The sequence below is a fragment of the Brachyhypopomus gauderio genome, unplaced genomic scaffold, assembly GCF_052324685.1.
Source record: "Brachyhypopomus gauderio isolate BG-103 unplaced genomic scaffold, BGAUD_0.2 sc97, whole genome shotgun sequence".
Classification (NCBI taxonomy): Eukaryota; Metazoa; Chordata; class Actinopteri; order Gymnotiformes; family Hypopomidae; genus Brachyhypopomus; species Brachyhypopomus gauderio.
The window spans coordinates 495,052-547,529 of NW_027506918.1; the positions used below are offsets into that span (position 1 = coordinate 495,052).

General features: G+C 43.9%; 3 protein-coding genes, 1 long non-coding RNA gene and 1 pseudogene across 5 annotated transcripts in view; 1 reads left to right on the forward strand and 4 right to left on the reverse strand.

The window, feature by feature from the left end:
- Nucleotides 1-1,820, reverse strand: part of LOC143496620 (E3 ubiquitin-protein ligase TRIM35-like) — a 7,140-nt pseudogene extending 5,320 nt beyond the window's left edge. Inside the window, exons 1-4 of the transcript XR_013125667.1 lie at nucleotides 1,777-1,820; nucleotides 1,156-1,635; nucleotides 714-809; nucleotides 375-603 (exon numbers count right to left, since the gene is read on the reverse strand). The product of XR_013125667.1 is annotated as an E3 ubiquitin-protein ligase TRIM35-like (transcript). The remainder of the gene's footprint in view (nucleotides 1-374; nucleotides 604-713; nucleotides 810-1,155; nucleotides 1,636-1,776) is intronic.
- Nucleotides 1,821-10,667: 8,847 nt separating this feature from the next.
- On the reverse strand, nucleotides 10,668-18,291 carry LOC143496608 (E3 ubiquitin-protein ligase TRIM39-like). The gene is made up of 6 exons (XM_076992787.1): nucleotides 17,807-18,291; nucleotides 17,131-17,226; nucleotides 16,790-17,020; nucleotides 16,435-16,457; nucleotides 15,991-16,109; nucleotides 10,668-11,221 (listed from the first exon to the last, which is right to left on the reverse strand). Exons 1-6 carry the CDS (start codon nucleotides 18,209-18,211, stop codon nucleotides 10,668-10,670), a joined length of 1,428 nt encoding a protein of 475 aa, XP_076848902.1. The 5' UTR covers nucleotides 18,212-18,291.
- Nucleotides 18,292-25,480: 7,189 nt separating this feature from the next.
- On the reverse strand, nucleotides 25,481-37,649 carry LOC143496626 (E3 ubiquitin-protein ligase TRIM35-like). The gene is made up of 6 exons (XM_076992807.1): nucleotides 37,094-37,649; nucleotides 36,630-36,725; nucleotides 36,289-36,519; nucleotides 35,979-36,001; nucleotides 29,344-29,462; nucleotides 25,481-27,254 (listed from the first exon to the last, which is right to left on the reverse strand). The coding sequence occupies exons 1-6, from the start codon at nucleotides 37,496-37,498 to the stop codon at nucleotides 26,716-26,718; spliced, it is 1,413 nt and encodes a 470-aa protein (XP_076848922.1). The 5' UTR covers nucleotides 37,499-37,649; the 3' UTR covers nucleotides 25,481-26,715.
- A 1,275-nt stretch (nucleotides 37,650-38,924) lies between these two features.
- LOC143496627 (uncharacterized) lies at nucleotides 38,925-42,774 on the forward strand. The gene is made up of 4 exons (XR_013125670.1): nucleotides 38,925-39,573; nucleotides 40,629-40,705; nucleotides 40,928-41,174; nucleotides 41,330-42,774. It is a non-coding gene; the product is annotated as an uncharacterized LOC143496627 (long non-coding RNA).
- A 1,060-nt stretch (nucleotides 42,775-43,834) lies between these two features.
- On the reverse strand, nucleotides 43,835-48,612 carry LOC143496597 (E3 ubiquitin-protein ligase TRIM35-like). The gene is made up of 7 exons (XM_076992769.1): nucleotides 48,547-48,612; nucleotides 47,926-48,405; nucleotides 47,486-47,581; nucleotides 47,145-47,375; nucleotides 46,822-46,844; nucleotides 46,378-46,496; nucleotides 43,835-44,653 (listed from the first exon to the last, which is right to left on the reverse strand). The coding sequence occupies exons 2-7, from the start codon at nucleotides 48,328-48,330 to the stop codon at nucleotides 44,115-44,117; spliced, it is 1,413 nt and encodes a 470-aa protein (XP_076848884.1). The 5' UTR covers nucleotides 48,331-48,405; nucleotides 48,547-48,612; the 3' UTR covers nucleotides 43,835-44,114.
- Between the last annotated feature and the right edge of the window lie 3,866 nt (nucleotides 48,613-52,478).

Consider the following 52,478-nt stretch of genomic DNA (forward strand, 5'->3'; position numbering starts at 1 on the left):
AGAAGGAAACAGAGGGACAAACACAGAAAATAAAATTAAATTTTAGTCATTTTGTTTACATGAGGGTCAAACATGCATCTTCCTTATATGATGATAACATCACACACACACGCGCGTACAAAAATAAATGTCAAAACATTTTACTTGTGCATTTGTGTGTGTGTGTGTGTGTGTGTGTGTGTGTGTGTGTGTGTGTGTGTGTGTGTGTGTGTGTGTGTGTGTGTATGTGTGAGGTAGATGGCTAGTGAGTGATTCTTTTTCTTCTACATTGGTGTATTTCACATGTTTTGAGCGTATGTCTAAGTGAGAGAGAGAGAGAGAGAGAGAGAGAGAGAGAGAGAGGGCGAGAGAGATACAGACTGAGTGATTCTTACTAGTAAGAACAGGATGTTCTCAGCTTCCATCTCCTTCTCTGTGTTTCTGATTTGATCTGAGAGATGCTATTTCTCCACTCATCTCCTCAATCTTCCTCCTCATCATGAGACTCTTCTGCTCCTCTTCCTCCTTCAGTGCAGCTATTCCTGCTGCTTCTTCATCTCTTAGAAACTGGTGGATCTTCTCAAACTCCTCCTTTATCTGCCTCTCTGTGTGCTGGGCCTGATACTGGAATGGGAGATGATGAGGAAATATAAACTGTCCAAATGTGTGTGTTTCATTATGGTGTACGTGGACAGTGATCACAGCACCATTCAGAACTCAGAGTGACCTTTCACCTTAATGTGTGCTGCTGTTTTCTCACAGACTTGTTTATGTTCCTCTAAGACCTTCAGATGCTGCTGTAGAGACTCCAGTGAGGTCTTGAGTTTGTTCTGTAAAATACGGGTTTAGTAGAAGACAGTGTGAGTCTTACAGGACTCATCACTGTATCTGTATAGATGTCCTGGAGATTACAGAGATTATAACGACTGAATACAATGGCGTGATTACTATGATTCCTTTTCATCCTTTTACTATCAAATTGAGATGTATGATATATTGTAGCAGATTGTATATCAATAATTTTATTTATATTAAGTTTCACGGTGAATGAAGGTCAGATTTAGCTGTCTGAAATTTCATCATCTGATAAATTTAATCTAGACTCTCCAACATATATTTCAAGATAATTGTAAACTGGAAAACATTACAGTTAAAAAATTAGTATATATTTCATACCTTAAAGTCACACACAGCTTCCTCTACTGGACAACAGTCGTGAGATTTATGTGCCTTTGAAATCTGACACACCACACACACAGGCTGTAGGTCCTCCAGACAGAAGACTTTGAGTTTCTCATTGTGCAGACTGCAGAGCACCTCAGACCCTGCTGAAGATCTCTGACTCCTACTCGCTAGAAAAGCCTCACACAAGTTCTTTAGGACAAGATTACAGGGAGGATCATCTCTTGAAGATCTTCTCCTACAAATTGGACATTCTTGAGATCCCTTGGCTTCCCAGAACTGCTGCAGACAGGTTTTACACACACTGTGGCTACATGACAATAGAACAGGATCCCTGAAGATGTCACAGCACACAGGACATGAAAACTCTTCTTCTGACAGAGGGTTTGTAGCAGCCATTTCCTCTAACAGCTGCTGTGCTGTTTCTCTGTAATGTCTCCTTCTGTACAAACTTCACTTTCACTTTTAGATCTTCTGTAATAAACACAGTAGCACAGGAGAGAATCAGTCACTGTAGTCCTTTATCCAGCTGAGGGAGTTTAGACTCCTTTCAGAAATAAGGCAGAAAGAAGTAAATACCAGAGTTAAGAGGTTCTCATAATATTTATAACTCACCTGAATGCTGAATTAATAAAGACTAGTGTGTCACTCAGGTTTACTTCCTCAAACAGGCAGGTGTGTACATGGAGGAGGAGCTTTTGTAAAGAAATAAAGGAGTTGAAAAAGTGTGATTTCTCCACCAGATGGCGCCAGTTTACTATCAAGTACCTGAATCAGGGAAACATGCACTAATATAAAAACTATTGGTTTTAATATTTATTCATTAAACAGGAGTGCAGCAAAACATTTGAAGTAAATATTTACATAATTATGAGATCATGATTTTTATTTTTTTTGAACACATAAAAAAAATTATAGGTTAAGCAATGATAAGTTCTTTAAAAAAAAAGTAGTTAATTGTCACGGTAGGTCAGCCTGGACACCACCAGAGGGCGCATACACACACTCCCCTCTGTCACACACATGCCCACAACCAGACGGAGCACACCCTCTCAGTCTCGGTCACTCCTACCTTCCCAATCACCGGAGTACTGACACCTGTCACATAATCAGGTGGTGGTGTATTTATTCCCACAGGTCGCGCTGTCCAGTGCTGCGCATTCAGCCTGCTACCTCGCCTCGCACCGTGGGAGAGACCTGCTCTGTGAACAAGCTAGTTAAAAGCTCCGCTATTATTCTCGTTTCATTACTATTTTCTTCGTTTACATTTCTGTTCGTGTCAGTTCTGCCGTGTGGCCTGAGTTTTTCTGTTAAAGCGTTATGGATAATAAAACCAGTCATTTTTACCAGATTTAAATTTTCATTGTACTCATAGATAAAAAAAATTGAGCAGTGATGAGTTCTTTCAAAAAGTAGTTCATTTATTGAAGTTCATGTATTAGTAATTGAGAGGGTATTTATTGATTATATATGTTTATGATACCCTCTTTTTGTTTGATTATATGGACCACTTCTCGTGCATCCTATCTAGGAGAGATGAGAAAAAAACACCCCAGACGAACAAAACGTGGTGTTATGATATAGAGCCTGAGACTTAGTGTCATTTACCAAAGTATATGCAGAGTATATCAACGGTGGAGAACTGTAAGAAGGCTGTGTGAAGGTAATATTGAGTAATTGAGTAATGGAGTAATGTTACGGTGACAGCTCCGGACCCTACCCTGTGGGTGTGCTGCTTGTCTGCGTGTCGTTATGTCCATGTATGTAGTTCCGTGGGTGTGGGTTGTTTGTGAGTGTGTTCGTAGTCTCACCTGTGCCTTGTCTCGAGATCACGAGGGTATGTGTTGACCGTCTATTTAATGTGCGTTCGCGCAGTGTCCTGTGCTCGTCTTTATCTGAGTGTTACCCGTGCGTGTTTATGTTGTATGTGCACTGTGTGCGCTGAAGCCATCACTCAAATAAAGTGACGCTTGAGTGTGCGAGCTGGAGTCTGTGCCTCGTCATTCCGCACGCACCCCCGCGTTACAGAAAGACAAGCCGAAACAGAGATGAAGCCAGGACGTTCGTCCCGTGCCAAGAAGGGGAAGAGGGCGAGCCGACACCACCACCCCTCTTCTCCTGTGCGACGCCATGATGCTCCCGCAACAGAGGAGGAGCTCGAGAGGGACCCGGTATGCGCGTCCCTGCTGCGTTACGCACGGGAGACAAAGGAGGAGTCGAAAGCGGAGCATTACTGCCAGGCTGCCCAGCGAGCTTGGCGGTTGGGATTTGGCTCCCCGACGAGGGACTCCTCTCCCCTGGCGGCTGGCAGACAGGGGTTTCCCAGAACATCGTCGCCACGCCCCCCGGAGGACCCGTTGGTGGTGTATGCGGGGATGGTGGGCGTGACCACTCCCGAGGAAGAGTTCGGGAGTGAGGACTCGGGAGAAGAGACGGACGGTGGAGCCAGCTACTCCCCGTCAGTAACCTCTGCTCCCACGGAGTGTTACGGGGAGGACGTGAGTCCCCCGCCGTCGGTGTACTCCGCCCCCACCGTATACTACGGTGAGGGGGAAGACGACATCAGCCCTCCTGCGTCGGAGTGTTCCATCCCCACCTTATACTACGGTGAAGGGGAGGACAACTTCAGCCCTCCTGCGTCGGAGTGTTCCACCCCCGCTGCTTGCCACAGGGAGGAGGAGGAACATGACGTAAGTCCTCCTCCGTCCGACCACTCAGAGGGCACGTCATACTCGGAGAGAGTAAACCCAACGCTGACAGACTACTCTGGTGAGACCGTGAGGGAGAAGAGGCGTGCTGAAGAAGGCGTGCCTCTTCCCTACCCCGAGGGCAGCCCGATGGACTGCTCCCGGGCCGACACGCCGGAGCGGCCGATGAATTGGAGTTCGGGCGACTCTGAGCGGGAGATGGAGGTGGAGGAACCCACACACGGGACACGGCCGGCGGAGCGTCCGCCCAGAGGAGGTGGGGGTTCCCTAGGGTGAGTTCGAAGGGAGGAGACGGAGAGGTGGCAGGCGTACCCTGTGCCGCGTCCTCCAACAGCTTCCCCGGCGACGGGTCACGCGCGCCCACCGAGAGGGCTGCTGGGGCGTCCGCCGCGTGCGGGGGATCCGCGCCGAGGGCGGAGGGAGTACCGCCCACTGCAGCGCCTGCAGGCCAGGGGGCGTTTTCTCCCTTGGATGCTCTCCTGTCTATGATAAACGTGTCCCCGTGTCTGTCAGTACCTGTGTTTGTGTCTGTCCCAGTGTTTCTCCCGAACCCCCTGTTCCCTCTTGTGCCCTTTATGTTTAACGTTCCCGTGTGTGTGTTTGTTGCTGTGCCATTGTTTAATGTTTTCTCCCCTGTCTTCCCAGGGAGGGTGTACTAGGGCTGTTTGTGGCGGTTCCCACCATCGGGGGAGACAGCGCTCGGAGGCTCGTGGTCCCGGCGGCTCCGGACCTGCCCGTTGGTGTTGGTTCGGGGCTTTCCAGCTGCGCGGGACGCTCCGGGAGTAGTGAGCCCCTGGTGGGGGGTTCTGTTACAGTGACAGCCCCGGACCCTTCCCTGTGGGCGTGCCGCTACGTTGTCTGCGTGTCGTTATGTCCATGTATGTAGTTCCATGGGTGTGGGTTGTCTATGAGTGTGTTCGTAGTCGCACCTGTGCCTTGTCTCGAGATCGCGAGGGTATGTGTTAATCACCTATTTAATGTGCGTTCGCGCAGTGTCCTGTGCTCATCTTTGTTTGAGTGTTGCCCGTGCGTGTTTATGTTGTATGTGCGCTGTGTGCGCTGAAGCCATCACTCAAATAAAGTGACGCTTGAGTGTGCGAGCTGGAGTCTGAGCCTCGTCATTCCGCACGCACCCTCGCGTTACAAGTAATAACAGACTGTTTTACTTGTTTGCAACCAGGGCCGGACTGGGCCCTTTTTCAGCCCGAGAGTTTCATGCCCAAATCCGGCCCAAAATTATTTTTCCCTCCCAATTAGCCCAAATTAGAGATTGACATGTGCCGGCCCATCGGGAATCCTCCCGAATCTCCCGATTAGGCACTCCGGCTCTGAATGGTAAATGTGACTAGCGATTAGCTTGTGTTGCTACATGCAGATAGTAGCTTAATGTTACACGATGGCTAAATGTGTTTGGACTGTGTGCTTTTGAACTCGGCATGAGCTCAGTGTGTGTGTGTGTGTGTGTGTGTGTGTGTGTGTGTGTGTGTGTGTGTGTGTGTGTGTGTGTGTGTGTGTGTGTGTGTGTGAAAGCACCAGAACACGCTTCTTGGACCTGCCCATCAGTGAGCAGCAGCTCAGTGCTGTGATGTGTGGGGAAAAGAAATCCATCCAGAGTCGGATTACTCCCTGATAATCTCACCCAGAGTCCGATTACTCTCTGATAATCTCCTCTCACACCTGGACATGGCCTGAAGACGGACAGTGTGAGCACATAAGAGAGATGCTGTACATGGAGGTGTTTCTCAAGTTAATTTTCTGCCTCATTTGTGCCTGTTGGGAGCTGTTTTGTTTTCTTGCCGTAATGTTTTATGTTTGCAGTAATAGACATTAAACCCTTTGCTGCTCCAGCCTTCTGCTGTTTCCTCACCGTCACACACTAATATACCACACAAACTGGTTTGACTTTGACCTGAAATTAAACAAATTTGTTATAGAGACTAAATTATTTGGGCTGTGACAGAGTCTTGGGTCTGTGAGAAGAACATTTAATATGTTTGATTTTGGTTCTTTCTCTGTGTCTCTTCCTTCAGTTTAGTGTCTAAAGTGACTGTGGTGATCTTGAGAGGACGTGTAAGCAGGAGCATCTGTGAGGAAAACACAGGTGGTTTAACATGTCAGTATTTCACAATCAGACCTAGAAATCCAGTGTACAGTGTGTGAGGAGACCAGTGAGAGGAGACCAGTATCTTGCTCCCTGAGTAAACGTTCCTTCTTCTCCATTACATCTTCTCGACTGGTTTGGAGATACTTTACCCTTCAATAATGGCTAATAACCATGTTTGAACATGTATTTCATTGTTTTTCTACTTCACATTTAAAAAATATACTGCATTGTTTCACATTTTTCAAAATGATGATAAACATGAGTCTAAGCATTTCTTTATAGAATGTCTTTATAAACAACAAAGTAAAGATTGTGTATGTAAAATAATCATGGTGTTTACTGCCATGTTTTTTCAATAACTAATAATTTACATTTATAATATAAAGTGTCTCATTTGTGTACAGATTAAACAAATTATAAATAAAAGCAAATGAAACTGAACAAGCAAAGTCCCACATCACGTCATGATAAAAGATGCTTGTAAAATGAGGCATTTATGGTGTGATGCTGGAAGGAGGAGGCACCACGAGCGTCAAATGGTGCAACATAAAACGTTTAATGTGAACACAAACACGTAAGCTCCGTGCGGAGGGCAAGCACATATAAACAATTCTCAGGCACGAAACTTTAGACTAAGACGAGCACGAGACATTGCGTGAATGCATATTAAATAGGTGATGAACACATACCCTCGTGATCTCAAGACAAGGCACAGGTGCGACTACGAACACACTCACAGGGAAGGGTCCGGAGCTGTGACCGTGGGAGATCCAAAGACATTATACTGATATGAAAACAAGTGCAGATATCCAGAACAGGCAAAACCAGTACAAATGGGATAAGTAAAGAATCAAGAAACCAGTCCAAAGCCTCAATAAACCAGGAGCAGTGGGAACAGAACCAACCAGAGAGGAGCAGAACAGATCAGTAACTGGAAATAATCAATCGACATGATCAGTATGCATGAAGGAGACATGACAGTCATTCATAATGATGACACTTTGTGAACAGGACTGGAGAGTGGATGGTCCCCTGTGGTGCTCCTGTGTTGCTGGTCACTGTATCAGAGGAGCCGTCCCTGATCCTGACGTGTTGTGGTCTCCCCGTAAGGTAGTCAGTAATCCAGGTGACCAGGTGCATGTCCACCTCCATCTCCATCAGCTTGTTCCTCAGCAGTAGGGGCTGGATGGTGTTGAAGGTGCTGGAGAAGTCAAAGAACATAACCCTCACAGCACCACTCCCCTTGTCCAGGTGAGAGTGAGCTCTGTGCAGGAGATGGAGGATGGCGTCCTCCACCCCCACCTTCTCCCGGTAGCCAAACTGCAGTGGGTCCTCATCATGGTGGACCTGAGGTCTGAGGTGACCACAGCAGCAGTCGCTCCATGTTCTTCATCACGTGGGATGTCAGAGCAACTGGCCTGTAGTCATTCAGCTCCTTCGGGTGTGCCTTCTTGGGAACTGGAATGAGGCAAGTTGTCTTCCACGTGTCAGGAACCTTCCCTAGGCGTAGGCTCAGGTTGAAGACATGTTGGAGCAGCAAACCCAGTTGGACAGCACACGCCGTGAGCAGGACAGTCAAACCTGTTGTAGAAGTTGTTAAACTGGTTTTCTCTGTCCACACCTCCATCCACTGAGCTGCTGCTATTGTTCTTGCACGCTGTGATTGTTTTCATCGCACCCCAGACCTCCTTCATGTTGTTGTCCTGCAGCGTTCTCTCCACCTTTATCCTATAGGACTCTTTGGCCTCTTTTAGACGAACCTTGAGTTCCCCCTGTACGCGCTTCAGCTTCACCAAGTTTCCATCTTTGAACATCCTCTTCTTCTGATTGAGGAGGTCCTTGACGTCACTGGTGATACAGGGTTTGTTATTTGGGAAGCAGCGTACAGTCTTTGTGGGAACAGCTACGTCCATACAGAAGTTCAAGTAGTCCGTAACGCAGTGTCACTCCCTTAATGTCCTCACCGTGTGAATGTAGCAGCACGATCCAATCAGTGGTCTGGAAGCAGTCCATGAGGGCTTCTTCTGCTTCAGGAGACCAAACTCTGAATGAGTGAGAGGTAGAGGGCTGCCTCAGTACCAGTGGTTTGTACTGAGGCTGTAGGAAAACCATCAGATTGTGATCTGATTTTCCCAGTGGTGGTAGTGGGGTGGCCCTGTATGCGTCCCTCACATTAGCATACAGCAGGTCAATAGTCCTGTTTTTCCTGGTGGGACAGTCCACAAACTGGAAAAAGGCAGGCAGGGTGTGAGTCCAGTGTGACGTGAATAAAGTCACCAGCAATCAGATAGAAGGCGTCAGGGTGCTGTGTCTGTAGTGCTGTGTCTGTAGTGCTGTGTTTGTAGCGCTGCGACAGTGTAGTGGATGACGTCACACGCTGCCTGCGCGTCCGCCCAGGGTGGAATGTAAACACACACGAAGATGGCATATTCCTCGCTGCACTCCATACTACAATTAAATATATTCTAATATCCTTAGGATATAAATAAGATGCACACTGGGCGTGCGTAAAAGCCTAGAGACAATAAATAAAGTTTAGAGAAACTCGAGAAAAAACACAAAGACGGAGCTAATGGAAAAAGCAAGGAAACATCCGCTTATATGGTATTTATTCATTAAATAGGAGCACAGCGAAACATTTTAAAGTAGATATTTACTTTGCACAAAACTTTAGACAAAGACGAGCACAAGACATTACGCGAACGCACAATAAATAGGTGATTAACACATACCCTCATGATCTCGAGACAAGGCACAGGTGCGACTACAAACACGCTCACAAACAACCCACACCCACGGAACTACAAACATGGACATAACTGCACGCAGACGACATAACGACACGCCCACAGGGAAGGGTTCCGGAGCTGTCACCGTGACAACTGTATTATACAGAATTGTTTTCTTTTGATCCTTACAAAAAAATTAAGTTGTCCTCCAAAGATAGGGAGGTGGAGGTGAGCCAAAAAAAAAAAAAACAGTAGTGACTCCGAACTATCTTCTGGTAAGATTTCCTAAATTTCCTATTTTTGTTTGCTGGTTATGGCTGTTGTGTTTTTGGAAGAGACACACTGTAAAAAGTAACATATTGATAAGTTAAAATTGCTCAAGAATATTATTCTATTTCAAGTAGCTGTGGGTTTTTTGTATAAATTTATGTAAAAATATCTTTACCTATTGGCAGTTTTTCAAAAGACAAAAATGACTTAATATAGGGTTAAAAAAATCAGAGCCATTTTGACTAATCAATATGCCACTTAAATGCCACTATAATTCAAATATTATGTTTGTGTCAATTTCACATTATTTCAACCTTTCTCAAATCAAATCTCAAACATATGGTCCTGTAGATGAGGAGACTTCTTGCAAGAGAGCTTGCAGTCTCATGTGGCGGCCAAGGTGTGTAAGGAAAGGTGTGTAAGCAGCAACCACCCACACCTGACACACGCCTCATTTACATAACACTGGAGGCAAGAAGGGCTATTCACACCTGCCATATGGCAGTGCTTTGGGACTTAAAGGTATAACTGTCAAACGGCAGAGGTTTGGTAGTTCTAGTGGAACAATATAATCAGTGGAGCTAGACAGACACATAGTTAGATAAATGGTGTAGGACTAGACAGATATGTTTACAGATATGCTTATATGCTTACATGTTTATGTTTTTGAAACCATATGTTTATTCTTTTGTGTATCATGCCATAATAAGATAAATGGCACGAAGTGGTAGGTTATGTAAACTGATGGATCAGGGTCAGCGGATGCTGAAGCGCATAAAGTGAAGAGGTCACCAACTTTCTGTCAATCTCTACAGACATCCAATCTTCATGTGGCCTTCAGATTAGCTCAAGAACAGTGTGCAGAGAGCTTCATGGAATGGGCTTCCATGGTCAAGCAGCTGCATCCAAGCCATACATCACCAAGTGCTTTGCAAAAAATTGGATGCAGTGGTGTAAAGCATGCCGCCACTGGACTCTAGAGCAGTGGAGGTGCGTTCTCTGGAGTGACGAATCACGCTTCTCCATCTGGCAATCTGATGGACGAGTCTGGGTTTGGCGGTTACCAGGAGAACGGTACTTGTCTGCATTGTGTCAAGTGTAAAGTTTGGTGGAGGGGGGATTATGGTGTAGGGTTGTTTTTCGGGAGCTGGGCTTGGCCCCTTAGTTCCAGTGAAAGGAACTCTGAATGCTTCAGCATACCAAGACATTTTGGACAATTCCATGCTCTCAACTTTGTGGGAACAGTTTGCAGCTGGCCCCTTCCTCTTCCAACATGACTGTGCACCAGGGCACAAATCAAGGTCCATAAAGACATGGATGGCAGAGTCTGGTGTGGATGAACTTGACTGGCCTGCACAGAGTCCTGACCTCAACCCGATAGAACACCTTTGGGATGAATTAGAGCGGAGACTGAGAGCCAGGTCTTCTCGTCCAACATCAGTATGTGACCTTACAAATGCACTTCTGAAAGAATGGTCAAATTCCCCATAAACACACTCCTAAACCTTGTGGACAGCCTTCCCACAATAGTTGAAGCTGTTCTAGATGCAAAGGGTGGACCAATGTCATATAGAACCCTATGGATTAGGAATGAGATGTCACTTTTTATTACAAATTTCTCATTGATTAATCAACTGTAACATTTTCCAGTGAACAAAACTAATTCTTCTACACGTTCATTCTTATATATAAAGATTAATTCAAGGCAACATTAACTTTGCTGGTTACTGATATCTTTGCTGGTAAGATCCTCATAGGAGAGGAACTGTAACTGCAGAATAATGGGAAAACAGTGTCAGTAAAAGTGTGTGTTATAGTGTGCAGGTGTGAACTGGTTAGAAGATCAGTGAATGTCACTTTCCCCCTGTCCCAGTCCAGCTGAACTCTGACCCTCTGCACTTTCTCTGTAGGTGTGAAGTAGTGATCTTTCTGTCCTGGGCAGTATGTCCAGTATTTACCAGTGATTTTACTGTAGCCCAGACGCCACACTGACTCCCAGACCCTCCCTCCCTTTCTCCATTCAGACTCTCTAATTACACCCAGTTCCCAGTATTCACTGTCTCCAACATCAACATCCCAGCAGTGTGTCCCTGAGTTAAAGCCCTCAGAGCCCAGGACACACGCCCACACATCAAATCTCTCTGGATTATCAGGAAGCAGTGATTTCTGTGGTCTGCGTTCTACAGTAGTGAGATCATCAGACAGGTGGAGGCGTGGATGTGCAGTGTTGGGGTCCAGAGTAACAGGGTCTGAGGAGAGAGAACAGAATGAATCATCATGTTCTTCATGTGTTTATGTGATGAGGTCACATCTACAGACTGCAGGCCCTTTACTCTGAGTGAAATTCTGCAGTAGGTTGATAAGAGGGAAGTGATGGTGATGTTGTGTGTTCACCACACACCCCTGCAGTACTTGTGTGCTTGTTGTTTTGACACTTGAAATTGTGTCTGTTTATTCATTTATATATTTCTACATATCTTGGATTCATTATTTGATTATCACATGTGACACTTAACTAGTGCAGTGTTACTGTTACACTGAGTGTCACACTGCATGTGTGTATTATGAGTGTCTGTGTACTGAAGTGTGTGTGTGTCCTCATTAGTGGGTAGATACCGTTACAGTTCCCCCACTAAAGGACGCTACTCCCAGAGTGACTAACACGAGGGGTGTAGGAGACAAAATATAAGGACCTTCTTTGCATTGTGTGTAAATGTATTTAGTTAATTTACTTTTTTATGAATGAATGAATGTTCGAATTATATAGCGCCTTTCAGAATACTCAAGGCGCTTTACAATTTTAACACAGGTACAAGTCACAGACAACCAATCACACACACCGGCGAGAAGCGGCAGCCAATTGCGCACAGCGTACTCTCTACCGGGATCCACAGCCCCCTGGGGGACTGAATGGGGTGCAGGAAGGGGAGAGAGGACAGACCCTAGTGGCAGAGCACCATCCACCACTGGGCACACAAGCACACACACATTCATGCACACACACTCAGACATTACTTTTTATTGAACAGAGAGACACAGACACACACTCAGGGAGAATTTGTCAGGGACTGCCAATTTCCCTAAAGAGGTGCATATGTGTGTATATATTGCTGTTTAATATAGTATTAAGATGCCAAAGGTGATATTTTTACTGATTATGTAAATATAAATGTCTACAGGCACCATTTGTTTAAGTCAGTGGTTCCCAAACTTTTTCTGCCGTGCCCCCCTTTAGTAGATAAGAATATTTTTGCACCCCCCCTACACACCCACCCCCATATTGACACATGTGCACATGTTTTAAGCCGGGTTTATACTTGACGCGTCGCGAGGGTCCACGCGGCAAAAATGACGTAATTGCGGTGGCTCCGCACGTGTGGTCGATTCGCGAAGTCGTGCACTATTTACACGTGTGTCTGCTCGTGCACCTCTCGAATTTTGTAACTTCACGCGCGCCGCGTCTCAGCGCAATGAACAAAGTCATATTTGCAGGGTTCATACACCTATACAAGGTGGAATTCAAGCACTTGCACGTCACTTTCAAGGTCCATTTCAATATTTCCCAGCACGTTAAACTTAATTAAGTTAAATATTTATACATATACTCGAAATGATTCGAAATAATTCGCTTTTTAATCACATTATTTAATGGTGGTTTATTTTCAAAACGCCCAATCTTAACGTCTTCACGTTCTCTCATGTTTCGTCCTGGAATTACAAGAGGCTCGTATTTGTTAACGTAATACAAGAGAACTGTTCAGTCAGACAGATATTTGTTGTGAAATGAAGTAGTTACAATTTCAAGCATTTTCAAGTACTTTAGCCTAAATTCCAGCACTTTTCAAACCTGAAACACAAGCAACATTAAAATTCTTCAGGTAAATGTTTCTTCCCCTGTTTTTGAGGGGTGTTTCTTTATACTACCACATATTGTTTCGGACAAAACTACAAAGAATGTGACGCGGCTAGTATAAACGCCTCCACCATTTGCGCAAATTCATATATATTTCTATCTATATAGATCTATGTATATATATAGTGTGTGTATATATTTATTTATTTTGATGCCTGGTGTAGCGTCAGGTAAAAATGTTCTTTCACCGGTTTTGCAGGGGTTTTTTATTCTCCACTGCCACCTATCGCCACCTATCGTTTCGGAGAACACTGCAGTGAAGCTTGCGCAAGTATAAACGCCTCCACCGTTCGTGCAGGGTCGCGTGAGTTGGGCGGAGTTACGCGCTACGGTCACTCGCGAAACCAGGCTTTACTTCCAAGCTCCGTAACACATCTCTTTTGGCTTTGCTCCTTCACACAAAGGTTTTGGAAGGAGTTTAGTAAATTTATTAATAACCATATTTTAAGGAAGTATGCTGGGAAAATGTCTTATTTTGCTTCTAAAGTTTCCCCAGAAAGGATGCAAAATGTTTTTTTATAATAAATTTACTTATTCTTTTTGCTAAAGTGCGCCCCCCACTTTGGGAACCACTGGTTTAAGTGAAGTAATTAGGTCACTGTCTCTTTAAGAGCTAAGTGGCGACGGGGCGGGAAGCTCATGTTATGGCGCATTTCCACACGGGCCTGCTTGGCGCGGTACGGTTCGATTCGCAACGGTTTGTGAGTGTTTCCATTAGTACCAGGTACCAGTTTGCCGATATCTTCAGGTACTATTTTCGTACCTACTCGCTCGAGGTTCTAACCGTTCCAAAGCGGAAAACTTCTGTGACGTGGAAGAACAGCATGACCAGTGTTGCTAACTTAGCGACTTTGTCGCTATATTTAGCGATTTTTCAGACCCTCTAGGGACTTTTTGTAGTAAAAAGCGACTAGCGACAAATCTAGCGACTTTTTGTGGTGTTATTGGAGACTTTTGGAGACTATGAACAAACACGCTCTTTAGTTGCTGTCCTCTGGGCCGTGAGCCCCGGCGGGTGCTGCCGTGAGCCCCGCCCACAACACTCAGTGCAGTCTCACACTCAGAGCAGACCCTCACCGCTCCACGTCCACACTGCACATGAACTGCGCATGCCCAAAGCTGCCGCTGACGGGGGATGTAAATATAAATGCTTTAGTCTTCAGTGAGACACGAAAAGAAATCGCTGCATTTAACTCACACAGTCTCAGTCATTCTTCACCTCATTCACCACGTAGCCAGTCACTTGTCTCGTCCACAGTGCATCTCTGTGAAAGCTAAACATCTAGCTTAAACATTTAGCTAACTCTCCACAGTATGTGCGTCTTTGTGAAAGCTTAACATCTAGCTAACTTGCTCATCATGTCTCACTCTAAACTCTATTCTCAAAAATACAGGAAAGAGTGGGAATCAAATCCTGAATTTAAGGCAGGCTAAAGCCATGTATTGGAGATAATACATGAGCATACTGCCTGTATTGTAAGGTTGATTTCTATGCTAACTAGTTCCTGCTAATGTAACGTATTGAACAGGCAGAGAGGGATCCAAATGCGGAAGAACACCGCTTTTATTGAAATGAAACGCTGGTACAAACACAGGCAGGTGTATCACGAGCACTATGACTAGTAACAACTGCGTTGTCTTGGCGTGGTCAGGACGGTCCAGGGTCATACCGGGGGAGCCGAAGTCAGGAGGTACAGAGGGACTAGGCAGGAGACAAGGTCGGGGACGTAAGCGAGGGTCGGAACACAAGAAAGCAGACAGGTAATAGAAAGGCTTGGTACGCGGCATGAGTCGGCAATACTTCGCGACTAGGAAGTGGAATGTGGGCGTTTAAGTAGAGATACAGGGGGTGTGGTGATGAGCGTCAGGTGAGGCTGGTTAGGTGGAGATCAGGTGGCATTCCTTACAGCTAACTGCTACTCATATACTAACAATTAACAACACAGCAAAAAAACATTATTTATGTAATTTACGTAAACAATTATTTATACAAAGCATTAAAGTCATGTAGTTATTTTGAGAAGTGACCTATTTCAAAGACAACAGATGTTGTTTATTTGTAGTTCTAACATATTTAGGGTGTTTTTACTCATTTTTTTCTCTCCCAACGTTATTATTTTACAGCTTCAAAAAACATGTATTATGCAAATTAGGTGATGACGTCATTTAGCGACTTTTAGGACAACCAATAGCGACTTTCCTTACTGAGGAGATGGCAACAGTGAGCATGACACTGATTGGCCAGGGAGTGTTGTCACAGGTTGCGTCACAGGAGAGCGACTCCTCCGCTATCGCCATCTCGTCCATTGTTGTACGGTGTTGTGGTCGCATACAAATGATGTGACGTCACTACAACCCGCGCGCCAACAGCGACTCCACCCACATTGTGGTGGTCCACCATTGTAATGGAAACACAACGCGACCGTACCGTTCCGTTGCGAATCGATCCGTATTGAACCGTACCGCGCCAAGCAGGCCCGTGTGGAAATGCGCCATTGGTTTCGGGGGATAAGTGAGTAGTTGAGAATGCTGGTAGCAACACAGTTTTATTACCGTGTTTAGCGTTACGGTTTGTGTTGCATCATATATTTGGAAGGACCTAACCATGGTTTGAAAGTTTTGTTTTAAGTTTATTTCATCACATGTATAGCCTGAAATAAACAACCGTTTTGTTTTGTTCATCACGGAGCTTTGGGGAAGTTTCCTTTACGTATCGGAATAACGCAGACACGAGTAAAGAAAGTTGCTTCATTCACCACTTGAGGGGGTGGGACAACAACTCAAAGGACAAAACTGGGACAGACACAAAGATGGAGACAAGGACAAAGACAGAGACAAACACAGAAACAGAGACAAACACAGGAACAAAGGCAGTGACAGGGACGCAGACAGGGACAAATACAAAGACGGTGACAGGAATACAGATAAGAAAATACACAGACTCAAAGATGATGACAAGAACACAGACAGACACAGAGACAGACACAAAGATAAGGGAGGGTCTCAGCTGACACGCTTGGTCCCTCAGGGATGGAGATCCATGGAGCTCAGACTCAGGGTACCGGACTTCCTATAGACCCCTAGTATCCAAGATCCAAAACTCACAGTACTGGAGAATCTTCTGCATTCTCTCCCAGACTCTGAACTTCAGGTTGGAATGATGTTTTGCTACATTGATCGGAGCTCCTGACACCTTCTCATGTTCCTTTGGGGTGTGATGAACTCTGGAAATGTATAAAGCTGTACTATCATTATAATATATTATTATATATCATATTGAAATTATTCAACATTTGTATTTACAAGTGAAAAATCTTTCACTGGAAATGTATAAAGCTGTATTATTATCTTTCATTAAACATATCAGTGTATCTTTCCACTTTTTGCACATCATCAGTATCAATGTATTTTTATTTTCTTAAATACCATCTTCATATTTCTTGTTTCTGAAATAACAGAGACCACATACTGACAATCTGAATGTATCAGAATAATTTCACAAACACAATGTGTAACACAATATATCAAATAGAAATAATAATCACTTACTGTTTCAATGTGGATGACACATTCTGAAAAGGATACAGAGGAATGAAATAAATTTTTTTGATTCATTTTTTTCACAGAAAATGAAATCAATGTTTAGTCATTTTGTTTATATGAGGGTCAAAAATGCTTCTTCCTTATATGATAATAACATCAATGTTTCTAAAGACACTTACACACACACACAAACACACACACACACGCGTGCACACACACACACTAAAACAAATGTCAAAACATTTTACTTATGCATTTGTGTGTATGTGTGTGTGTGTGTGTGTGTGAGAGAGAGAGAGAGAGAGTCAGAGAGAAAGGGAGAGAGAGAGAGGGAGAGAGATACAGACTGAGTGATTCTTACTAGTAAGAACAGGATGTTCTCAGCTTCCATATCCTTCTCTGTGTTTCTGATTTGATCTGAAAGAGATGCTATTTCTCCACTCATCTCCTCAATCTTCCTCCTCATCATGTGACTCTTCTGCTCCTCTTCCTCCTTCAGTGCAGCTATTCTTGCTGCTTCTTCATCTCTTAGAAACTGGTGGATCTTCTCAAACTCCTCCTTTATCTGCCTCTCTGTGTGCTGGGCCTGATACTGGAATGGGAGATGATGAGGAAATATAAACTGTCCAAATGTGTGTGTTTCATTATGGTGTACGTGGACAGTGATCACAGCACCATTCAGAACTCAGAGTGACCTTTCACCTTAATGTGGGCTGCTGTTTTCTCACAGACTTGTTTATCTTCCTCTAAGACCTTCAGATGCTGCTGTAGAGACTCCAGTGAGGTCTTGAGTTTGTTCTGTAAAATACGGGTTTAGTAGAGGACTGTATGAGTCTTTCAGGACTGTATATATATCTGTGTAGATGTGCTGGAGATTACAGAGATTTTAACGACTGGACAGAATGGCATGTTTAATATGATTCCTTTCATCCTTTTATTATCAAAAGGATATGTTTGATATTTTGTAGCAGGTTGTATATCAATATTTTATTTATAATAAGTTTCACTGGGAATGAAGGTCTCATTTAGTTGTCGGAAATCTCATCATCTGACAAATTTAATCTAGACTCTGTAACATATACACTGCTCAAAAAAATAAAGGGAACACTTAAACAACACAATGTAACTCCAAGTCATCCACACTTCATGTTCAGATAGGAAGCAACACTGATTGTGAATCAATTTCATCTGCTCTTGTGCAAATGGAACAGACAACAGGTAGAAATGAGAGCTTTTCAACTGATTTCAAAGATTTTTATTAATTGAGATCTAGGATGTATTATTTTAGTGTTCCCTTTATTTTTTTGAGCAGTATATTTCAAGATAATTGTAAACATTGGAAAACATTACAGTTAAAACATTAGTGTACATTTCATACCTTAAAGTCACACACAGCTTCCTCTACTGGACAGCAGTTGTGAGTTTTATGTGCCTTTGAAATCTGACACACCACACACACAGGCTGCTGGTCCTCCAGACAGAAGACTTTGAGTTTCTCATTGTGCAGACTGCAGAGCACCTCAGACCCTGCTGAAGATCTCTGACTCCTGCTCGTTAGAAAAGCCTCACACAGGTTCTTTAGTGCACGATTACAGGGAGGATAATCTCTTGAAGATCTTCTCCTACAAACTGGACATTCTTGAGACCCCTTGGTTTCCCAGAACTGCTGCAGACAGGTTTTACACACACTGTGGCTACATGACAGTATAACAGGATCCCTGAAGATGTCACAGCACACAGGACATGAAAACTCTTCTTCTGACAGAATGTTTGTAGCAGCCATTTCCTCCAACAGCTGCTGTGCTGTTTCTCTGTAATGTCTCCTTCTGTACAAATTTCACTTTCACTTTTAGATCTTCTGTAATAAATACAGTAGCACAGGAGAGAATCAGTCACTGTAGTCCTTTATCCAGCTGAGGGAGTTTGAACACAGAAGACTAGTGTGTGACTCCAAGATTTACTTCCTCAAACACGCAGACGTGTACAGGGAGGAGGGGCTTCGGTATAAAAGTTAATAAGCTGAAAATCATATATGATTTCTCCAACAGTTGGTGACAGTTCATTTATACTAAGTGAATCAGGCGACCCTCAGCTGTCTCTGTCTTGGCAGAGTGTAGAGAACTGCAGCTGTAGAACAGATCATTGTTAGGATGTGTTCAATGGTCATACAAGAATGACTAAACTCGGTAGGTCAAAATGAATCAGATCTCATTTCAGCATATTTTAAATATGAAAATATTAAATTACATTAAACACTTGTTGTCATGTCATTAAAATCTAAACTCCTGACACTGGACCAGCACTGGAGTAACATCACAGATTGATCACACTGTGTTAAAAGGGCAGAAACCAACAGAGCAGAGAGTGGAGGAACAGCTCCATACAGAGAGAGATGGAGATGAAAAAGAGACCTGAAGAGAGAGAGAGAGACAGAGAGAGAGAGAGGAGACAGGAGGACATTATGTCTGAGAGTGAGACAGGAGACAGAGAGACTCCTGCAGCTGGAGGAACAGAGAGGAAAAATAGATCAAACATGAAGATAATGTGAGTCACATGACCAGATCCCTCTACTCTGTTATTATGATTGGTGGATTAAGTTCAGATCCCTCTACTCTGTTATTTTGATTGGTGGATAAAGTTCAGATCCCTCTACTCTATTATTATGATTGGTGGATTAAGTTCAGATCCCTCTACTCTATTATTATGATTGGTGGATAAAGTTCAGATCCCTCTACTCTATTATTATGATTGGTGGATAAAGTTCAGATCCCTCTACTCTATTATTATGATTGGTGGATTAAGTTCAGATCCCTCTACTCTATTATTATGATTGGTGGATTAAGTTCAGAGAGGCCTAAGTCAGATCACTGAGAGTTATCATGTCAAAGTTTTTGTAAACTGACATTAATTCAATATCTGTTCCTTGGCTCTCGTCCTCTGTGTTTATAGATGATGTTACATGTTTTAATTGTGTATTTTAGAAGGTGTTGAGGCAGGAGTGTGTGAGAGAGTGGCAGACACAGTCTGAACAGTCAGCAGCGTAGGACAGAACCCAAGAGGGGCCAATCCTCAGTAGATCAGGAACAGAAACACCAGATCTTAACACTAACACTAGTGTCTGTTTGTTACATCTCGACAGTGCAGTACTGAGAAGAGAGGAAGAATTTGAAAACACCAGGAGGTCCTTAGACACCATTGAAATGATATTACCCTATTTGCAAACAATGATAGCAGAGCTTTGCAGTGGAGAATAACAGTCAAGTGAAGGAGCCCTCACTAAAAAGAGAGATGGAAACGTCTGCACAGTGTCACACTGCGTTTTCAGTATCCTGATTGTTTAGTATGTTACACATTTAGCATCTGAAGAAACAGGTGGAACCATTTCTGAAGAACTCTCAGACACAGAGGGTAAGGGTGGCCCTTCACACATGTCGTTTTGACAGTCTCCTTGAACTGCTTGTGCTTCGGGGGTGAGGAGCTCTGTGTTGGGAAAGGTCGTCCCCAAAATTTCAGTGGTGTGTGGAACTCCATTTGAGACACTGCAGGATTCTAAACCCTTGGGACAAAAAGCTTCAATAGTATACAGCGCGAGACTGGGAGACTCTCTCACCATGGCTCTCTCATCCTGGCTGCACCGCGCTGGTGAAGTTCCGTTATAGTATCGCGTAATTTGATAGGAATTTCAAAATAAAAGTAATAAATGAGAAGCTTAAAATTGTATTATATATATATATTTTTAGCAAATTTACCGTTTCTACATAAATAACTACATATACTAGTTATACCTTCACTCTTTGTATTTACGAAACATCCCATATGGCATTATAAGGATGTTTGCAAAGGATTTGAAAACTTCAATGCACAGTAAACTTGATGTTTTGCAGATAAAATTCAGGTAGAAATACATGAAAACACAAACAAAAGATTTCCATTTAGAACTTTATTTTTGCAAAAGCCCCATGGCTTACCCTTTTTAAACACTGTTCAATTTACAGTTGATTGGTATTCACAAGTTGTTAAGCACCTCTGCCATAAAATGGTGCATGTCTTGCACAGATTCAAAGCAAAACACGAAAGGGTCCATTACATCACTTTGCTCGTCCTCATAATGCCAGGCTTCTGTCCAAACAATAAAATATTACACAGGTTAACCCTATTACATGAGACAAGCAGACTGATGGTAGTTATATATATATATATATATATATATATATATATATATATATATATATATAAATGATCAAGCAGCATTACTAAATTAATTAAATTAATACACATCTCCTTCCACTGTTATTATCTATTTACTTTCACAGTATCACACATTGCAGAATTTAGGATGTGCATTGTTCCCATGCGAAGTTTACAATGCAGATAACTTAACAGGCTATTCTTAAAAGTTTTCCTTTCCACAAAGTAACTTTATGAACATATACACTGCCAATACAAGACTAGAATGTAATATTCGTTCGTGTACAAAAACGAGGTATTTCAACTTGCACTAAACGCTGGCGTCGGCCATTGTTTTGCACACAAACGAGCATGCGCGATATCAGGAACGCGTTTATGCCATGGCCAGGCAGCCATGCACAAGCAGCCACGGGGAGGTGGTCTCTTTTCTCGAGCCGTACCCTCCTCAAAAGCTTCAGCATCTGGATTTAGATTTTGAACCTGCTCTTTTCCTGTGATTGGACAAGTCTTTGTCTGAATTAAAAGGTCATCTCTTAGAGGAATTTGTTGAATAACAAAATCTTCCTCATCTGTATCACCATCAACAGATTCACTGATTCCTCCGTCCGCCAAACTTCCTGAGGCATCAACACCCATTTGAGTAGCGGGTGATTCGACCTCAGCTACTTCAACATTTTTGTTTGTCTCTGGCACATGAGTCAGGAATCCACAAGGCAATAATAAGTCCCTGTGCAGTATTCTTTCTGGTCCTCCGGACGTTTTTGGAGTGACAACATACACAGGCGAATCATCGATTTGCTTCACAATTTTATAGATGTCTTTACTCCATCTGTCACTTAGTTTATGCTTCCCTCGCAATCCCACGTTACGGATAAGGACACTGTCTCCAGGTTCAAGGACAGACTCACGAACCCTCTTATTGTAGTGTACTCTGTTTCTGGAAGCGTTCGCCTCACTATGCTCAACTGCGAGCTTATAGCTTTCCTTTAGGCTTTCCCTCAACTTCTTGACATATTCTGTATGAATTGTAGCAGTTTGTCCTCCAGGATGGAGTCCAAAAGCTAAATCTATTGGTAAGTTGGGCTCTCGGCCAAACATAAGCCGGTATGGGGAAAATCCGGTCGTGTCGTTCTTGGTGCAATTGTAAGCGTGGACTAACGGTTGCACAAAATCACGCCACTTTCCCTTATCCACTTCCTGAAGGGTCCCTAGCATGCTAAGAAGAGTCCTGTTCATCCGTTCTACTGGATTCCCTCTCGGATGATAGGGAGTGGTACGGGTCTTTTTAATTCCAAGGAGTTGACACAGCTCTTTTATCAATGCAGACTCGTAATCACGACCCTGGTCACTATGTAGACGTTCAGGGAGTCCATAGTGAACAAAGAAATTGTTCCATAGGGTCTTGGCCACAGTTTTGGCTCTTTGGTCTGCAGTGGGAACAGCAACTGCGTATTTTGTAAAGTGGTCAGAAATGACCAAGATGTCCTTAGTCCCTCGACGGTCTGGCTCTAATGAGAGGTAGTCAATACAGACTAACTCCATAGGCCTGCAGGTCCTAATGTTGACTAGGGGAGCGCTCCTTTCAGGAGCAGCTTTTCGGCGAACACACCGCTCACAAGTTCTGACCTTGTTCTCCACATCAGCTTGCATGTGTGGCCAATAGAATCTGGCACGGATGAGATCGAGTGTTCTGTCTATCCCCATGTGCCCCATTGTACCATGGAGATTTTCAAAAACCATCTGGCGGTACGTTTTCGGCAGAACCAGCTGAAAAGATGGTTCACCTCTAACCATTCGCTTCCGATACAGCACGTTATTGTCCAGCACTAGCTGGTCTCTCTGTTCACAGAATGATCACACTGTGTAAGAAGGGCAGAAACCAGGAGAGCAGAGAGTGGGGGAAGAGTTTAAATCACGGTAACATCAGCCAAATAAATAAAGTGGTGATTGAAGAATGACTAAACTCAGTAGGTCAATAGATTAATCAGATCTCATTTCAAAACGTTAATATTTTTTACATGAAATAAATGAAATGACATTAAACACACGTTGCCATGAATACATATATTGTTAAAAGCCAAGACTCCTGACACTGGACCAGCAAAATCAAATTTGTTGATTTCAAAAATTTGGCAGGCCGCCAAATGCATGCTGAATTATTGTGCAAATCTGTCCAAGCACAACAACTGTCAAGAAAGGTCAACGATCACCCACCATGACCCCTATACTCCTGCTCATCCTGTGGGGGGTGTTGACACTTCCCCAGGAGGGGAGAGCAGGGATACAGGACACCATGCTTTACTTCACCTACCAGGACCCCTATTTTCCCTGCGAAAACCATTAGGGGACCTGTTGAACCGGAAGAGTGGAGATTTGAACATATATTTTTTTCAGAAACTCAGTACCAGGTTTAATCACTTTATCTGCGTGACATCTATGTACATAGGCAAAGCATTTCTTCATTGCAAAGCATTCTATCATTATCAACAGTATCAGCATGTGTTAGCGAAAGCATTTCTTCATTGCAAAGAATGGGAACTTTTCTGAAAATAGATGAGGACTCAGACGTGGTTAAAATGATTAATTTATTAAAATATATAAAATGGACAAAGACAAACACAAGACAGAGACAGACATGAGAGTCTCATTCAAGCATGATAACTCTGAGAACAAGGAGGCAGTCCCCCTGCTTATATACAATCTTAAACACAATTCAGCAGTTCTAACAAGCAGGTTATCTTTAGCACAGCATGTTCCAAAACATAGGCGCCCAGCAGGCTACTTTGTCTCACATGTGTGTATCTCCTAATATGGACTTCCCTAGAGTTAGCGGAAGCAACTGATGTATCAGTTGAACGCAGAGAAAGCTAACTAGTGACTAGTGACAACCAGTTAACAGAGTGCTCTTACCCTCTGCACTCTCCCTGACCTGGGTCACAGTATAGCACACATGCATAATATGAACTAAACACAAGTACATGATTACACTGAAACACACCATTATTGTCTAATCAAATGACATGTACTAAATCATAAAGTTCATAATGATCTCTTATAACAACTAAACATGATCTAATCAATAATTTCTGTCACACTGACAATACTTCTTGACAGAACCCAAGAGGGGTCAATCCTCAGTAGATCAGGAACAGAAACTCCAGATCTTAACACTAACACTAGTGCATGTTTGTTACAGCTCGACGGTGCAGTACTGAGAAGAGAGGAAGGATTTGAAAACACCAGGAGGTCCTTAGACTCCATTGAAATGATATTACACCATTTGCAAACAATGATAGCAGAGCTTTGCAGTGGAGAAGAATGGAACGGTCAAGTGAAGGAGCCCTCACTAAAAAGAGTGATGGAGACGTCTGCAGTGTCACACTGAGAGGAAGATACACTCCACAACAGAAAGAGAATAATCACTCTCACTTAGGAGAACAGAGGAAGAGAGAAAGGTGGACCTGACCTGGGAGAAGAATGAAATGGAATGAGATCTCCAGAAAATAAAGGACAGAGTGACCTATTTGGAGAGATTCATAATGCAAGAAAAAGAAGAGAAGAGAGAGATGGAGGATGTGATGACCAGAGAGATTACACTGAAGGAACACACTGAAGGAGATGTACAGACTGAGAGATGGAGAGAGAGAGATGTAGAGAGTGAGAGAGATGGAGGCATAGAGAGGATCAAACAGAACAAGAAAAAAAATCAGAAGAAACACGAAGATGATTGGCATCAAATATATTTGGAGATGCGTGGTGAGAAAGAAAAAGAAACAATGATTGATGAATTGAAGGAAAATATTAAGGAAAAATAGACAAAGTATGAAAACTTTAAGATGATGTGTTCAGTAGAGAGAAGGCCACATGTAAATCCATCCAAGGAAGGTCAGAAAACAAAAGAAAAGACCTGAATGTGAAAAGAAGCTACAGATGGAGAGGAGATGGACAGAAAGTGAGAGAAGGAGAGAAAGGAGAGAAAGTGAGAGAAGAAAAAAAGTGAGAGCAAGAGAGAAGAGGACCTGTATGGGAGCATGAATACAGAAATGGTGGAAGAGTTCAAGGAGGAGCAACATCAAATAAAAAGGGAGAAAAGGATGTAGACAAAAAAGAAGAGACAGAAGGACGAAAAGCTGAAGGAATCAGAGAAAAATGTGCTGAGTAAAACAGTAATGTTCAGCTTGAGAGGAATGAGAAAAAAAGAAAAAGAAAGAAGAGAGTGAGCATAGAAAGAGGAGAAACAAAGTCCTCTGCCTGACAGACTGAGAGGAGTTAAAGTGTGCTGGACATGAGGACACACTGGGATCACACTGACCCCACTATAATGATATTCAGTTAATGATGTAATTTAATTGTAACACTAGATGTCACTAGTGAGATAACGATAGTTAAACAGAACATGAATAGATGGAGTAGGAAGAACACACGTTGAGCGAGTGGGAAATAAAACAAGACAAGTTTCTTAAAGTGTCTATCTTTATTGTATTAAGAACGAATACAATAACGTTACATGGTACCAGGAGTAAATCATAAAGCCCTCTCAACGGGCACGCGACCAGTCTTTCTGGCAGCCCCCGTGGGGTGCGACGCAGGATGGCCCCTCGCCAAGGACCCCAGCATGGAACTCCACCTCCCCCTGGTGATCGCTCCCCTGATCTGGCCTCCTGAGTGGTGCTCTCTTCCTCCATTTCCTCTTCTTTACCGCCTGAACACCAGATCATTGGCTCCACCGGGGTTTCGCCACGGGACCAGTCCATAGTGCTCCCCTCAGAGGGATAGGGACAGACTTCCTCCTTGCACCCTCTCTTCCCCCTCACGGTTTCCCCGGAGAACTCCGAGGGGGGCGGACTCAAGTCCTCCTCCTCCGTTCACGGGTCACTGTCTTCCTCCTCTGTGCACGGCTCACCGTTCTCGTCCTCCGTGTACGGCTCACCGTCCGAGTACTTGGACGGAGGAGGGCGTTCTTCTTCCTCGCCCTCACCATAATACTCGGTGGGGACCGAGTATACGGACGGAGGAGGGCTTTCCTCCTTTTCGGAGTACTCCTCCGACTCTACTCCCTCAAACTCGCTCTCGGGGGTCTTCTCTGCTGAGCAGAGCTCTAGGGAGCCAAGCGCCAGAGGCGAGCAGTCTCTAGTGGGAGAGCCGTGTCGCTCCTTCCACATCCTCACCGCGGCTTCACCATCGAAGCCACCTTGGTGTCCCGAGCCTGACGCAGCAGGTGCGCGCACAACGGGTCCTGCTGCATCTCCTCGCTGGTCACTGGGGCTTCACGGTGCTGTGCAGGGGAAGAGGCATGGTGGTGCCTGCTGGGCCTCTTCCCCTTCTTGGCACGGGTCGTGTATCCTGGCATTCAATTGGTCGGCTCGTCTTTCTGTGATGCTCGGTGGAGGGCGAAGAACGAGGCACAGAATCCTTGTTTGATGAACGCCACGTTTATTAACATATAAGTTTTAGCGTGGATAGCGCACACACAACTATACACACATTATCGTGTATGACTTAGACAAAGACAAGCACGGGACACTGCGCGAACGCACATTAAATAGACAAACCACATAAGCCCAGAGTGATCACGAGACGAGCCACAGTTGAGACGAATGAACACATTCCGACACATCCACACCCACGAAGATCCACAGACGCAGACGACTAGACGTAGACGACATAAATACACGCCCAAAGGGGAGGAGTCAGGGGCTGTAACGTGACAGAGATCAGGAAAACACAGATCAAACACTTAATCAGTGACAATACAGCAGAATGATCATCACCCTTATACACTTGGACTGCTGAACATTATTTATTATAGTATCATTATGATAAGAGATTCCAGTCAGGACATCAGATCCATATTTCTCACATGTAATACATTCACATTCAGTGGACTCAATCTTTCTGATGATTCAGGTTATAAAAATGAAATGACAAAGAGAAATTAAAAAAAATTATTTTCTAAGTCAATAGTTAATAATGAAAGTCATGATTCTAATATTTTGAGGAAAATTGTATTGAATTTTCTAAGATATAGTCAAAATATATATTTATAAATATAATGTTCATTATTACATGTATGCAGATTAATTCAAGGCAACATTAATTTTACTGTTCCACTGTAACTGATATATTTTCTGGTAAGATCCTCATAGGAGAGGAACTGTAATTCCAGAATAAAGGGAAAACAGTGTCAGTAAAAGTGTGTGTTATAGTGCACAGGTGTGAACTGGTTAGAAGATCAGTGAATGTCACTTTCCCCCTGTCCCAGTCCAGCTGAACTCTGACCCTCTGCACTTTCTCTCTAGATGTGATGTAGTAACCTTGTAGTCCTGGGCAGCGTGTCCAGTATTTACCAATGTATTTCCTGTAGTTCAGACTCCACATTGACTCCCAGACCTTCCGTCCCTTTCTACATTCAGACTCTCTAATTACACCCAGTTCCCATAATTCATTGTCTCCAACATCAACATCCCAGCAGTGTGTCCCTGAGTTAAAGCCCTCAGAGCCCAGGACACACGCACACTCATCAAATCTCTCTGGATTATCAGGAAGCAGTGATTTGTGTGGTCTGCGTTCTACAGTAGTGAGATCATCAGACAGGTGGAGGTCTGGATGTGCAGTGTTGGGGTCCAGAGTAACAGGGTCTGAGGAGAGAGAACAGAATGAATCATCATGTTATTCATGTGTTTATGTGATGAGGTCACATCTACAGACTGCAGGCCCTTTACTCTGAGTGAAATGCTGCAGTAGGTTGATAAGAGGGAAGTGATGGTGATGTGTGTTCACCACACACCCCTGCAGTACTTGTGTGCTTGTTGTTTTGACACTTGAAATTGTGTCTATTTTATTCATTAATATATTTCTACATATCTTAGATTCATTATTTGAGTATCACATGTGACACTTAACTAGTGCAGTGTTACTGTTACACTGAGTGTCACACTGTATGTGTGTACTGAAGTGTGTGTGTGTCCTCATTAGTGGGTGGATACTGTTACAGTCCCCCCTCTAAAGGGCGCTACTCCCAGAGTGACTAACACCAGTGGACTGTCCTCAGACTGAAGGACGGGACCAGAGGACGAGGATCACAGTGTCCAGACCCCCCAGGAGCAGATCCTCCAGGGAGGAGTCCACCGACGTGCTACAACTACAACACCCTCACCAGGACAACAGGGGGCGACACACACAACAACAAGGACAGACACAGTGACACAGAAAGACAGACACAGTGATGTGGAGACAACAACACCAATGGAAAACTCAGGTACTGACACAAACATGGTGTCAGGGACACAGACAGGGACATGGACAGACACTAAGATGGTGACAGGGACACACACGGACAGGGACAGACAAACAGACAAGGGAGGGTCCTGGCTGACATGCAGGGAACCTGCTGGTCCCTGGGGGGGTGCCGACCCACAGAAGCTGGAGCAGGGGGTGTCTGCTTGGGCTCAGCTGGACTCTGGGCTGTGGGGAGGTGGAGATGTGTCTGGGTGTTTGGAGCGGTGTGTCCTGGTCCTGGAACAGTGTGGGTGTAGAACCTCCTCCACCTCCATCTGTGACTCAGCACTGCCAGGATCTCCAACTTCACAACCACACTCCTCTGAGCACTACGACTCCTCTTAATAGGATGGAGGCTTGATGGAGGATTGTGGGAAGCCCCTTAGCCTGGAGTCTCAAGGACCCACGCCCCACTTCATACAGCCCTAAAGGGTCAGACTCAGGGTGATGGGGTGTGGGTGGTGTGTAGAGGTGGAGAATGGATGGTGTAGAGGTGGAGAGTAGGTGATGTATAGAGGTGGAGATTGGGTGGTGTGTAGAGGGGAGAGTGGGTGGTGTGTAGATGTGGACAGTGGGTGGTGTAGAGGTGGAGAGTGGGTGGTGTGTAGAGGTGGAGAGTGGGTGGTGTAGAGGTGGAGAGTGGGTGGTGTGTAGAGGTGGAGAGTGGGTGGTGTGTAGAAGGGAGAGTGGGTGGTGTGTAGAGGTGGAGAGTGGGTGGTGTGTAGAGGTGGGGAGTGGGTGGTGTAAAGGTGGAGAGTGGGTGGTGTGTAGAGGTGGAGAGTGGGTGGTGTGTAGAGGTGGAGAGTGGGTGGTGTAGAGGTGGAGAGAGGGTGGTGTGTAGAGGTGGAGAGTGGGTGGTGTAGAGGTGGAGAGTGGGTGGTGTGTAGAGGTGGAGAGTGGGTGGTGTGTAGAGGGAAGAGTGGGTGGTGTGTAGAGGGAAGAGTGGGTGGTGTGTAGAGGTGGAGAGTGGGTGGTGTGTAGAGGTGGAGAGTGGGTGGTGTGTAGAGGTGGGGAGTGGGTGGTGTAAAGGTGGAGAGTGGGTGGTGTGGAGAGTGGGTGGTGTGTAGAGGTGGAGAGTGGGTGGTGTAGAGGTGGAGAGAGGGTGGTGTGTAGAGGTGGAGAGTGGGTGGTGTAGAGGTGGAGAGTGGGTGGTGTGTAGAGGGAAGAGTGGGTGGTGTGTAGAGGTGGAGAGTGGGTGGTGTTTAGAGGTGGAGAGTGGGTGGTGTGTAGAGGTGGAGAGTGGGTGGTGTAGATCTCCTCATGGACTGACTGTCTCTCCTCAGATCAGCAGTCAATTGGTCGTCCCCCTCACTGTTTATACTAATACAGCCTTTAATACTGGAATAGTTCATTTACCAAACACACAATGTTAATGTTTCTCTCTCTATAGAGTTCTAATTGTGAGGAGAACAGAATTACTCTAATTATTCAAAGAACACCAAAACTCACAGTACTGGAGAATCTTCTGCATTCTCTCCCAGACTCTGAACTTCAGGTTGGAAAGATGTTTTACAACATTGATCAGAGCTCCTGACACCATCTCATGTTCCTTTGGGGTGTGATGAACTCTGGAAGTGTATAAAGCTGTATTATCATAATGTTTTATCATATATCATATTCAAATTATTTAACATTTAAATTAACACATGAAAAAAATTTCACTGGAAATGTATAAAGCTGTTTTATTATCTTTCATTAAACATATCAGTGTATCTAACCACTTTTTGCACATAATCAGTATCAATGTATTTTTATTTTTTTAAATACCGTCTTATATCATGTTTCTAAAATAACAGAGACCACACAGTGAAGATCTGAATGTATCAGAATAACAAACACAATGTGTAACACAATATGGAGATCAAACAGAAATAGTTCTGGACTGGGTTCATTGTAAAAGTATTCTATGTGTTATTTACCTTTCTTGCCACTAGGTGGCGTTTGTGATTTACGGTAAGCCTGTGACGTATATAGAATGTGACCGTTAGTTTTGTTTTGTTTGTCAGACCAGTTTTGAACACGGAAGATTTTAACAGCTTAAGCCCGGTTCACACTACACGATTTTAGGCTGGTCTTTCAGTCGCCGACTGATCGCCGACAAAAACTGTGGTCGGAGGCTAATCGGCGATCACTCGTCGCTCGCTCAGTCGTGTAGTGTGAACTGCTGAAAGACGCTGAAAGACGCTCACCGAGCCGTCGCCGACTGGTCACCGACTGGTCGCCGACTGGTCGCAGATGACTGGCAGATATCTAGCATGTTTAATATCTAGCAGTCGGCGACTGAAAGTCGGCAGCAGCGTCTAGCTACAGCCAATGGGAACGTGGAGAGAGAACCACGGCACCGCTGAAGATATCTCTGAAGAATGTAAAAAACTTTCAAGAATGCTTTCAAAACAGTAACCCAGCAAACACACAAAATCCTCACCTTTCTTACAACTTTACTACAACACTGTGTTTAAGTTATTGTGACAGCACTGGAGAAATAGTGCGATTGATTATATGTTCACTGCAACGGAGAGATGAAATAATTCTGGCAACTTGGGACTATGGAGTGTATAAACGGTAAAAAAAAATAACAATAACAAAAATGTGGAGTACATGTACATTGTTTTTTTCTTCTACGTGGTGTTGCTGGTTCTGGGAGAGTTTCGTTTTCGTGTTCTCGTGTTTTTGGACTGCAGCCAGATGAGTCGGCGATTACCCAGTCGTTCCGCAGTCGTGTAATTCGTGAGCCCGCGTCGCCGATTAGTCATGTAGTGTGAACGCCACAACAACTGAAAGACTCGCGATTACAGCACGACCAGTCGTGTAGTGCGGATGGCACAAAAACCTGACGACTGAAAAGTCGTGTAGTGTGAACCAGGCTTTACATATTTGCGCTCATCGTCGTGTGAAATCACTAGTAGAAGCATCGTCTGTCAGTATTTTCATGGATATGTTTATGTATAAACATAAGATGTGTATATTTCTGCACAATTTGTAATTTCATTGATGTAACCGTTGTTGATCATTTAGCATCTCGCTATTTCATATGTTAAGCTAGTTAGTATCTTGCTAGGCTAGTTCTAGGCTTTATGCTTGAAGTAGATGTACTAGATATGGTAATAAGTACATATTTTTTGCTGATTGTGTGTCTTATTTTGCTTCTTTATTTTAGTTTACCCCTTTGCACTCTGTTGATTTGAATAAATTCTCCAAATCCAACTGGTGCGTTGTAGGAGTCATCTGTCTGTCTAATTAAGGAAGGGGAACTCTTTAATGAGGGCAGAACAGTAAAAGACGGACTCCTCTGTGATTTCTACAACAGTGAGTAAGATATCCTGCCTGTTCTACATCTACTAGTGTCAAGATGTCGGCAACAGGGGAAAAGAAGTATGAAACGAGATCAGAGTGTTCTCACTCATCAAATATAACAAAATCATCAAAGCACTCTGTAAGATCTGCAGCTAGCTTTGCTGCAATAGACGCACGAGCTAAAGCTGAAGCCGCACGGGCAAGGGCATTGCATGTGCAGAGGGAAATTGATATTAAATTAAAAAAGGCTCAACTGAAAGTAGAGGAGACGCGTCTCGATGCCACATTGGAGGCTATACAGCAAGAGAAGGAGGCTGATGCTGCTTGTGCCGAAGCTAATGTTTTTGAATCGGCAGTGGATTTGGCAGCTATGGGGGAGCTCACTAGGGTTTATAATGTCGACCAAGGGTCACTCTGTCATTCAGTTGAGAGAACAAAGAAATATGTTCAAGAACAGTGTGCTTATATTAAATCAGATGCGAGCACTGATGACCCAGAGCAGGATGTAAAGGCTGCCTTAACTTCCTCAGCAGCTGCTAACCTCAACTCTGGTGATGATTTCCAGAGACATCACAAGCTACTAAGCCTAAGTGAGACACAACGTCTGTCCGTAAAAGCCACAATGCCAATGGTAACAGCTGCTCATTCAAGGCGGCCGCCAGTGCAATTCACACCGAGAAGTGAAGGAGGTCATGTTGCACCACACCCAGCATCTGAACCAAGGAACCGATGGACGCCCAGGCAAGATACAGGGGATTATAGTTATCCACGGAGAGGAGAACCCAGTGCTGATGCATCAGTGCTGGGAAGGTTCTTAGCTCGCCGTGAGCTACTCACAGCTGGACTCACAAAGTTCAATGACAAACCCGAAAATTACTGGGCTTGGAGGTCCAACTTCTCAAACGCCATTGAAGATCTGGGTCTGAAACCTAGTGAGGACCTTGACCTTCTGATTAAATGGCTTGGTCCAGAGTCGACGGATCACGCTAGGAGATTGAGGTCAGTTCGTATCAATGACCCAAGTCAGGCCCTCAGTATGGTCTGGCAGAGATTAGAGGAGGTTTATGGATCACCAGAGGCCATGAAGGCGGCTCTCTTCCACAAGCTTGAACAATTCCCTAAGTTCTCCAATAAAGAACCCAAGCAACTACGAGAGCTAGGCGACCTTCTCCTGGAGATACAGGCAGCCAAAGAGGATGGGTTCCTGCCTGCCTTAGCTTACCTGGACACTGCGCAAGGCATTAACCCTATCTTGGAAAAATTGCAGTTTAACCTGCAGGAGAAGTGGATGGTGCACGGTACTAAGTATAAAGAAAAACACCACGCCATCTTCCCACCCTTTTCTGTGTTTGCCGACTTCATTCGTTCAGAAGCAAGGATGAGGAACGATCCGAGCTTTGCTGCAGCAGTGCCTCACAATACGCCACCTAGAGGGGAGAAATACTCACCTAGGTCAGCTAAATCCGTAGCTGTGCATAAAATAGAGGTGGCCAATCACCCCAAGGAGAGCGAGACTAAGGGTTCAGGCAACTTTGATAAAGAGTGTCCCATACATAAAAAGCCCCACCCCCTATCTAAGTGTAGATCCTTTAGAGCAAAACTGCTGGACGAGCGTAAGGCCTTCCTTAGAGAAAATAGTATTTGCTTCCGTTGTTGTTCTTCAACCTCTCACCAAGCTAAGGACTGCAAGGACATCATCCAGTGCTCTGAATGCAACAGCGACAAGCACATCGCAGCCCTTCATGCCGGTCCTGCACCATGGTCGACAAAGCCTGCTAGCGGCTCCTCAGAAGAGCATGGCGGGGAGGGAGAAGGACTTTCTTCCGCTTCAGTCACTACCTCAATCTGCACAGAGGTCTGTGGAGACAGCGCAATTACTAAGTCATGCGCTAAAATTAGTCTGGTCTACGTATATCCTAAAGACCGACCTGAGGAGAAAAGGAGAGCATATGCCATCCTGGACGACCAGAGTAATAGGTCACTAGCCAGGTCATCATTCTTTGAGATGTTCAACATAGCCAACGACACTTCTCCCTACACACTCAAAACCTGTGCAGGTGTGTCAGAGGCTGCCGGCCGCAGAGCCAGGGGGTTCATCGTGGAGTCGGCTGATGAAAAAAACAGTCTAGCTCTACCTACACTCATTGAGTGTGATCAACTGCCTGACAATAGGGCAGAGATACCTACGCCAGCTGCTGTGATGCACCATTCACACCTGAAGTCCCTCACCTCAAAAATACCTCCTCTTGATCCGGAGGCCGAGATCTTACTCCTTTTAGGAAGAGACATGATCCAGGTGCACAAGGTTCTTGAACAGCGCAATGGCCCCCCACATGCTCCCTTTGCCCAGCGATTAGCCCTCGGCTGGGTGATAGTAGGGGATGTGTGTATTAATGGCGCGCACGCACCCTCGCCTGTGAATGTCTACAGAACTTATGTTCTTGAGAATGGGCGTCCCAGTGTCCTTTGTCCCTGCCCCAACAAGATCGAACTCAAGGAGAAGCTCAATCTCATTGGTCAGTTTCAGGATCCTTCATTCTCCAATCAACCATCCCTGCCAAATGACAAAACCCGACTCATGGGGAAGTTCATCTTCTGTAACACAAGAGATGATGAGAAGACGGCCCCATCTATGGAAGATATTGCCTTCCTGACAATTATGGAGAAGGAACTGAAACAGGGTGATGACAACAGCTGGGAGGCTCCTCTCCCCTTCCGGAGCCCACGCCAGCGTCTGCCAAACAACTGTGAGCAGGCAAGGACTCGTCTTGCTGCAGTTACCAGGACGCTAAGGAAACACTCAGAAAAGAGAGAGTATTTCATTGAGTTCATGAGCAAGCTCTTTGAGAATGGTCATGCTGAAGTAGCACCACCTTCCCCACCAGATGAGGAGTGCTGGTATCTACCGTTCTTTGGAGTATATCATCCTCAGAAGCCTGGGCAGGTGAGGGTGGTATTCGACTCCAGCGCGCAATACCAAGGGGTGTCCCTCAATGATGTCCTTCTTACGGGCCCAAACATGAACAACAGTTTGCTCGGGGTATTGCTACGGTTTAGGAGGGAGCCAGTAGCAGTAACCACTGACATCCAGCAGATGTTCCATTGCTTTGTAGTACGTGAGGACCATCGGAATTTTCTGCACTTCCTCTGGCATCGTAATAATGACCTGGATGATGATGTCATTGAGTACAGGATGCGTGTACATGTCTTTGGAAATAGCCCGTCACCGTCCGTAGCCGCATATGGGCTCCGAAGAGCAGGGGTCACCAACGTGGTGCCCGCGGGCACCATGTCGCCCGCAAGGACGTCACGAGTCGCCTGCGGGCTTGTTTTAAAAATAGCTCACTGTAGTGCCATGCACCAAAGCGCTGCATCGTTTATGTTTTTGCTACTATTATAGATTGGCCGCGGTTGCTAGCGGTCTTCCTGCTTAGCAATTGACACTCGCACTCGCACCCCCCCCCCCCCCCCCCCCCCGCTCAACAACTTTTCATTAGATTGATGCGAATTCATCTGGTAGCCCTCCGCAATAATTGGTCTCCAAGAAGTAGCTCCCAGTTTCAAAAAGGTTGGTGACCCCTGGACTAATCGGACTGGCGAGGCGGATCCTAGACGCGATGCTGTTGAAGGCCGGCCCAGAAAGGCTCACGCACGAGGTCCTGACCACGCTCATGACAGAGGTCTCAGCTATTCTAAACGCCCGCCCTCTGGTTCCTGTGTCGACAGACCCCAACTCCCCATTCATCCTGACGCCTGCAACACTTCTCACGCAGAAGGTTGGTGCCCTCCCTCCTCCCAAGGGTGAATTCGACAAGAAGGACCTCTACGGCAAGCAGTGGAGGCAGGTCCAAAGCCTCGCCACCACCCTTTGGCATCGATGGAAGGCTGAGTACCTCCCCACTCTGCAGAGACGCAGGAAGTGGAGAAAGGAGACATGCAATTTGAAAGAAGGGGATGTTATCCTCTTGAAAAATGACCAGTTGCAGAGGAACAACTGGCCCATGGGCATCATCATCGAGACTTTCCCCAGCACGGATGGGAGGGTAAGGAAGGTGGAGTTCAAGACTTTAAGGGACGGGTCAAGCCAGACTTTTCTGCGGCCAGTCTCTGAGGTCGTCCTACTTTCCCCAGAGACTGATTAGTGTTTATAGTACCTAAATTCACCTGGATAAAAGGTGGCATCTTTTTAGATACCAGGCGGGGAGTGTTCTGGACTGGGTTCATTGTAAAAGTATTCTATGTGTTATTTACCTTTCTTGCCACTAGGTGGCGTTTGAGATTTACGGTAAGCCTGTGACGTATATAGAATGTGACCGTTAGTTTTGTTTTGTTTGTCAGACCAGTTTTGAACACGGAAGATTTAACAGCTTACATATTTGCGCCCATCGTCATGTGAAATCACTTGTAGAAGCATCGTCTGTCAGTATTTTCATGGATATGTTTATGTATAAACATAAGATGTGTATATTTCTGCAGTTTGTAATTTCATTGATGTAACCGTTGTTGATCATTTAGCATCTCGCTATTTCATATGTTAAGCTAGTTAGTATCTTGCTAGGCTAGTTCTAGGCTTTATGCTTGAAGTAGATGTACTAGATATGGTAATAAGTACATATTTTTTGCTGATTGTGTGTCTTATTTTGCTTCTTTATTTTAGTTTACCCCTTTGCACTCTGTTGATTTGAATAAATTCTCCAAATCCAACTGGTGCGTTGTAGGAGTCATCTGTCTGTCTAATTAAGGAAGGGGAACTCTTTAATGAGGGCAGAACAGAAATAATAATCACGTACTGTTTCAATGTGGACGACACGTTCTGAGAAGGAAACAGAGGGACAAACACAGAAAGTGAAATCAAATTTTAGTCATTTTGTTTATATGAGGGTCAAACATGCATCTTCCTTATATGATAATAACATCAATGTGTCTAAAGACCCTTACACACACACACACTCACACAAACTAAAACAATTGTCAAAACATTTTATTTATGCGTTTGTGTGTGTGTGTGTGTGTGTGTGTGTGTGTGTGTGTGTTTGTGTGTGTGAGAGAGAGAGAGAGAGAGAGAGAGAGAGAGAAAGATACAGACTGAGTGATTCTTACTAGTAAGAACGGGATGTTCTCAGCTTCCATCTCCTTCTCTGTGTTTCTGATTTGATCTGAAAGAGATGCTATTTCTCCACTCATCTCCTCAATCTTCCTCCTCATCATGTGACTCTTCAGCTCCTCTTCCTCCTTCAGTGCAGCTATTCTTGCTGCTTCTTCATCTCTTAGAAACTGGTGGATCTTCTCAAACTCCTCCTTTATCTGCCTCTCTGTGTGCTGGGCCTGATACTGGAATGGGAGATGATGAGGAAATATTAACTGTCCAAATGTGTGTGTTTCATTATGGTGTACGTGGACAGTGATCACAGCACCATTCAGAACTCAGAGTGACCTTTCACCTTAATGTGTGCTGCTGTTTTCTCACTGGCTTGTTTATGTTCCTCTAAGACCTTCAGATGCTGCTGTAGAGACTCCAGTGAGGTCTTGAGTTTGTTCTGTAAAAATGGCAGAGGACGGTACAAGTCTTACAGGATTTAATCTCAGTGTCTGTATCTGTGCTGGAGATTACAAAGATTACAAAATAATGTCAAGAATGAAAAGAATACCACGTTTACTCTTTGACCAAGTTTCGTTTACTGTAAAATAGTAATACTATATATTTACAGTATGTGTGTAAAAATGTTATTTATATTTTAATTTTGAATAAATAAACTTTAAATATAATAACTGTGAAGGTTTGATTTAATTTCAAATCCCATCCCCTGACAGGTTTAATCTAGCCTATTTAATATTCATTTCAAAATAATCTAAACCATGGAAGAAAACAGATATTACAGTTAAATATATATAGTATGTTTCATACCTTAAAGTCACAAACAGCTTCATCTACTGGACAGCAGTCGTGAGTTTTATGTGCCTTTGAAATCTGACACACCACACACACAGGCTGTTGGTCCTCCAGACAGAAGACTTTGAGTTTCTCATTGTGCAGACTGCAAATCACCTCAGACCCTGCTGAAGATCTCTGACTCCTGCTCGCTAGAAAAGACTCACACAGGTTCTTTAGTGCAAGATTAAGAGGAGGGTTGGAATTAAAGGATCTTCTTCTACAAACTGGACATTCTTGAGATCTCTTGGTTTGCCAGAACTGCTGCAGACAGGTTTTACACACACTGTGGGTACATGGCAGTAAAACAGGTTCCCTGAAGATGTCACAGCACACAGGACATGAAAACTCTTCTTCTGACAGAGTGTTTGTAGCAGCCATTTCCTCCAACAGCTGCTGTAATAGATCGTTCTGCCCAAACGTCAATTCCGTAGGCTAAGTGTAGTTCTTCATCCAGGTTAGCGAGTTTAAGGAGTTGATGCCAGAGTATAGAGATCATCAAAACATTTATGCCAGACGTGAGTCAAGACAGGTGTGGCATTCAAAGATTTACTCACTTAAATGGGCAGCTGTGTACAGGGAGGAGGGGACTGTTTAAATAAGTCAAAAAGATGAAAACCTTTATGATCTTTCCACCAGATGGCGCCAATTCACTATTGATTCACCTGATTGAATCGGAGAACGTCAGCTAACACTGCCTTAGTTTTTACAGTTTAGTTACAGTCTGTAATGTCTCCTTTTGCCCAAACATCACTTTCACATTTAGGTCTTCTGTCATAAACACTGTAGCATAGGAGAGAATCAGTCACTGTAGTCCTTTATCCAGCTGAGGAAGTTTAGTCTCCTTTCATAAATAAGGCAGAAATAAGTGAATACCAGATTTAAGAGGTTCTCATTATATTAATTACTCACCTGAACACAGAATTAATAAAGACTAGTGTGGTGTTACATGGTTAACTTCCTTGTACATCTGTGTATGGAGGGGTGGAGCTGTTTGTGAAGGAGATAACAAATAAGGTTTGTAGTTGGTAGTTTGTCCTCACTAGGGAGTAGTAGTCCACTAACAATTAATAATTACTGATCACGAAAACCTCAACTCAGTCTGTGTGTATTTATAATTATATAATAATAATAATAACCTTTATTTGTGAAGCACCTTTCATACATACATGCAACTCAAAGTGCTTTACAGAATAAATAAAAAAGAAACATTAAAAGGAAGCAAAAATAAGAAGACAAAAGGAAAAGAGAAATTAAAGATAAAAAGGAAACAAACACAATCAGGGTATCTGCACATTTTTAAATCTCAAATTCAGTGACTTTTAAGACCTTTTTAATACCACTCACAAGAAAAAATAATACCAGGGTTGCCAACTTTTCAAGATCGCTTGAGGGTGTGGCGAGTGTAAGTTGTTGACGGGGGGGGCAACAGCACACGGGGACCTCGCGCAGGGGCGGAGCCACCGCGATTACGTCATTGTCGGCACTCGGAACCTCGCGCCGGTCGCGATGCCGTAGAAATACTCCCATGGACTCCTATGGTAATTCAGGAATGCGGAAGTAAACGTGCCATGGGGAGACCAATAGTTCCAAACATGCTATAGTTCCAGCATTGAACTGCGTTTATTTGAAGCATTTCTGCGGCTGTTTTTTTGGTAAGTTAATGAATTATTCATCGTTTCCTATATAATCCTCCATAAATGTGATTAGTATTACTGTTATAGTTAAGTGGTCACTTGTTAGTTTATTTCTGCATTTTAGATACCTTTAGTAAATAATTTTAGTAAAATACTGTGCTCTTCTTCAGGGCTCTCATTACTGTGCTTAATTGCAATTTGACATTCATTACAAATTTTGGAATATTTGATTACTTGATTCACAATGTAGCCTGTCAGATGATAGAGAGCACAGGTCTCCATTTTTGTGTAGTCAGGTGAGGGTGTAGTCACAGGGTTGTGCTCCAACAGGTCATCCACTCTGATGCCAGGACTGGGAAATTCCTCTTTAGCATCCAGGAAGTCTGCCAATAGGCTACTGTCATCCTCCTGATAGCTTCCTGATTTTAGTGTAATAAGAAACTGTCCAACTGATATTGATCTTAGTGCCTGGTGAAACTCTACAGGAGTTGGGACTGGATTCCTCTGTCTTATGCAGCTAAACAGGTTTTCAAGACAGTCTTGTGTAAACCTGCTTGTCAACACAAAAAAGTGTCCCTGGGCCAGCATGTCTTCTTGGATTGACAATATTGTGGATGTTGCCATAATCGTTTGCACAGGTTTCCAGCTACCCTGTCGACCAATCTTCAGACCATGAAACAACTGGATCATTTGCTGAAGGAACATGATTGATTTATGATATTGATGGTTATTATGCCTGCTCAGTGCCATTACTGGGTGGCGAGAAGACATGATGTCAAACCAGTGGTTCACCTGCTCCAGGAACCATGCTGTTGTCAGGTAAGAGTCAGCTCGTTGTTCTTGCTCCACCATGTATTTCAGCCCGGCACTTGTTGCTTTGCTAAAGACATTTAATGCAGGGCCTTCCTTCATCTTGTCAAAATGACTGGGGTGAAGGGTTTTATGTGACACATTTGGAGCAATTTTTAGTGTCATCCCCTCTTGAAAAGCCACCAAATCTTGCAACGGGCCAATCAAAGCTTCACAGGAAGAGAGCTTCTCCCTCTCCACTTTATCTGGAGGAATTGTAAACGTCTGTCCACGGACAAGGGCACTTCTCAAGTTCTTAACTAGATGTGGGACATCTGGCATAAAGTATAGCCTTCTGTCTGGTTTTGCTGGATGTGGAATAGATGTTTTATTATGGTCCACTCCGAAAGCCTTCCACATTGCCCAATTAGGGCTGCCCATGTCAGTGGTGATATTAATAACATGTAGGCCTATGGAGTCTGCTCTGTGAATAATGTCTAAAATGAGTGGTTTATAAACTGCCCCATCAGTGGAGTTACCACTGTAGTGGTAAGCCACAACTTGTTTCCAGTGTGTTGTGCTCCCTGCCAACATAAAAGCACATGCATGCGTTGCTTCTCCTGTGTGGCCAGGTAAAAGTCACATCCCCATAAAGCTTCCCTGTTCCCAGGTGCAGTTCCACGCTTGGTGTGATTGACATCTCATCAAGAGTCAGCACACATTCCTTCTCCACCTCATTTAGGCTATCTACCTTCAGCTTAAGCATGTCAAACACTTCCCCCAATATTCCTGGTTCCATCTTTATAAACTGTAGTCTTCTTTGCAGGGTTCTAATGTCAGGGAGAGGAATCTTCATGTCCTGCAGGAGCTTGTAGCCTTTTGAGCCTGTAGAGTTTTATGGCCTTTTTAATGTCATTACCCCATCTGATGCACCTCTTGCTCTTCATTCCAATTGCATTCATCTGAGTTTTAGAAAAAACTGCTCCAAATTTCTTTTCCCTAACTAAATTTTTTCTCCATAGGACTGCATTTATTCTTTTTTGTCGTTTAAGGGCTGCTTCTAAACATTTTATTTGTGTTTTTAGGTTCTTCCTCAGGTCTCTCTCACTTACCCCTGGCTCACTTGGATGCTGCACACTCGTACTTGGCTCACTGCTTTCTGGTATACCTCTCTCAGTCTCCTCACAGCCTCCACCTTCCCTTATTTCACATCCCTCACTTTCCCTTCTCCGTCTCTCCTCATTTCCTTCAGTAATATCTGAAATGATTGCATGGCATTGTTAGGTTTAAAAAACGGGATTAGCAATTGAAATACAAATAAACTTTATTCATTATAATTATATGAATTATTATTTAAAATCATTCATACCAAATTTTATTTTAGGACAATATGTGTGGTCACTCGTCACTGCAAGAGAAATGACAGGAGATTTTGGGGTTCTCAGAGCAGGGGCCTTCCTTTTCTTAGGCTCAGGACGATGGATAAATATGGTTGGAACAGCATCAGCTTTCAATTTCACTTGGCCTGTTTTGGTTGTCGTGAATTGTTCTCCCTCAAAGTGTGCCTGCAGAATGAGTTTAAATTCCTCACAGAATCTCAGACCACATATCATATCTTTATTTGAAGTCAGGTGCGTAATGCAACACAAAAATGAAACAATAAATCATGATCTGCACATTTGGTGTATGAGCAGAACTTACTGCACATAGTTTTCTGTTATTGTAATTTCTTGTGATGGTCAGGTTGATTCTACTGATTTGGGCCAACCACTTTTTTCTTCTGTAGGTATCTTTTGGAAACCCATACATCCGGATCCCTTTCTCGGACCCGATTGGTACATCCAAATGCTGCACAGCCAACCATGTTCAATAAGAAATCAATCTGTAGATTATACTTAAACACAGGATAAGATGGTGAAATATCCTATGCCACTCCCATACTCCTCACAAGGCCCTACCGCCCATCTTCTCTCCAACAACCATAACCGTGCATGTTATTAACCAACCAACCACTATTAGAACACTGCAACATCTATGAACTGATACTGGCTCGGCAAGGATCCAGAAGCACAGAGTACTATGTTCATGGTCCATTGCTTCAACTGCCAAGTACTCAGATCATCACATCAACCTGGACTGACCTTCAAACAAAGCAACAACGACATCCTAAACACACACCAGTTGTTTGAGCAGAACACAACAACAGCTACAATCTGATACTGGCTCGGCAAGGATCCAGAATCACAGCGTGCTATGTTCATGGTCACTTGCCTCAACTGCCACGTACTCAGACCACAACACAGCCCTAGACAGACCTTCACGCAAAGTAACAGCAACGCCCACAACCACTTACAAGCTCTTCACTGGGGTCATCAGGTGGGCACCTCCCTTCGTTGGTGTTTCATTGATTTGAGCCCACAACACCTCCAGGAGGCTCAACGGTGAGGGCTGGCGTCCCAGCCTCACCCCCCTCAAAGCTTGCTGTTCAACCACCTTTTATGTTACCCATTTCACCTTCCCAACGTCTCACTCATAAGACCGGTCAAGCCACCTTTATGGGACATGCCCCCAAGTAGTCTGTGCCCTCTTAATCCACAGCCATTGGCTAGCTCTTTCAGCTACCACCGACAGCTCCTTCACAGCTGATCTTAACTTTCTCCCTCTAAGGCAGAACTGTGTTAACAACGATGTCATAGATTTAGCCACAAAGCCCCTAGCACCTACTTCTACTGGTCTTATGTGCGCCTGCCATCCGCGTTCTCGCACATTAGCCACCAAGTCAGCGTATTTTAACTTTTTCCTCTCAAATGCTTCATCAACCGCGTCTTCAAACGGAACCGTTAATTCGATAAAGTAAACAATCCGTTTACTTTCCGAGTACAACACCATATCGGGCCTCAATGAAGTTACTGCTATGCACTCCGGAACCTGTAGTTTTCTCCCTATATCTACTAGAAGTTTCCAATCTCGTGCTTCACCCCACCTGCCAACATCAACGGCACAATCGTGTTCTCCTGCACATTGACCCTCCCTCACAAACCTACTTGCGTACCGATTACCAACACTAGTCAATGCATTAACCTCTAAGCACTTCTTATCAAATAAACACGCTAGCACACTTAGAACTTGATTATGCCTCCATGTATATCGCCCCTGTGACAAACTAACAGTTTGATGGGAAACGAAAATGTTAGGGATGAATTAATTTATGTATTTAATGATGTTATTTTAGTGTTGTAATGTGGCTAATGAATTAATTTATATATTTAATGATGTTATTTTAGTGTTGTAGTGTAGACTACAGAATAAATAGTAGTTTTTATTTATATAGTTTATATATATTTATATAGTTTTTATTTATATAGTATTTATATAGTAGAATAAATATTTATTATTTATTTATTTATAATAGTAGAATAAATAGTAGTAGTAGCAGTTAAATGTGTTTTTAGTGTTGTTTTGTGGGCTAAATAAATCTATGCCTGAACCTTTAATAGTGCAGGCTGCTTCAACAGGCTATTTGTAACTCTAGTTTTGTTCAAAGATACTATAAAAAATTATATCAATAAATATTTTTATCATCAAGTTGTTAGTATGTGGAAAATGATAATTAATGCATATTATGTTGTAATATTTACCAGAAATATGGTAACCGCTGATGTCTTTCCCGCTTAAAACCTTTCAGTGCTCGTGTTTGATTGGAACTGTACGGGACTCCATGAACCACGTGACCTCTGAGCGGCAAGATCAGAGTGTCACAACTCTCTCTTTCTACGGCTCTGCCTCTCTCACAATCCCCCACCTACTGATTATCACACACACCTGTCTCTAATTCCCTCTCACTCCTTACAAGTCCACAGGTCCTGCAGGTCGGTGCGGTGCAATCCCACGACACCATCCTCGTTGTCTGCTGCTTCTGTTACCCAGTTACATTTCCCTGATGAGTAAGCTGCACTGAAGGAGATGCACTGAAGGAGGAAGAGGAGCAGAAGAGTCACATGATGAGGAGGAAGATTGAGGAGATGAGTGGAGAAATAGCATCTCTTTCAGATCAAATCAGAAAAACAGAGAAGGAGATGGAAGCTGAGAACATCCCGTTCTTACTAGTAAGAATCACAACTGCTGCTGTGGATGGAGGCGACCAGTAGGGGGCCCGCCGTACCGTGACACAGGGACAATACAGCAGAGGAGGAGATCAGGAAAACACTTACAGATCAAACACTTAATCAGGATCAATACAGCAGAGGAGGAGATCAGGAAATCACTTACAGATCAAACACTTAATCAGGAACAATACAGCAGAATGATCATCACTCTTATACACTTGGACTGCTGAACATTATTTATTATGGTATCATTATGGTAAGAGATTCCAGTCAGGACATCAGATCCATATATCTCACATGTAACATTCACATTCAGTGGACTCAATCTTTCTGATGATTCAGGTTATAAAAATGTAATGACAATGATTCTAATATTTTGAAGAAAAACGTATTGACGTTTTCTAATATATAGTCAATATATAAAATGTTCATTATTACATGCATACAGATTATTTCAAGGCAACATTAACTTTGCTGTTCCACAGTTACTGATATCTTTGCTGGTAAGATCCTCATAGGAGAGGAACTGTAACTGCAGAATAATGGGAAAACAGTGTCAGTAAAAGTGTGTGTTATAGTGCACAGGTGTGAACTGGTTAGAAGATCAGTGAATGTCACTTTCCCCCTGTCCCAGTCCAGCTGAACTCTGACCCTCTGCAGTTCCTCTGTAGGTGTGAAGTAGTGATCTGTCTGTCCTGGGCAGCGTGTCCAGTAAGTGCCCGGATTGTAGCCCAGACTCCACACTGAATCCCAGACCCTCTCTCCCTTTCTCCATTCAGACTCTCTAATTACACCCAGTGCCCACTCATCACTGTCTCCAACATCAACATCCCAGCAGTGTGTCCCTGAGTTAAAGCCCTCAGAGCCCAGGACACACTCACACACATCAAATCTCTCTGGATTATCAGGAAGCAGTGAGTTCTGTGGTCTCTCTTCTACAGTAGTGAGATCATCAGACAGGTGGAGGTGTGGATGTGCAGTGTTGGGGTCCAGAGTAACAGGGTCTGAGGAGAGAGAACAGAATGAATCATCATGTTCTTCATGTGTTTATGTGATGAGGTCACATCTACAGACTGCAGGCCCTTTACTCTGAGTGAAATGCTGCAGTAGGTTGATGAGAGGGAAGTGATGGTGATGTGTGTTCACCACACACCCCTGCAGTACTTGTGTGCTTGTTTTGACGCTTGAAATTGTGTCTGTTTTATTCATTAATATATTTCTACATATCTTGGATTCATTATGTGAGTATCACATGTTACACTGAGTGTCACACTGCATGTGTGTATTATTAGTGTCTGTGTACTGAAGTGTGTGTGTGTCCTCATTAGTGGGTGGATACTGTTACAGTTCCCCCACTAAAGGGCGCTACTCCCAGAGTGACTAACACCAGTGGACAGTCCCCAGACTGAAGGACAGGACCAGAGGACGAGGACCACAGTGTCCAGACCCCCCAGGAGCAGATCCTCCAGGGAGGAGTCCACCGACGTGCCACAACTACAACACCCTCCCCAGGACAACAGGGGGCTACACACACAACACAGACACAGTGACAGACAGAAACACAGACACAGTGATGCCATGACAACACCAAGGAAAACTCTCGTACCAACACAAAGATGTTATCAGTGACACAGACAGATGCAGACATGTACACAAAAACAGCAACAGAGATACAGACAAGGACACAGACACAAAGATGGCGACAGGGATACACACCGACAGGGACAGACAAACAGACAAGGGAGGGTCCTGGCCGACATGCAGGGAACCTGCTGGTCCCTGGGGGGGCGCCGACCCACAGAGGCTGGAGCAGGGGGTGTCTGCTTGGGCTCAGCTGGACTCTGGGCTGTGGGGAGGTGGAGATGTGTCTGGGTGTTTGGAGTGCTGTGTCCTGTTCCTGGAACAGTGTGGGTGTAGAACCTCCTCCACCTCCATCTGTCAGCACTGCTAGGATCTCCACCTTCACAACCACACTCCTCTGAGCACTACGACTCCTCTTAATAGGATGGAGGATTGTGGGAAGCCCCTTAGCCTGGAGTCTCAAGGACCCGCGTCCCACTCCATACAGCCCTATAGGGTCAGACTCAGGGTGATGGGGAGTGGGTGGTGTAGAGGTGGAGAGTGCGTGGTGTGTAGAGGGGAGAGTGGGTGGTGTAGAGGTGGAGAGTGGGTGGTGTGTAGAGGGGAGAGTGGGTGGTGTGTAGAGGTGGAGAGTGGGTGGTGTGTAGAGGGGGAGAGTGGGTGTTGTGTAGAGGTGGAGAGTGGGTGGTGTAGAGGTGGAGAGTGGGTGGTGTGTAGAGGGGAGAGTGGGTGGTGTAGAGGTGGAGAGTGGGTGGTGTGTAGAGGGGAGAGTGGGTGGTGTGTAGAGGTGGAGAGTGGGTGGTGTGTAGAGGGGGAGAGTGTGTGGTGTGTAGAGGGGGAGAGTGGGTGGTGTGTAGAGGGGGAGAGTGGGTGGTGTGTAGAGGGGAGAGTGGGTGGTGTGTAGAGGTGGAGAGTGGGTGGTGTGTAGATGTGGAGAGTGGGTGGTGTAGATCTCCTCATGGACTGACTGTCTCTCCTCAGACCAGCAGTCAACTGGTCGTCCCCCTCACTGTTTATACTAATACAGCCTTTAATACTGGAATAGTTCATGTACCAAACACACAATGTTAATGTTTCTCTCTCTAAAGAGTTCTAATTGTGAGGAGAACAGAATTACTCTAATTAATCAAAGAACACCAAAACTCACAGTACTGGAGAATCTTCTGCATTCTCTCCCAGACTCTGAACTTCAGGTTGGAAAGATGTTTTGCTACATTGATCAGAGCTCCTGACACCTTCTCATGTTGTTTTGGGGTGTGATGAACTCTGGAAGTGTATAAAGCTGTATTATCATAATATTTTAGCATATATCATATTCTAATTATTTAACATTTAAATTAACACATGAAAAAAATTTCACATGAAATATACAAAGCTGTATTATTATCTTTCATTAAACATATCAGTGTATCTAACCACGTTTTGCACATAATCAGTATCAAAAATGTATTTATATTTTCTTAAATACCGTCTTCATATATCATGTTTCTGAAATAACAGAGACCACATACTGAAGATTTGAATGTATGAGAACAATTTCACAAACACAATGTGTAACATAATATATCAAACAGAAATAATAATCATTTACTTTTTCAGTGTGGACGACACGTTCTGATAAGGAAACAGAGGAACAAACACAGAAAGTGAAATCAAATTTTAGTCATTTTGTTTATATAAGGGTCAAACATGCATCTTCCTTATATGATAACATCAATGTGTCTAAAGACCCTCACACACACACACACACACGCGCGCACGCACACACACAAACTAAAACAAATGTCAAAACATTTTACTTATGCATTTGTGTGTGTGTGTGTGTGTGTGTGTGTGAGAGAGAGAGACAGAGAGAGAGAGAGAGAGAGAGAGAGAGAGAGAGAGAGAGAAAGATACAGACTGAGTGATTCTTACTAGTAAGAACGGGATGTTCTCAGCTTCCATCTCCTTCTCTGTGTTTCTGATTTGATCTGAAAGAGATGCTATTTCTCCACTCATCTCCTCAATCTTCCTCCTCATCATGTGACTCTTCTGCTCCTCTTCCTCCTTCAGTGCAGCTATTCTTGCTGCTTCTTCATCTCTTAGAAACTGGTGGATCTTCTCAAACTCCTCCTTTATCTGCCTCTCTGTGTGCTGGGCCTGATACTGGAATGGGAGATGATGAGGAAATATAAACTGTCCAAATGTGTGTGTTTCATTATGGTGTACGTGGACAGTGATCACAGCACCATTCAGAACACAGAGTGACCTTTCACCTTAATGTGTGCTGCTGTTTTATCACAGACTTGTTTATGTTCCTCTAAGACCTTCAGATGCTGCTGTAGAGACTCCAGTGAGGTCTTGAGTTTGTTCTGTAAAATACGGGTTTAGTAGAGGACAGTGTGAGTCTTATAGGACTCATCACTGCATCTGTATAGATGTGCTGGAGATTACAGTGATTATAATGACTGAACACAATGGCATGATTACTATGATTCCTTATCATCCTTTTACTATCAAATTGAGATGTATGATATATTGTAGCAGGATGTATATCAATATTTTTATTTATATTTTCACGATGAATGAAGGTCTGATTTAGTTGTCTGAAATCTCATCATCTGACAAATTTAATCTAGACTGTCTAACATATATTTCAAGATAATTGTAAACACTGGAAAAACATTACAGTTAAACATTAGTGTATATTTCATACCTTAAAGTCACACACAGCTTCCTCTACTGGACAGCAGTCATGAGTTTTATGCTCCTTTGAAATCTGACACACCACACACACAGGCTGTTGGTCCTCCAGACAGAAGACTTTGAGTTTCTCATTGTGCAGACTGCAGAGAACCTCAGACCCTGCTGAAGATCTCTGACTCCTGCTCGCTAGAAAAGACTCACACAGGTTCTTTAATGCACGATTAAGGGGAGGTTCAGATTTAGAAGATCTTCTCCTACAAACTGGACATTCTTGAGATCCCTTGGTTTCCCAGAACTGCTGCAGACAGGTTTTACACACACTGTGGGTACATGACAGTAAAACAGGATCCCTGAAGATGTCACAGCACACAGGACATGAAAACTCTTCTTCTGACAGAGGGTTTGTAGCAGCCATTTCCTCCAACAGCTGCTGTGCTGTTTCTCTGTAATGTCTCCTTCTGTACAAATTTCACTTTCACTTTTAGATCGTCTGTAATAAACACAGTAGCACAGGAGAGAATCAGTCACTGTAGTCCTTTATCCAGCTGAGGAAGTTTAGACTCCTTTTAGAAATAAGGCAGAAAGAAGTAAATACCAGAGTTAAGAGGTTTTCATAATATTTATAACTCACCTGAACGCAGAATTAATAAAGACTATGTGTGTCATTCCCAGATTTACTTCCTCAAACAGGGAGGTCTGTACAGGGAGGAGGAGCTTCGGTTTAAGAGCTAATATGCTGCAAAACATACATGATTTCTCCACCAGATGGCGACAGTTCTGCAGCTGCAGAACAGATCACTGTTAGGATGTGTTCAATGGTCATACAAGAATGACTAAACTCAGGAGGTCAAAATATGAATCAGTTCTCATTTCAAAATCTTAATATTTTTAATTTGAAGATGTGAAATTACATTAAACGCATGTTATCATGAATATGTCATAAAAAGCTAAGACACGTGACACTGGGTCCTGGAGTAACTGTTCACAGAATGATCACACTGTGTAAGAAGGGCAGAAACCAGGAGAGCAGAGAGTGGAGGAAGAGTTTCAATCACGGTAACCTCAGCCAAATAAATAAAGTGGTGATTAAAGAATGACTAAACTCAGTAGGTCAAAAGATGAATCAGATCTCATTTCAAAACTTTAATATTTTTTACATTAATTAAATGAAATGACATTAAACACACGTTGCCATGAATACATATATTGTTAAAAGCCAAGACTCCTGACACTGGACCAGCAAAATCAAAGTTGTTGATTTCAAAAATTTGGCAGGCCGCCAAATGCATGCTGAATTATTGTGCAAATCTGTTTTTTGTTTTGTCACTAATTCACAGGTCGGTGTAAGAGGCCTTGCTTTAGCCACGGGAAAGTCTGCAACCCAACCTGAAACCAGGGGACTGGGTGGTCGTGAAGGGTTAAAGGAGGAGGAGCTGGTGAGCACAGAGGCAGAGTGCACGGAGTAGGTTACACCCCAGCTCCTATAGGGTGAAAGGAGGGTGTTCAGGGTGCCTCAGGTGAGTGGGAGGAGTGCAGAGTGGGTGTGCTCACACTCCAAGCACAACAACTGTCAAGAAAGGTCAACGATCACCCACCATGACCCCTATACTCCTGCTCATCCTGTGGGGGGTGTTGACACTTCCCCAGGAGGGGAGAGCAGGGATACAGGACACCATGCTTTACTTCACCTACCAGGACCCCTATTTTCCCTGCGAAAACCATTAGGGGACCTGTTGAACCGGAAGAGTGGAGATTTGAACATATATTTTTTTCAGAAACTCAGTACCAGGTTTAATCACTTTATCTGCGTGACATCTATGTACATAGGCAAAGCATTTCTTCATTGCAAAGCATTCTATCATTATCAACAGTATCATCATGTGTCGGTGAAAGCATTTCTTCATTGAAAAGCATGGGAACAGTTTGTCTTACCAGACCCTTCCCGATCGTCACCAGTCGAACCCCTCGGACCGTCAGTCCCCGCCTTGACTTTGCCCAACTTGCTTCATTGCAAAGCATTCTATCATTATCAACACTATCAGCATGTGTTAGCGAAAGCATTTCTTCATTGCAAAGCATGGGAACTTTTCTGAAAATAGATGAGGACTCAGACGTGGTTAAAATGATTAATTTATTAAAATATATAAATATATAAAATGAACAAAGACAAACACAAGACAGAGACAGACATGAGAGTCTCATTCAAGCATGACAACTCTGAGAACAAGGGGACAGTCCCCCTGCTTATATACAATCTTAAACACAATTCAGCAGTTCTAGCAAGCAAGTTTAGCACAGCATGTTCAAAACATAGGCGCCCAGCAGGCTACTTTGCCTCACGTGTGTGTATCTCCTAATATGGACTTCCCTAGAGTTAGCGGAAGAAACTGATGTATCAGTTGAACGGAGAGAAAGCTAACTAGTGACTAGTGACAACCAGTTAACAGAGTGCTCTTACCCTCTGCACTCTCCTTGACCTGGGTCACAGTATAGCACACATGCATAATATGAACTAAACACAAGTACAAGTATGATTACACTGAAACACACCATTAATGTCTAATCAAATGACATGTACTAAATCATAAAGTTCATAATGATCTCTTATAATAACTAAACATGATCTAATCAATAATTTCTGTCACACTGACATTACTTCTTGACAGAACCCAAGAGGGGCCAATTCTCAGTAGATCAGGAACAGAAACACCAGATCTTAACACTAACACTAGTGCATGTTTGTTACAGCTCAACAGTGCAGTACTGAGAAGAGAGGAAGGATTTGAAAACACCAGGAGGTCCTTAGACTCAATTGAAATGATATTACACCATTTGCAAACAATGATAGCAGAGCTTTGCAGTGGAGAAGAATGGAACGGTCAAGTGAAGGAGCCCTCACTAAAAAGAGTGATGGAGACGTCTGCACAGTGTCACACTGAGAGGAAGATACACTCCACAACAGAAAGAGAGTGATCACTCTCACTTAGGAGAACAGAAGAAGAGAGAAAGGTGGACCTGACCTGGGAGAAGAATGAAATGGAACGAGATCTCCAGAAAATAAAGGACAGAGTGACCTATCTGGAGAGATTCATAATGCAAGCAAGAAAAGAGAAGAGAGAGATGGAGGATGTGATGACCAGAGAGATTACACTGAAGGAACACACTGAAGGAGATGTACAGACTGAGAGATGGAGAGAGAGAGATGTAGAGAGTGAGAGAGATGGAGGCATAGAGAGGATCAAACAGAACAAGAAAAAAAATCTGAAGAAACACGAAGATGATTGGCATCAAATATATTTGGAGATGCGTGGTGAGAAAGAAAAAGAAACAATGATTGATGGATTGAAGGAAAATATTAAGGAAAAAGAGACAAAGTATGAAAACTTTAAGATGATGTGTTCAGTAGAGAGAAGGCCACATGTAAATCCATCCAAGGAAGGTCAGAAAACGAAAGAAAAGACCTGAATGTGAAAAGAAGCTACAGATGGAGAGGAGATGGATAGAAAGTGAGAGAAGGAGAGAAAGGAGAGAAAGTGAGAGAAAAAGAGAAAGTGAGAGAAGGAGAGAAAGGGGAGAAGAAAAAAAAGTGAGAGCAAGAGAGAAGAGGACCTGTATGGGAGCATGAATACAGAAATGGTGGAAGAGTTCAAGGAGGAACAACATCAAATAAAAAGGGAGAAAAGCATGAAGACAAAAAAGAAGAGACAGAAGGACGAAAAGCTGAAGGAAGCAGAGAAAAATGTGCTGAGAAAAACAGTAATGTTCAGCTTGAGAGGAATGAGAAAGAAATAAAAAGAAAGAAGAGAGGGAGCATAGAAAGAGGAGAAACAAAGTCCTCTGCCTGACAGACTGAGAGGAGTTAAAGTGTGCTGGACATGAGGACACACTGGGATCACACTGACCCCACTATAATGATATTCAGTTAATGATGTAATTTAATTGTAACACTAGATGTCACTAGTGAGATAACGATAGTTAAACAGAACATGAATAGATGGAGTAGGAAGAACACACGTTGAGCGAGTGGGAAATAAAACAAGACAAGTTTCTTAAAGTGTCTATCTTTATTGTATTAAGAACGAATACAATAACGTTACATGGTACCAGGAGTAAATCATAAAGCCCTCTCAACGGGCACGCGACCAGTCTTTCTGGCAGCCCCCGTGGGGCGCGACGCAGGATGGCCCCTCGCCAAGGACCCCAGCATGGAACTCCACCTCCCCCTGGTGATCGCTCCCCTGATCTGGCCTCCTGAGTGGTGCTCTCTTCCTCCATTTCCTCTTCTTCACCGTCTGAACACCAGATCATTGGCTCCACCGGGGTTTCGTCACGGGACCAGTCCATAGTGCTCCCCTCAGAGGGATAGGGACAGACTTCCTCCTTGCACCCTCTCTTCCCCCTCACCGTTTCCCCGGAGAACTCCGAGGGGGGCGGACTCAAGTCCTCCTCCTCCGTTTACGGGTCACTGTCTTCCTCCTCTGTGCACGGCTCACCGTTCTCGTCCTCCGTGTACGGCTCACCGTCCGAGTACTCGGATGGAGGAGGGCGTTCTTCTTCCTCGCC

Coding starts and splice junctions, on each gene's coding strand:
- LOC143496608 (XM_076992787.1), bottom strand. CDS start 18,211: ATGGCTGCTACAAACATTCTGTCAGAAGAAGAGTTTTCATGTCCTGTG. Junction 17,227..17,806: donor AAGCTGTGTGTGACTTTAAG/GTATGAAATGTA, acceptor CGTATTTTACAG/AACAAACTCAAGACCTCACT. Junction 17,021..17,130: donor AAACAGCAGCCCACATTAAG/GTGAAAGGTCAC, acceptor CTCCCATTCCAG/TATCAGGCCCAGCACACAGA.
- LOC143496626 (XM_076992807.1), bottom strand. CDS start 37,498: ATGGCTGCTACAAACACTCTGTCAGAAGAAGAGTTTTCATGTCCTGTG. Junction 36,726..37,093: donor AAGCTGTTTGTGACTTTAAG/GTATGAAACATA, acceptor CCATTTTTACAG/AACAAACTCAAGACCTCACT. Junction 36,520..36,629: donor AAACAGCAGCACACATTAAG/GTGAAAGGTCAC, acceptor CTCCCATTCCAG/TATCAGGCCCAGCACACAGA.
- LOC143496597 (XM_076992769.1), bottom strand. CDS start 48,330: ATGGCTGCTACAAACCCTCTGTCAGAAGAAGAGTTTTCATGTCCTGTG. Junction 47,582..47,925: donor AAGCTGTGTGTGACTTTAAG/GTATGAAATATA, acceptor CGTATTTTACAG/AACAAACTCAAGACCTCACT. Junction 44,654..46,377: donor GCAGAAGATTCTCCAGTACT/GTGAGTTTTGGT, acceptor CTCTCTCCTCAG/ACCCTGTTACTCTGGACCCC.